The 72089-nt window shown below is 41.4% G+C and overlaps 2 long non-coding RNA genes and 1 pseudogene across 2 annotated transcripts; 1 reads left to right on the top strand and 2 right to left on the bottom strand.

The window, feature by feature from the left end:
- Positions 1–12855: 12855 nt before the first annotated feature.
- LOC145113379 (protein ANTAGONIST OF LIKE HETEROCHROMATIN PROTEIN 1-like) lies at positions 12856–13896 on the top strand (annotated as a pseudogene).
- Positions 13897–20388: 6492 nt separating this feature from the next.
- On the bottom strand, positions 20389–21363 carry LOC145111635 (uncharacterized). The gene is made up of 3 exons (XR_013710338.1): positions 21243–21363; positions 20614–20675; positions 20389–20525 (listed from the first exon to the last, which is right to left on the bottom strand). It is a non-coding gene; the product is annotated as an uncharacterized LOC145111635 (long non-coding RNA).
- A 229-nt stretch (positions 21364–21592) lies between these two features.
- LOC145113754 (uncharacterized) lies at positions 21593–22877 on the bottom strand. Its single transcript, XR_013710843.1, has 4 exons — positions 22766–22877; positions 22452–22553; positions 22240–22302; positions 21593–21661 (listed from the first exon to the last, which is right to left on the bottom strand). It is a non-coding gene; the product is annotated as an uncharacterized LOC145113754 (long non-coding RNA).
- Between the last annotated feature and the right edge of the window lie 49212 nt (positions 22878–72089).

Genomic DNA, 72089 nt, shown 5'->3' with positions numbered 1-72089 from the left:
TTCATAACTTTTGAATGAAAAATTGAATGTTTGAATATTTTTCATGATTAAAAATTATAAATTAAAATTATATTTTATTTTGTGGGATCTTAGGATCCCGATCCCGATCTTGCAAACCCAAAAACGATCCTAGGTAGGATCCTGATCTTAACAACCTTGGTTCAAATTACATGACCGGGTTTTTGACCCCATAGTTCAGCCATGGTTGGCCTTAGTGTTTCCATGGCAAAACCATTTAAAATCAAAAGCTACAATATTATCAAACATGGAAGCTTTTCTATATTGTTGATGCCGGAAAACTATAGCATTTATGTAAGACCACAAAGGCCAAAGAAGTGTTGAAAAAATCGATTCCAAGACTTTTCGTTTGAACTGGACCACCATATGCAAATCAATCCATTGAAACATATATGTGACGTTTGAAAAATAAGGAATATCCATGTCCATCCAAACCCGCATTCTTTGTCATATCTCACGAGCCAAATCACAATTGAAGAATAAATGATCGACATCCTCTAAATGGTTAGAACAAATAGGAGACAAAGTTGAGTCAATGTCAATCCCCTTTTTATCCAAGTTCACTCGAGTAGGAAGACGATCAAGAACTAGCCGCCAAACAAAAATGTTGACATTTATAGGAACAAACCTGTTCCACCTGGTAGGTATGTCAATAGTTGAGAGAACCACATTATCAATCTGCTGACGCACTGATTTGACTGTGAAATCACCGGACAACTCCAAATTACACCTCTATTTATCCAAAGAATCAGTGATGGTGACCTTTGTTAGCAAAGACATTAAAGCATAGAGTTGACTGCTTTCTTCACCACCTCGAATATCACGTCTTCATGAAAATCTCAAATTCTGCATAAACCAAAAGTTCTTATTGGAATCATATATGTTCCCACGAAACATTAACAAAACTAAAAACAAAATCAATTTAGGAGCTTAGCTTGAGCCTAGCTTGTAACATCCGGATTCCCAGGTACTCTATGTTATTCATTTATTTTGAGTTTGAGAGAAGGACTCCACGAGTCGACGCCTAGACTCGTCGAGTAGGATCGCGTTTTGCTGACTGGATTAATGAATGGACTCGACGAGTCGACAGTGTGACTCGACGAGTCCGTGCTGGCGGCATAAACCCTAAATCTTTGGGCCTGTGCCCTATTTAAGGGTCCTTATAGCCCTCATTTGCGACTACCAGTCTAGAGAGAGAAACCCTAGAGAGCTTGGGCGAGTTGTGTGTGAGAGCAAGCCATTTAAATCCTTTTTGGTGTTGTTTTGCAAAGAAGAAGGTGTTTCCAGCTAGAGGAGGTCAAGAGGATTGCTAATCCGTGGTTTTCAAGCTTGGATCTACATTATTGAGGTAGCAAATCGAGCTCTCCTTCTATTTTGGTTAAGATCTATGAATCTAGGGTTTTCTATACCCTTTTTATGGCTTGAATTGATGAGTTTATGGTCCCTTTGTGTGTTAGACTTCAGATCTAGACCCATAGAGGTCCAGAGAGCATTATCCATCTTGCTTTATGAAGTGTTATGGAAGGAATGAACTTAGGTTGCCATTCTTGAGGCTATTTCTTCAAAAAGAACCATATATGTGTTGCATGAGTGTAAAGGTTTCACCTTTACGTGATTAGTGGGTATGGAAATGTCAGATCTATAGGTTAGAGAAGCGGATCTGACCTCAGAAGGTCATTTGAGTGTTGCCATGGACGCTACTCGTCGAGTTCATAAGTGGACTCGACGAGTCGAGTCGGGGTTGCCCCGCGATTCGTAACAGGAGTAACCCGTCGAGCGAAGGGATGACTCGACGAGCCATGTGAGGCTAGAAGGATTCAGAGGACCCGCATGGACTCACCGAGTCGCCCATGTGCACTCGACGAGTCGGGTCAAAGTTTGACCGTTGACTTCAGTTGACCTTAGGGTTTTGGTCAAGCTGATTCAGGAGAGTTCAGGGAGGGGTAGAATGGCCTTCTACCCAATATTTAGAGGTGAGACTATGAGAGGGTATTGATCAGGAATGTTATTCGGATGATAGGAGGAGGCTAGGTCGGGACGTCAAGCACGAGAGTTAATCCGACTTCGTACGAGGTGAGTCTTCTCACTATACTGTACCTAGGATGATACCTATGTGTGACCGGAAGGTCTTATATGCTATGAGATGTATGTGCTGTATGCTGTTATATGATATGTATGTGCAATGTATGTTATGAATGAGAATGACCGGAAGGTCATTATGATGTGGACCGGAAGGTCATGATGATATGGACCGGAAGGTCATTACGGGTAGGACCGGAAGGTCTACCAGGGTTGTGGGACGGAAGTCCTCTGAGACATAGTAACCGGAAGGTCTTATAGCCTTGAGTGGCGTATGTGGTATTTTGGGGAACTCACTAAGCATTTATGCTTACAGTTGTTGTGTTATGTGTTTCAGGTACTAGCGAGGATCGCCGGAAGGCGCCGGCATGATCCGTACATACTCATGGAGTTTATGTCTTGAGATTTTGGGATATGTTTTGTTATGATAACATTGGATACATTATGTTTTGATATTACCTTATGAATAAAAGTATGTTTTAAAAATGAAAAATTGTTTTGGAAATTTACGTTGTTACAAGTTGGTATCAGAGCCTTGGTTTGAGGGATTCGGATACACCTTCGGGTGTATTTGAACTCAAACTGAGGATTTAAGAAAGTTTTTCGTAAACTAAACAATTTTTCTAAAAAGTAAAAGGATTTGAGAAAAGCAGAAGGAAGCAGTGTGTACGATCAGCCAGCGCCCGAACGGTGATTTCCCAAATTACCCTTACATTACGTGTTATGAGATATGTTATGATATGTTATGCATGCTAGAGTAGGCTAGGTATTCATATTAGGACTAGAGTGGCCTGATTTGTGATGCCTTAGCCTAGGAAGATTTCTGCTGCTATGTGATGCTTGAGAGTGAGTAGGTAGCAGTGAGGAGCTTATGAGAGGTCTACCGAAGGGTAGCGTATGCTAGCGAGATGTAGAGTACTTGTGATCTGGGATCCTAGGAGGAGGACTTGGGGTGAATACTGATGCAGTGTGGACGGTAGTATAGGGCCCGTACTACTGAAGACACCGGATCAGTGCGCAGTCCAAGTAAAAATCCTTAGGGTACTAGGGAACAAGTAGGGTTGAGTGATCGAGTGCGAGTATACTCGAGCGAGTCTCTGATATTTTATGTTGTATTTTAGAGACATCATGGCTGGGACACGCCACAGACCTGAGACGAGCGGCGTGAGTGACGAGGAGCTTCGTCAGATGATCTACGATGATGTGGCTGCGGCGATCCGAGCCGAGATTCCGGAGATGTTTGGGTCTATCAAGACCACATTGATTGAGACATTTGATGAGCGGTATGCAGCGGTTACTGAGGCTGCGGCTGCTGCAGCTACTGCAGCTGTTGCTGCTGCTAGACCTCAGGGGGGTGACTCGATGTTGTTCCGGGAGTTCAGCAACACGAAGCCACCGGAGTTTGATGGGACACAAGATCCGATTGCTGCGATGAGATGGATTTCTGATATCGAGGGATGCTTCTACACCTGTTCGTGTCCGGAGCATTTGAGGGTTCGGTTTGCACTGAACCAGCTTCGCTTGGGAGCGAAGGACTGGTGGAAGTTTGTGACGGCGAACTTCACTCTTGCAGAGATTTCATAGGTGACCTGGGAGAGGTTCACCATCATGTTCAGAGATGAGTACGTTCCCCCAGTGGAGAGGGAACGGTTGGCACATGAGTTTTTGTCCCTCAAGCAGGGGACGGAGTCAGTGACTGTGATCACACGGATGTTCCATGAGAGGGCGTTGTTTTGACCTGAGCACGTGTCGTCTGAGCAGGCACGCATGAGTCGGTACTTGAGCATTTTGAGGAGGGATATCAGGGAGTTCGTGGCGAACTCGTCATACCGGACATTTGCTGAGCTCCAGGCAAATGCCCGGAAGAGGGAGATCGAGCTGGAGACTCAGGCCCGGGAGGAGGCCGAGTCTCAGGGGAAGGATCGGCGGCCGGCACAGTCTCAGCCGGCAGCCAAGCGGGCAAAGCCCGCCGATTCGAAATCTGGAGGCCATAAGGGACGCACTTGTGGGAAGTGCGGCAAGGGACATGATGGGGTTTGTCGATCAGGTGCTTGCTACAAATGTGGCAAGGAGGGGCACATAGCCAAGGATTTCCCCAAGGGGTTCACAGTTTGCTCTCATTGCAACCAAACAGGACACCGGAAGGCCGAGTGTCCGCAGCTGCAGGGGACAGCACAAGGAGCACCGCAAGGATCTGCCCCTGCTGCCGTGCGAACTACTGAGGTTCGGCCGGTGAAGGCCGAGGCACCAAAGGCTCGCGGGAGAGCCTTCGAGTTGACAGCGGAGGAGGTCCACGCAGCGCCCGATGTCGTGGCTGGTATGTATTCTTTCATTTATTTATATTGAGTTTGAGATATTGTGCTTATATTATGATATGCGTAGGTACTTTTCTCGTGAGTTTTGTACCTGCTTTGGTGTTATTTGACTCGGGTGCGAGTCGGTCATTTGTGTCTTTAGCGTTTAGTCAGCACATCAGTATCCAACGGGAGGCGTTGAGTCAACCTCTACGAGTTTCCATAGCTGACGAGCGAGCGGTGTATGCTACGGATGTGATTCGAGGATGTGTACTCGAGATCTTAGGTGTTGAGTTCCCGATAGATCTCGTCCCGATTGCGATGGGGGACGTGTGTGTCATAGTGGGCATGGATTGGTTGAGCCGATTTGGGGCTATTATAGACTGCGAGCGACAGTTGGTGACGATACGAGACCCTAGTGGGGGAGTACTTACGGTGTACGGCGAGGGTAACTGTTATGGGTCAGCATATTGTTCGGCTGCTAGAGCGAGGCGGAGCCTACAGTAGGGCTGTAGCGGGTTTGTGGCTTATGTGATGAATTCACGGGTGGCCGCAGAGGGGCTGGGCTCGGTTAGTGATGTGCCGATAGTGCGTGAGTTCCCAGATGTTTTCCCCGAGGAGTTGTCGGGTGTGTCTCCCGTGAGGCAAGTGGAGTTTCGCATCGATTTGGTTCCGGGAGCGGTGCCTATCGCCAAGGCGCCCTATCGCCTTGCGCCACCAGAGATGCAGGAGTTATCCTCACAGCTTCAGGAGCTGTTAGGGAAAGGATTTATCAGGCCGAGTAGCTCACCTTGGGGAGCGCCGATCCTTTTTGTCAAGAAAAAGGATGGTTCACACCGAATGTGCATTGATTACCGGGAGTTGAACAAGTTGACGGTCAAGAACCGTTATCCACTACCGAGGATTGATGATCTATTCGATCAGTTGTAGGGAGCATCTTGGTTCTCCAAGATAGATTTGAGGTCTGGATATCACCAGATGAGGGTGCGAGATGAGGATATCCAGAAGACGGCGTTTAGGACTCGTTATGGGCACTACGAGTTTGTGGTGATGCCTTTTGGGCTCACCAATGCACCAGCAGCATTCATGGATCTCATGAACAGGGTATGCAGACAGATGTTGGACAGGTCGGTGATTGTATTCATCGACGATATTCTGGTGTATTCGAGATCTAGAGAGCAGCATGAGGAGCATCTGAGAGAGATTCTCGGAGTTTTGAGATCGGAGAGGCTCTATGCCAAATTCTCCAAGTGCGAGTTCTGGTTACGGGAGGTCAAGTTCTTGGGGCATCTCGTTAACCAGAATGGGATATTGGTCGATCCGGCGAAGATTGAGGCTGTGATGAGTTGGGAGGTGCCGAGATCACCCACCGAGATCAGGAGTTTCTGGGGTTGGCCGGCTACTATCGGAGATTTATCAAGGATTTCTCCAAGATTGTCGTGCCTCTCACCAAGTTGACCCGGAAGGGCGTTGCTTTTTCGTGGGGTCCGGAGCAGCAGACCTCGTTTGAGACTCTTCGTCAGAGGTTGTGCGAAGCCCCGGTGTTATCCCTTCCAGAGGGAATGGGGGATTTTGTGGTGTACTGCGACGCATCGATAACAGGGTTGGGTGCGGTGCTTATGCAGAGAGGGCATGTGATAGCGTATGCATCGAGGCAGCTGAAGCCTCATGAGACGAGGTATCCCACCCACGATCTGGAGTTGGGGGTAGTGGTGTTCGCCCTCAAGATCTGGCGTCATTATCTGTATGGGGTTCGGTGTACCATATACACGGACCACAAGAGTTTGAAGTATTTGATGGATCAGCCCAACCTGAATATGCGCCAGAGGAGATGGTTGGATGTGGTAAATGATTATGATTATGAGATCCTGTACCACCCGGGCAAAGCTAATGTTGTAGCTGATGCTCTGAGCTGTAGGGCAGAGAGTGCCCCGATTCGAGACACTTGTATGCGATTGACGGTGATGACTGCGGTATTGGACACCATTCGGGAGGCCCAGGCAGAGGCCGTGATACCAGAGAACCGCAAGAGGGAGCGGGTGATCGGGCAGGTGTCTGAGTTCGATACCGATAGCCGATGGCTGATGACCTTTCAAGGTCGGATTTGGGTGCCGTATGCAGGCGGGGCACGTACCATTCTGATGGAGGAGGCGCACATATCGAGGTTCTCGATCCATCCCGGGGCCACTAAGATGTATTTGGATATGAAGAGAGACTATTGGTGGCCCTGTATGAAGAGGGATGTTGCGTGGTTCGTTGAGAGGTGCTTGACCTGTCGCCGGGTTAAGGCCGAGCACCAGCGTCCGCATGGCAAGTTGCAGCCACTTGAGGTTCCCCTGTGGAAGTGGGAACATATTTCTATGGATTTTATCACCAAATTGCCGAAGACTGCGAGGGGCGTCGATGCAATTTGGGTGATCGTTGACCGGCTGACGAAGAGCGCTCACTTCCTTGCCATCAGTGAGAGCTCTTCTGCAGAGAGGCTGGCCGAGTTGTATGTGAGAGAGGTGGTATCGCGTCATGGAGTACCGATCTCGATTGTGTCGGATCAAGATGTACGTTTCACTTCCAGGTTCTGGAAGAAGTTCCATGAGGAGTTGGGTACGAGGTAGCATTTCAGTACCGCCTACCACCCACAGACGGACGGATAGAGTGAGCGGACGATTCAGACGCTCGAGGACATGCTTCGAGCATGTGTTAGACTTCGGAGGAAGTTGGGACACGTACTTGCCATTGGCTGAGTTTTTCTATAATAACAGCCACCATTCGAGTATTGGTATGCCTCCCTTCGAGTTGTTGTATGGGAGGAGATGTCAGACTCCCATTTGCTGGGCAGAGGTAGGGCAGCACGTGATGGGTAGCACTGAGATAGTGCTTCAGACGACTGAGCAGATACAACAGGTCAGGCAGAGGTTGTTGACAGCTCAGAGTCGCCAGAAGAGTTATGCGGATAGGCGACGATCCGAGCTTGAGTTTCAGGTGGGAGACTTCGTACTCCTGAAGGTGTCTCCTTGGAAGGGAGTGATACGATTCAGGAAGAGGGGCAAGCTGGGGCCCCAGTACATTGGTCCGTTCAGGGTGACCGCGAGGGTGGGCAGGGTAGCGTATCGTTTGGAGCTACCTGCGGAGTTGAGCTAGATTCATGATACATTCCACGTGTCTCAGTTGAGGAAGTGTATAGCCGACGAGTCGGCGGTGGTACCACTGGAGGATATTCAGGTGGATGCAAGCCTGAATTACGTTGAGAGGCCAGTCGCGATTGTGGATCGTAAGATCAAGGTTCTGAGGAACAAGGAGGAGCCCCTGGTTCAGGTCCAGTGGCAACATCGGAGAGGGTCCGAGCTGACTTGGGAGCCGGAGCTGGAGATGCGGGAGCGGCATCCAGAGTTATTTGCAGAGCGAGACTTCGAGGACGAAGTCTGATTCTAGTGGGGGAGAATTGTAACATCCGGATTCCCAGGTACTCTATGTTATTCATTTATTTTGAGTTTGAGAGAAGGACTCCACGAGTCGACGCCTAGACTCGTCGAGTAGGATCGCGTTTTGCTGACTGGATTAATGAATGGACTCGACGAGTCGGCAGTGTGACTCGACGAGTCCGTGCTGGCGGCATAAACCCTAAATCTTTGGGCCTGTGCCCTATTTAAGGGTCCTTATAGCCCTCATTTGCGGCTACCAGTCCAGAGAGAGAAACCCTAGAGAGCTTGGGCGAGTTGTGTGTGATAGCAAGCCATTTTAATCCTTTTTGGTGTTGTTTTGCAAAGAAGAAGGTGTTTCCAGCTAGAGGAGGTCAAGAGGATTGCTAATCCGTGGTTTTCAAGCTTGGATCTGCAGTATTGAGGTAGCAAATCGAACTCTCCTTCTGTTTTGGTTAAGATCTATGAATCTAGGGTTTTCTATACCCTTTTTATGGCTTGAATTGATGAGTTTATGGTCCCTTTGTGTGTTAGACTTCAGATCTGGACCCATAGAGGTCCAGAGAGCATTATCCATCTTGCTTTATGAAGTGTTATGGAAGGAATGAACTTAGGTTGCCATTTTTGAGGCTATTTCTTCAAAAAGAACCATATATGTGTTGCATGAGTGTAAAGGTTTCACCTTTACGTGATTAGTGGGTATGGAAAGGTCAGATCTATAGGTTAGAGAAACGGATTTGACCTCAGAAGGTCATTTGAGTGTTGCCATGGACGCTACTCGCCGAGTTCATAAGTGGACTCGACGAGTCGAGTCGGGGTTGCCCTACGATTCGTAACAGGAGTAACTCGTCGAGCGAAGGGATGACTCGACGAGCCAAGTGAGGCTATAAGGATTCAGAGGACCCGTATGGACTCGCCGAGTCGCCCATGTGCACTCGACGAGTCGGGTCAAAGTTTGACCGTTGACTTCAGTTGACCTTAGGGTTTTGGTCAAGCTGATTCAGGAGAGTTCAGGGAGGGGTAGAATGGCCTTCTACCCAATCTAGAGGTGAGACTATGAGAGGGTATTGATCAGGAATGTTATTCGGATGATAGGAGGAGGCTAGGTCGGGACGTCAAGCACGAGAGTTTATCCGACTTCGTACGAGGTGAGTCTTCTCACTATACTGTACCTGGGATGGTACCTATGTGTGACCGGAAGGTCTTATATGCTATGAGATGTATGTGTTGTATGCTGTTATATGATATGTATGTGCTATGTTTGTTATGAATGAGAAGGACCGGAAGGTCATTATGATGTGGACCGGAAGGTCATGATGATATGGACCGGAAGGTCATTATGGGTAGGACCGGAAGGTCTACCAAGGTTGTGGGACAGAAGTCCTCTGAGACACAGTAGCCGGAAGGTCTTATAGCCTTGAGTGGCGTATGTGCGTATGTGGTATTTTGGGGAACTCACTAAGCATTTATGCTTACAGTTGTTGTGTTATGTGTTTCAGGTACTAGCGAGGATCGCCGGAAGGCGCCGGCATGATCCGTACACACTCATGGAGTTTATGTCTTGAGATTCTGGGATATGTTTTGTTATGATAACATTGGATACGTTATGTTTTGATATTACCTTATGAATAAAAGTATGTTTTAAAAATGAAAAATTGTTTTGGAAATTTACGTTGTTACATAGCTTGATGTTATTTTAAGTAAACTATACATTCCAAATGACCATTTTCCATTTTAATGGTAAACTGTGCCAAGTGTCGTGAATGGTCATGACATACTAAGTAATTTTAGACAAAATAATACAACAAACAATCAATATATAGTACTCTTGAGATTCGTAACCTATTTAGTCCGTATTGGGTTGATGTTCTTGAATCTTGAGATATTGAGTCAATACATGTTAATGTCCATCGCACATTACACATATCACAATTATCTTTAGCAAAAACCAAAAATCAATATCAAGATAGGCCATTTATATATGCAAGCAAGGAATCCTATTGGAATGATTCAAGCCAACCAATAAGATAAAACCAAATTAAAAGATATCAAGTATGAAATGACCAGTCCCTTTTTATGTCAATTCTATTGAGTCTTGACTTAAATAAACCTTATAATATATATATGTTACATCTTATTAATAATCACAATAGTAATTGGTAGCTATGATATAGCCGGTTATTATTAAAAAAAATTAAAGGAGAAGGGTTTGAACTTTGAACTTTAAAGCCCTTCATATTACTAATCTTATGTTTATTTATTTATTTATTTATTATTAAAAGTCAGTTGACCTAACCCTATTAAGCAAAATGTTTAAAACTTGATGGGTGTGTTACCAAACCGACTAAAAGTTACTACTTAGGCCATCTCCAATGCATTGAACTCTTAAGAGTTCAATGGATTGCCACATCAACATTCCACTAACTATACCATTTAACCTATTAAACTCTACACTCCATTAAACTTTTAAGAGTTCAATGGATTTCCACATCACCATTTTAATTTTTTTTATAAATAATATTAATAAATAAAACTAGAATATTACATTAATTAGAAATTCAAAGTTACAATTACTAAATATTAATTAAAGATTACAATTTAGAAATTAAAAGTTACAAATAATATACTAAATAAAAAGTACAAAATCTAAAATACAAATTTTACTACATATTGTATTTTATTTTAATCTCGTCATATCAGTTTCTCCAAATTTCATGTCCATCTTTCGACATGGTACTGGGATCCCTGAAAATGATTGAAATTTCCTTTTCTTCTTTAATTTTCATCTTTCTTTCTTTCAATGCATTCATCATATCCAAAGAGTTTTGGTAGCGTTCAAAAGTCTTTTTACTTTCTTCTATATGTTTTTCAAGTATTTCATCAAGCCTATTACCAGATGACGAAGTGGAATTGGTAGCTTTCCCTTTTGCTGCTTTTTTTTTGCTGCATTCCTACCAATTGGACGAGTTGTAACTTCATCATTATCCAGGTTAATAAAAGATTATGTATTTGATGAAGACATAGATGCCCCAGATGCAATGCTTGAACCTTTCCATTTCTGTTCATTTTTAACTATATTCCAAATATGTTTGTGCCTAAAATCGGCACCATATCTAGCATGATAATGCTCAAAAGCTGCACTTTTGAGATCATCCTCAGACCATCCACTGAGGTATTGACTTTTCAACACTATATACATTTGATTAAATGCAACTACAAATGGGTTTATGTAATGCCAATGAGTTTTGAGGTTGGCTTGAGTTCTTGCAATGTTCGACGTGTTGCTTTTTTCGTAGTACGCACTAATTCGTCGCCAACACTCTTTATCACGTTGTTGACTTCCAGTAATGCTATCTTCTGAAATTTGTAGCCAAGCTTTTGCCAACAACGTTTTTTCTTCTTTGCTCCAGTTTTTTTTTTTTTTTTTTTTTTTTTTTTTTTTGTCATTTGTTGGTAGGAGTTTCTGTTGGTGTTGGCTCATTTTCTGGAATATGGGGAGGATCCGGGATGGTAGAATCTGGGTATTCATTTTGGTATGAATGTTGTGAATGATTATTTGGATTTGGGTATGGATATTGTGGATAATTGTTTGGACTTGGATATGGATATTGTAGATGATTGTTTGGATTTGGGTATGGATATTGTGGATAATTGTTTGGACTTGGACATGGAATCAGGTTGGTAGATGAGAATATAATATGTTCATCTTTATTTGTAGAGTTGAACATCTTGTATGCATTTGCCTTTAATTTGAATTTCATTTGACTTTAACTTGAATTTCACTTTACTTTAATTTGAATTTCATTTGACTCTAATTTCAATTTCAATTTACTTCAATTTCAATTTCATTTAACTTTAATTTGGATTTCATTTGACTCCAATTTCAATTTCATTTAACTTTAATTTGGATTTCATTTCACTTTAATTTCAATTTCATTTTACTTTAATTTCAATTTCATTTGAATATAATTTGGATTTCATTTTACTTTAATTTGGATTTCATTTGAATATAATTTGAATTTCATTTGAGTCTATATTTTTGCTATAAAAGAATACAACCTTTTTATTATTTCATACCTACCAATTCAAACTATTTCTTATTTCTTTCTCATACGATGTCATCATCATCCTCAGATGATTCTGCTTCTCAATTCATAATTGTAGGAAAATATAGGGTTTGTGGTGGTGATCTGGATACCAACTTGGATCGTGAGAACACTTTCCAAACTAATATTTCTACCCTATTCCTGGGTTGCAAGAAATTCATCCTAGGATAATCCAAGTGGATACTTACGATTCTAGGCTTAGAAATCGTAAGCCAATTTGCTAGAGAGATTCTGTGAGAGCTTGATGAAAACGAGAGCTAAAATTCGTCACCCTCTTCTGAGAAGGAAAAGCCGTTTATATATTAAACGAGATTAGGGTTTCATTAGGGTTGGTCCGTCATTTCTAACTTTGGAAGCAAGTCAAGATAATCCGGATCTAATGAGGATTTAGGGTTACCAAAACTAACGAGATTCATTAGTTTTACCATAATCACCCTCAAGAAATTGAATTTTCCACTATGTTCCCATAATCACCCAGACAGGGGCTCTGCCCCTTAGACCCCGCTAGGGGCGCTGCCCCTAGACCCCGCCAAAGGGGTGCTGCCCATTTGGAAACCCTGGACCCAGGGGTGCTGCCCCCAGACCCCCGACTAGTCGTCGAACCGGTTTCTAATTCGATCGTATACATGCGTACACTCCGCACCAACCCCTACATATATTAGAGTACAAATTAAGAAGCCCCTTAGCTCACATGTTAGTTCCAGTTACATAAAATGACATGGTGACACTAAAATCACCAACAATAATCAACCATCTCACAAGTAATTCTACATTTTCAACTATATAAGGAGCTAAAATGCTTGGAAGCAGAACAATCAAATGTTGAAAGTTCTACGTCCTGGACAAAGTCGAATATATATAGATAGAAATCGTGAAGAAGGACATAAACGTCTTTGGAAAGACTATTTCAATGAGCATCCTGTTTTCCCACCTCAAACGTTTAGACGAAAATTTCGAATGAGGCGAGAACTATTTTTTCAAATAGTTAACGGTATCTATAACCATTCTATTTATTTTCAACAAAGAAAAGATGCTTTAGGAAACAATGGTCTTTCCCCTTTACAAAAATGCACTGCTGCCATACGCCAGTTGGCATATGACACAACTGGTGACCTTTTTGATGAATACATACGAATTGGTGAATCAACTTCAATCGAATGTCTACAAAACATTTGTCGATGTGTGATTGAGGTTTATTCAAGCCATTATTTGAGAAAACCTAATGCTAATGACATCCAAAATTTAGTACGAAAACATTCAGAAAAGCACGAGTTTCCTGGTATGCTTGGAAGTATTGATTGCATGCATTGGCCTTGGAAAAATTGCCTCGTTACATGGAAAGGTCAATATACTCGAGGTGATCAAGGTTGTCCAACAATTATGCTGGAAGCAGTTGCATCACAAGACCTTTGGATATGACATGTATATTTCGGGGTTGCCGGGTCTAACAATGATATTAATGTACTTAACCAGACACCGTTATTCAATGATGTATTACAAGGTTAGGCTCCTGAATGCAATTTTACTGTTAATGGAAGAACATACACAAAAGGATATCTTGCAGATGGTATATATCCTGAATGGGCTACAATGGTAAAAAGTTTTCCACATCCGGTTGACCCAAAAAGGATAAAGTTTAAAGAAATGCAAGAGGCTGCAAGAAAGGATGTGGTGAGAGCATTTTGTGTTCTTCAATCTCGTTGGGCAATTGTACGAGGTCCAACAAGATCTTGGCAATTTAAAAACATAAAGGATATTATGTATACATGCATTATATTACATAATATGATCGTAGAAAATGAAGGAAATGCAATTAGTAATTTGTTAGATGATGTTGATCCTCCTCAACGTGTGAATCGAGGACCTGTCGAAGAAGTTCAATATCAAATTCAAAGAAACTCTGAACTACGTGATAATGCAGTACATCATGCTCTTCGACATGATTTAATGGAGCATATTTGGGAATGTTTTATTAATATGTAATTTCACTATGTTGTATTATAATAAATAAGATGTTATCTTTTTAAAATGTTTTAAGATTTATATATTTTTTTATTGTTTAGAATAAAAAATATGAAGTAACTTAATAAATTAAATTATTGAATATAAAATAAAATAAAGTATAAATAAATAAATATATGTATATATATATATATATATATATATATATATATATATATATATATATATATATATATAGGAGTAGGATCAAATGAGAACACCTAAAAGGTTGAGAACGCGAGAACAGATCTGGACCATCTAATTCTTAAGATGTGTGGCTATAATTAATTGTTATTTTTCTAATTATTAGTACATTTAAATTTTAAATTTTAAATTAAAGAAAATTATAAAGGCTATTAAGGTAAATAAGCATACCCTAATTTGGTAAACTCCTATAATTACTCTGTGTTACTCTATTTTGTTGACCTAATCTCAAAGAACATTCAATCGACATCATCATCTCACCGCCTCATCTCATAAAACATATCAGAAGCCGACCAAGACCATAGAGACGGAGGAGGCCATAAAATCAGCGAAAGAGCACTCATACAACTCGATTTTAGTTCATTAGTTTTCATTGGGGATTCTAGACCAGCGAATCGATTTCAATTTGGAAGGTATGGTCTCGATTTTGCTTGAATGTTGCTGTGAAGATAAAGGCTGATGATGGAGGCTATGTCGATGGTGGTTTCCTAGTTATGAAGGGTGAAGGTTATCGACATGTCATGATGATAATGACGGGTACGATTAGGGCTTCCTTTATCTTTCCTTTATCTTTCATTTATTCATAATCGATTCATTGATATCTTACGTTTCTTCGATACGACACCATGCCTTCTATTTTCTTTTCACGTGATTGCTTCCATTTTAAGCAGTCTCAAATTCCATTTCTTTTTGATCTCCATCTCTTTCACTTTAAAGCCCTAACTGTTGGATCTACTTAGCCTTTGGATGTCATTTTTCTCATCATCTTTTTAACAGGTACATATAGAGGAATGAAAAAGAAGAGCTTATGATGAATTGCAACAATTTCATTCTAGAGGTTGGCTCAGGTGGGCTCCCGTCCCAGAACATACACGTTTTTTTGGCCGGGAGGCACTTCAATCAGAGACAAAACAAGGTAATTTTACTTTTGACTCCTTTTTTTACTAACATCTATTTAGGCACATGGTTTAATGTCTTATTAGCTCAAGCAATCTGACTTGCAAGTTTTATGTGTTAAATTGAAATCTATCTATCCAATTATTATTGTCCAAAATTTGGACAACAAGGGTATTGTTGTCCAAAATTTGTAATCTCCTTTCTGTAATTCTAATTATCAGTTGATCATGTCTTCGTTAAATCTGTTCTTGCAAATAACCTGTGAGTATGGATGAATTTTTTGTGCAATCTGATAGTAGGCCAACCTTCCTCATGGGAAATTCTTTGAATTTTTCTGTTACGTTTGAATGCTCGACAAAGGTAAACAATATTGTCAATATCCAATGCTTTATTGCTAATCAGAGAGATGCGAGAGAAAGTTTTGAACTGACTATGAAGGTTTTGAGAGTTCTTCCATATGGGTTTTATGGAGGTCCTTTGGATTTTTTTGAGAAGATGAAAGGTGAAGAATTTGAGCTAGAGGAGAATGAAAAATTGTATTATGTTCTATATTTTTTTAGATGTATGTTATATTATATTTTGATGAATTCATTTATGTTAGAATGTGTATTTATTTATGAATAGCAGTGTATTCATTTGTGAATAGCAGTGCATTCATGTGTGAATGAATATATTTATTTATGATTAGAGGTATTCATATATTCATTTTTAAATAACAGGGTACTTATTTGTTAATAGCAGTGTATTCATTTGTGAATAACAGTGTAATCATGTGTTAATTAGTGTATTTATTTATGATTAGATGTATTCTTTTTATGAAGAAATGATAATTTTTACACTCTTTTTATTTTCAGTTGATTGAAAAAAGGAATTGAATTACTTGTAAATTGATGTGTATTCATTTGTGATTGGAGTAGTATCAGATTTTTTGAAAAAAAATCATTTAATTATGAATACAAATGTATTAGTTTGGGGTTCGATTTCTATTCATTTTTTTGAACACTAAAAAAACGTGAAATAGGAGAAAAAAATTGATTTTTTTAAGAAAAAAAATAATTTTTTTTTCAGTTTTAAAATAAATTTTGATAAAAATGTTTTTTATATTTCATTAATAAGAAAAATAAAAAATCGAATATTTATTTCTTTTTTGGTAACTGATCCTAAATTTAAGGGAATTTGATTGAATTTTATTTTATTTTAATTTATTTAAAATATATAATTACTAATATGCCCTTATATATTGATTGGTCAAGAATTGTTCTCGCGTTCTCAACCTTTTAAGTGTTCTCATTTGATCATTGCCACATATATATATATATATATATATATATATATATATATATATATATATATATATATATATATATATATATATTGTTTATTGCAAAAAAAAAATTAAATGTTACTTTCTATATAAATACAGAAAGAAAAACAAAAAAAAAATAAAGAAAAAATAAGTTTTTATAATAAATTGAGAAAAAGAAGAAAGAAAGAAATTTTTTTTTTATAGTAAATTGAGAAAAAAAAATTCCATACCATCGTTGAATGGGGATTAAACCCACATTCATTCAACCCTTCCCACAATGCATATTATATCTATTCAACTACCAATGTCAACACCTTTTTCTCATTAAACTCCCCATGGAATCCCCATTCCGTAGGGGTGTAAACGAGCCGAGTCGAGCCGAATACTACCAAGCTCGAAGCTCGGCTCGACTAAAATACTCGAGCTCGAAACTCGGCTCGAACTCGACTCGAGCCTTGATTTTAAGCTCGGGCTTGGGCTCGTGAAATACTCGACAGTCTTGAGCTCGGCTCGGCTCGACTCGACTAATATTTAAAAAAAAAAAATCAAAATCACTAAATTGAGTAAGAAATATTAAACATTCCACATGCAAATGTCCAAACTACCAAAAAAACCACTATTAATAACCTAATATCAATATAACATCAACCATATATGTCATAAATGAATAATTATAAAGAAATGACATATATGTTATAAATGAACAATTATAAACAAATGACATATATGTAAATTACACTAAGCTCGACTAAGCTCGCGAGTCTTACAAGCTGAGTATTTTAGTACTCGAGCTCGGCTCGATAAGGTACTCGAGTAGCTCGAGCTCGAGCTCGAGCTCGGCTCGATTAAGGTCGAGTCGATTTCGAGTATTTTCCGAGTCGGACTCGAGTTTCTCACGAGTTGTGGCTTGTCTCACTTACACCCCTACCCATTCCCAATGGCCTTACTACATACATATGTGATCACAGTAAAACGGACGATGTTCACTTGTTTACTCTCTTTAAATCAAAGAGATTAACAAAGTACACTTAATTTGGTCACTCTCGAAAGAAAAATCATAGTAAAGTGCAAATGTTGTTTCTTTTATTTCATGTCATGGATATCGTTGTTATATTTACATTTACAACACTGGATTATATATATTGCACAAGAAAGAAAGAAAATTAAAACACAATTCACACATGTATGTCAGAACCATTCTGCACCCTTCGGTTCATTCATATATACATAGAGATGAGAGTGAAAGACAAAATGGCGACTTGGGGTTTCATCTATTGCTATTAAGAGGGAAATAAAGACATTGGAATTACGAACTATTTGTACAATTTACCGATTAAGAGTAGGTTCTTTCTGATTAACCTCCACAACCCCCTCCACAACCACCACCACCGCACCCACCACCACCACATCCTCCACCATCTCCACCGTCCCCACCACCATCTCCACCATCCCCACCACCACCACAACCTCCGCCACCACTATCACTAACAATTACAGCGGCTGTAGCTAAAGAAGCTGCAGCTCCAGCGAGAATAACCACTCCTGCTTTTTTTGTAGCGGAAGTGGTGGTGGTGGTTTTACCAACTTCAAGGTCACGAGCTGCCCGGATTGGTGGTGGAACTTTGGTTTTCTTTTTTCTACCATTAATCTTACAGAGACAACACAAGAGAATTACTGCTGTAGCAACTGAAGCACAGACTATGAGAACAATCGCATATGTTTTCATATTGTTCTAGTTGATGAGAATAAAGTGTTGGCTTGTTATCCCTTTTTATAGCATTAGGTTGCTTAAACATTCATGATATACATACAATTAATAAACTTCATTTGTATTAAAAAAAAAGAGACTTTGTCAAAGAAGTGGAAATGAAGTAGAAATTATAGGAAACTTGAGATAATTTGAGTAATTAATTATAGTCAACCGAGCTTGCTACATTTCATGGAAGTTTGATTAGAAGACTTTTGTCTTGTGAATGATATAATATTAGTCCTGGGGTTGCAATACCAAGAACCGCATGAACATGGTCGGTCTGGTGTCTGTTCAATTCTTATGTTACTGCATTTGGAAGCAGTTGTTGGTTTTCCTTTGCTTCATTTGTTGTGTCTAGTATTCCTTTTAAAATAACAAAATGAAACGCCTAACACAAAGATATAGTTAAATATACAAGATCGATGATACAAATTAAATAAAACCTTTTCTCTACAATTTTAGAATCACCGTCGGAAGACTTCAAGAATATAAAGCCTAATATTAGTAATATACAGGAAACGGAATCTACCTGAAACTAGAGGTGCACAAACCGTATTTTTTTCCGAACCGGTTCGGTTCCAGTCAACAAAGTCAAAAACCTGTTCACCCCTAAACCGGTTCACCACCAAAATAATCCGAACCTATGCAAACCGGTTCACTATAAACTGGTTTGTAAGAACCCGTTCAAAAAACCGACGGGCTGCATTCTTTTTTAGGTTTTTGCTTTTGTTTTTGGGCTAAAGAGGGTAATATATGCACGGGGTAATTTTTGTTTTGATGAATTTGATCAAAATGGATGGTTTCACAATAAAAAATAAAAGAAACGAATACATATGTATATATGCATCGAATTGAGAAATTGAGTTAAGACACATTTTGGAGCAATTTTCAACATTTCTTTTTTACTTTTTTGTATTTTATAATGGAAACTAGAGGGGTTACCCGCGCAACAGAGTGTGTTTGTTTTCTGAGACAAATAAGGAAGTACGTTGCATAAATTGGTATCCAAATTAAAGTATGTTGCTATTCTGTGTAATTTGCCATCAATCGGATGGTGGAAATGTAAGCAGAAATTGATTACTTAATTGGTCCTTGTGGAAGAATTATTTTTTATAATGGTCACTTTTGATAAAAAGATTACAGAGTTGGTTCCTATGATAAAAAAACATTACCAAAATGGTCCGTTTGTAGAAAAATATTACAAAAATGGTCTGTTTACATAAAAATATTACAGAAACAGTCCATGTACACAAAAATACCACAAAAATGACAACTGTGGTAGAGAAACATTACTGAATTTCTCTCTGTGGCATAAAAACATTACAAAATGGTCTTTGCTGCAGAAAATGTTTACATAATTGGTCCTTCTGTAGAAAAACATTACAAAATTGGTCCATGTACTGGAAAAGATTAGAGAATTATATTTTTATATCTTGTACTTAGCTCATTATTGGACTAAATGTAATAAATAGGACTATGATATACATTGCAAATTTACCTTTTTGCCATTTTGCAAAACTAAATACTTACAAAAACTTATCAACAAAAATGATTACTGTTAGAATCCAATCCCTGCAACACATTTTGCTAATCCTATATAACTTTGATAGAATTGCATGAAGAAAGTAATTGACATGATTGAAAAAATCCTAATTTATTAAAGATAATTACCAATTTAGCATACCAGGGGTAGGATAGTCCCTTGAAATTACAATTGATCTTCGGGGTTCATTTCAGAAAGCAATTGTCTCCTTTAACAGTTACCTGATTTCAACACACAATTGGGCATTCGTTAATTTTAATACATGCTTGCAGACATAGGATAAAGAAATGTACTTTTATTTATTTCTATTACAAAAACAGTAACGTAATTTCCATGTCAACTCCTCATATTAAAATTGATGAATATTATGGAATTTGGGTTTTTGAATGTAAGGGTAAAATGGTGATTTTGTCTGACTATAATAGTTTATTCAGTCTAGAAAACAACAAAAAACCTTTGGTAACTTTTTAATTTTTTATGTCGGTTTAATTTCTTTACCAACTATAAGGTCAGTTTAATCATACCGGACTAAATGGGGAAAAAAAGAATTATTGTTGAGTGTAAAAAAGAAGACCTGTTACCTGTTGCAGAGTATATTGAGAAAAAAAACCAAAAATATTAGCATGCTCCCATAGGTTTGATGATTCCTGCAGACTCCTGAAGTGAGTGGATGGTTAATATTTTAACATTAAAAATATAGTAGAAAAATCAAATGAAGCACTTACCTAAAGATATTTTGGAGTAGAAGTATACTTACCTAATTGTTGAGATACAAAAAGCCTCGTCATCCCATCCATTTTAATTTGTCATTGTTCAAGTGACTGAAGTTTTCCTGACACAATTTAAAAAAAAAAAGAAGAAAAAAAAAGAACTCGTTCACAACCTTCATGTTTTTCCTCGAAAAACCATTCCTGTAACAAAACCAATTTCATATGTAAGTAATTTAATTTATAGAATGATTTTGATTAAATCGGATACACCAAAAAAAATAAATCTTGCCTGTTTAATTTTAGACAACTCTGTGAACAAATCATCAGGATTCAATTAAGTGGTGTGTACCCCTGAATATAGAATGAAAATGGAAGTGGTCTTGAAAGTTGAAGATCAAAATGAACATGGGAACATCCGGATAATAGAAAACCCTCTAACACGGAAGCATATTTATTAGTGGTTTTACCAAAACAATAGAAGATGATACCCTTTATGCTTTGTTAACTACATCAGTCACGTAATTACAGAGAATTAGAAGTTTTTACCTTTTCAATTTCGTCAACTTTGAAGGACCTAATTATAGCAGTGTCATTCACATGCTGAACAACCGAATGCTATAACAATGTAGATTTTTCAAAGTACAACGCCTTAATAAGGAAAAGAGCAATGATTTAATAGAAAGGAAAGAAAGTATAATGCCATAATGAACCAATAAAAGAAAGTATGTTGCTATCTCTTGTAGTATAACCCTATGGATGCCATTTCGATGCAGATACTTGCTATCGGGAAAAAAAGAAATTAAAAAAAAAATAGAAAAAATTTTAAAAACAAACTATAACCTTATACTTGGGACATTATTGTAAAGTATGATGATAGTAAATTTTTATACAAAAGAGGGATAAGATAGAAAGGCTTACATATGTTTAACATCTTCAAGGCCTACAGGGCCAGACCGACTCAAACCAGGGGTAATTCTGACTTTTGTCAAATCTATTTCTAATTTGTTTGATGTAGATAAGTATCCATCGTCACCTTCAGCATCATCTTCACCCACATGTCGATGTCCAAATAAAGAAAACCTGTAGTGAGTTTAGCTAAAACCAAATCCAAAGTCCAAACCACATAAATTACTTTTTTTGTTTGCCAAAGCCATAACAACATAAGGAGTAGAAGAAGGGTCACTTGATCCATTGCTGAAAAGAACCCCATATGGTTTCATTTTAAGTGTCTTAGATTTACAATAAACGATGCCACATACTGCTATTGATGCTAAAGTCTACAATGTTGGTAAAGTTCCCTTTGTATCATATCCATCTCCTGCATACTACCTAACAATCTACATAAAATGAAGATTTATTATCAACAAAATCTCAAAAGTACTGTGATTGAATCAGAAAATGTAACATAACATGAAGGATGAATAATAAGAATCAAGGAGATTGAGAAAGGAAAATTGAAGAAAGTATTGACATATCATCTGATTTGAGATATTAACGATAAAATAGTTACAGTTATATCATCCGCCTTTTTCTTTGGCTTATAATCAATAACCATAGGTGAACATTCATAATTAGGAGACCTCCAAAAGGTTTTAAGTACCTACCAATGCAGGGTTTTCACAGGTTAGAATTTGGTTGCAAACGAAAAGGTTTAAATACCATCTGTCGTATTAAATCAAAATAGGAAAACATGAGAGAAAAGAAAGGAAAAAGACTGAAACCATTCAAGTTACATATGTTTAGAATTCGAAATCAAATTGGGAATATTTTGGGAAGAACAGGTCTCTTAAACTATCCAAATGCAGAACAAAAAACAATCAATACACTTCCCAAAAGCTGGCACAATCAGAACTTCATAATTGTCAATAAAACATAAACCCTAAACTTATAGAATGACAAAATGAAAGAAATTAACCTTGAAGGTAGGCAAATTCCCAGCAACTACTCATCTCTATATTTGACTTTTCTACAACCTAATCTGCATCAAAACACATAAATTTCAACTCCGATGGAAAAACTGAAACAAATTCTAACAAATTCAATTACAAAAGCTCCATCGTCATATGAAGTTAAGTAGAAATCAACTAAAAAAACATCTAACAGATAAAAGATGATATGATCAGACACCTTCAGCGAAGAGCATATGAACAAAGTTGACGATAAAGATTGAAACCAGGTTAAATCCCCAGCAACCACTCATCACAATATTCCTCTTTTCTACAACCTAATCTGTAAAAAAACACACAAATTTCAACTCAAATAGAAAAACATAAAAAATTTCCATCAAATTCAACTAAAAAATCTACATCTTCATATGAAGTTGAGTAGAAATCAACCGAAAAAAAAATTCGAATAGAGTGAAGAGCATATGATCAGACACATAGTGTATAGTTTAGATTTGAGGTCGGGTAATTACAACCCCCAATCAATTCTTCGTTCACCTCAAAAGGAGATGTTATCCGTCGTTTGGGAAGGAGACAATCTTTGTCGCCCAAAAGTTCTTGGGCTAAGGAGGCGGTGGTCGATTGATCCAAACGATGATGGTGGGTGATAATCGATAGTTCAGGACGGTAAGCGATGATGATGATGGAGGTAGAACGGAAACAGATCGGGTTAAGGAGAACCTAGCGAAGAAGGCGAGCGGTGGAGAAGATGGAGTAGACATCGACTGCAGCACATAGAAACCCTAGGAAGATTACTTTGCAGCGATGAGCATTGGTGGAGCGGTGGTGGGGAGTTAGACCTGTGGTGGGTGCACAGAAAAGCGGAGGAGAAGCAAAAGCGATCAAGAAAAGAAGGAGAAGCAAAAGCGACACCTCGATTGTAGCACATAGAAACCCTACGAAGATCACTTTGCAGTGATGAGCATTAGTGGAGCGGTGGTGGGGAGTTAAACCAGTGGTATCGATGAATGAGAACCGGAACATAGGATAGGATATTTCAGACTTCAGAGAGACGGTGCGGAAGGATCTGGAAGCGGTGACAATGGTAGATTGCTAACACGTGTTATAAAGAATATACATAATGTCAAAAAATAACCCCTTAAAAAACCAAAAAGAAATTGCAGTTGCACCCATTCTAGAAAAAAAAACAATTGCAACCCCACCATAATCAAAGGACCTATTCTGCCAACTCCTAAAATATTGTTACTGTTACAAGGATGAAATTGCAATTTCAATAAAGAAGTGGACGAAATTGCAATTTCAATAAAGAAGTGGACCAATCGAAGTAGAGGCGCCAATTTTAAAAATGGCCTAAAAGGACCCCTGAAAAAGAAGGCAAAATATTAATAAGTAGAGGGAGAGAAACTTAATAACTTCAGGGACCCAATTTGACAAAGGAAGGGGACGATTACTGTTCCTTTTCTTCATAAACTTAATATATATATAATAATACATCGGACAACTTCAAACATAAAGACATAAATCAAACTAATACATCTTCAAACATAAAGACATAAAATAAAAAACATCGTCGTCGTTGTAGTCTTCATTCCTAGTCGTATTCATTGTTCTTTGGATTTAGTCTTCATCCGTGATGTCGTTGCACAATGCTCTCTCATACTCGAGCTCTTGGAGAGTGAGTGGCACCGACAATCCCATTGCTACTTCTTCTTCATGTACTTGTTGTTCAACATCCAACGATTTGCCCTCTATCAGTTCAACATATTGTATCCGTTCCACGCCATCGAGGTAGCATTTTAAGCAAATGCACACTTCCACCGACAAAGGGGTGAGTTTTATTTTTCTTGGAAATATAACCCTGCCACTAATAGAAAAAGCCGATTCTAAAGGTAATGTAGAAGTTTGGGAGCTTAGTAGATCACGGGCCATGGCGGCTAGAATCAGAAATTGGGTTTCCTTTTCTTTCCACCAAGCCAAAATATCAAAAATATTAAACTTTTGCACACTCATTTGTGCCAAAAAATCGGAACCAATATACCTTCCGAGCTCGCTACTAGGGGCATTAGACCGAGCTCGTTTGGAATTTTCATTTCTCAAAGTATTATAAAGCCGAATTATTTCGTTATTTTGGTGAGAAGTGGATCCGGATGCCCCCGTATATTGCATCATGTCATGAATGTTTGTTGAACCATACCTTGTTAAATAAACTTTAAACAAACTTTGAAAAACTTTGTTAAAATATTTTGAAACTTCCTTTGATGCATAATCTGTGTCATCATCCAAATCTATGTCATCATCCAATAAACGCAGTCGTAACAAATATTTTCAAGTAAAGTCTCAACCCCCCCAACATTTAGAGACGGATTCAAAGCGGTGGAACAAGTTATCACCGGAGGCATATTTTAAAAATATTTTTTTAACTTTGTTTTCATCGGTTTCTCAGCAAACATTGTCCCTCTCATTTCAAACTCATTTATTTCGGCACACATACAAAATATTTGGTTTAAAACTAAATAACTTATAGGATAATAAACCTCTGATAAAGAAGTAGTTGCTTTTTTAAGAATCCCAAGCATTTCCGTAACAAGTTTGATAGTATCCCAACTTGATTCCGGATAAGCCGTAAACCGATTACGTTCCACAAGGTTATCATGAAACATTTTTAAAGTATCTTTTTGATGTAAGGTACATTCAAACATGTTGCAAGTGGAGTTCCATCACTAGGTGTTTCCCAATTCGGACCTAACCAAAGGGCATTCAAATCGTCACAAAACTTCATATAATTATGATATCGAGCATTACTAGTACTATAAATATCTTTTAGCATTTGTTAGAAACCATCTTTTATAAGTTCAATGCTAGTTAGTCTATCTTGAACAACCAAATTAATGATATGTGCAACACATCGACTATGAAAAAAAACCACCATCGCAAATTGGTGTATATTTTAATTTTAGTTGTCAAACCGCGGCGGTGTTGTTTGATGCATTATCAAAAGATATACAAATTTTTTTTTTCTTCTAGTTTATAAGTTTTGATCAGGCAATCAAAATTTTATATAAATTTCTATCGGTGTGCGGATTCTCAAATAATTCAAATATAATCGTACGCTTCATCATAACCCAATTCTCTGGATTTATCCAATGAGCGATAACACAAAGGTACGAATCCGGTGAACTATGAGGAGTCGTCCAAACATCACAAGTTAAATTTACACTGGTTTCTAAAGCTTGAAATCCTAAAATCAATTCATTTTTGCCAGTTTCCACATTTCAATACAATCACGTCTAAGGGAAGTACAACTCACATGGCAATATCGCGGTTGGAGAGTTTCTTGGATGAGTGAAGTCAATCGTTTGTTGTCGAAGTGGTCAAAAGGAAATCATTCTTGAATCACGAATGTAACATCCGAATCATGAGGTATAAAATATTAGTTTTTGCACTTGGAAGAGGCTCACGACGTGAGCCATAGTGGTCATGTCGTGGGTAGGGCAGTTGACTCTTTAACCCGCGTCCTCGAACCTCACAAAGTGAGTCATTATTTCTCACGACGTGAGCCAGGCCTGATGATCCCAAACCCTAGAAATCGGGTATAAAAACATAATGAGGAGGCTAGGGTCGCCCATCCTCAGCCTCTTTTACTCTCAAGTCACTGAAAACCCTAAATTTGATCCTTTTGAGCCCTTGAGCCATTGTTGGAGGTTTTAGTGTTAATGGTGTTTTGTTTCTTTGAAGAAGAAGAAGAAGAAGAAGCTCTTGTGGTGACTCATTTTGGCAAGATAAGCTCATCTTTGTGGACTAGTTGAACTTGTGAGCTCCAGTAAGGTATAAATGTCACACCCCAAACCGGAACGACGAAAACGTTCGGGGGCGGAGGACGTCATGTTTAGTATCACAACACATGCATCATAGTAATCAAAGTAACAAACAATCATTGCATTAATATTAAAGTGTTTACAAAGTATGTGGTTCACAAAAGGTTAACTTCAAGTAAATAACAAAACACGACATGACGCTACTATGCTCCATCTTCTGAATCCCAGAGCGCGTACCTGTCTACTAGTCTCCTGAGAATACAAGTTATTTTGAAAGAGTAGATCAACATTTAAGCTAGTGAGTTCATAAGTATTTTAGTGACGTATAGTAAGTTGAAAGTTCTTTTAGAAAAGTTCGCCTGTTCCTCCAAAAAATCCTATATTTCCTGATATGATGAATGAAAGTAAAATGAGTCTAAAATTCCTTCTATGAGTACTAAATGGATACAAGTTATATAGAATCCAGATCAAATAGACAATCGATTGTGTGAATCTGCCCTAAGCCCACAACCAAACAAGGAACATGAAATGAGGCGGAAGTCACACATCCCATTGTTTGTTAGATCTTCATTGTATATAACCCTGGCGTATTCATTTGGTACTTACGGAGTTAACTGTAATAGTTCTTTATATTTGATGAAAACATTCTTTAAGAAAATCATATATTTCCTTTAGTAAAAATGGTAACCACAATAGTTCCTTCTATAATCACTTAGTTTATACTAGCTATATATAACCTAATATCGAACGGATAGTTAATTGTGTGAATCTGCCCTAAGCCCACAACCAAACAAGGAACAGGAAGTAAGGCGGAAAGCACACATCCAACTACCTATCGGATATTAATTATATATAACCCTTATGTATAAACTAAGGTATTATAGAATTAACCACTAAAGGTCCTTTAAGTTATACTGGTTTAATAATATGAATTAAACCCTTTTACTGAGAAGTTTCTAGTTTAGTCTACTAAATGGTCTATCTGAAAAGTATGTTTTTGTACTAGAAAACGGTGTATTGAATTTGTATACTATGACCTGACCCATACCTGGTATTCCTTATGATTACTTAGTGTATACGGGATATATATATATATATATATATATATATATATATATATATATATATATATATATATAGCTAAGCTCGAATAGATAGTAGGCTGGGTGAATCTGCTCTAAGCCCACAACCAAACAAGGAACAGGAAATGAAGCGGAAGGCACACATCCTACTATCTGCCGGACCCGATTAATATATGTCCCTGATGTATCTACCGAGGAATCATAAAGTTAGCATTATAGGCCCCCTTCTAACTGAATGTTCATGTTACGAGTAAGTATTGTGGCGTTGTTCTATTGTTAGGACGACTACTAGAAGTAATGAAATCCTGCACTCTTAACACCTCAGTCGATACTGTTATGAGTTTTGTATATATTTACATGTTTTATTTATTATTGTCCGGTACTTTGTAGATGTACCCTTTATAAATAAATCTGGTACAATTGTAGATGTACCCCATATATAACTCCGATACTTTATAGATGTACCCCATATATATAAAAATCCTGGCACTTTGTAGATGCACCATATATATATATATATATATATATATATATATATATATATATATATATATATATAACCTTATACCATGTTTATTATCATCTTTTGTTTAGAACAATGAGTTAATGATACGTTTCCTTCCTAGGTTACTGGAAATGTATAGTATAAGTATGTAAATCATGATTTGTTCTTCTGTTATAGTTATAGTATGTTCCTCCCTGTACTTGTATTCCTCCCTGTACTAGTTATTGTATGTTCTGAAACCCTAAACTATACCTATTATAGTTTACTAGTATGCTTGTTTTGAACTGTCTCTAATTTGAAGAAAAGACTCGATTATCTACTGAGTTATGATTGTACTTTAAAAACAGAGTTTTATAAACAACAAAGTGACATAACTTTAAAAGAGTTTTTGAAATGATTTGATCACTTATAAAAGCATAAGAAATCCTTTGAAATTAAGTTTATCACAGATAAACATTTACACAATTATCATTGTGTTCAACTTGTATTCCCCCCCCCTCCCTTAAAAGCATTTAAAACATTTAAAAGATTGATTATAGGGGTATGAACTCACCTTATGTGGGTGATTCAATTGAAGATTCGCGTAAGGATGAGAAGTTCCATGAATGAATTCCCGAGACACAAACGAGTCCTAAATGACATATAAAGGCATATATAGGCATGTAATTAGTGTTTAAAACAACTAACATGCAAGGAAACAACCTTAAGGACTAGGAAACACTTGAAATAAAGTGTTACAATCACATGTGATTAACTAAAGGGAGTTTACGGTCAAAGGAAGGTGTGTTCACGGCCACACTTGAGTTTACGGCCAAGGGAGATGAGTTTATGGTCATGGGAGATGTGTTTACGGCCAAGGGAGATGTTTACGGCCGTAAACACTCCAAAATGATGCATATTGGATCTTGCTTCTAGCTTAAAGGGTGTTTGTTTAATGAGGCTTAAAGAGTTTCTAGTGGTTAACAAGAATATGGAAGGATACTTACGATTTGGAGCCCTTGGGAGTTCACGACCACCAAGTACAAGTGGGTGTTCTTGGTGTTCTTGGTGAAAGGATGAAGACTTGAAGATCTTGAAGGAAAAGTGATGAATTCAAGGATGTGGTTCATAGGATTCATATGATATGTAACACCGTAAATTTTCAAACAAAATTTTCATTTAAAAACACAATAAAACACATGCCACAATAAAACACGAATGAATTCCCGAGACACAAACGAGTCCTAAATGACATATAAAGGCATATATAGGCATGTAATTAGTGTTTAAAACAACTAACATGCAAGGAAACAACCTTAAGGACTAGGAAACACTTGAAATAAAGTGTTACAATCACATGTGATTGACTAAAGGGAGTTTACGGTCAAAGGAAGGTGTGTTCACGGCCACACTTGAGTTTACGGCCAAGGGAGATGAGTTTACGGTCATGGGAGATGTGTTTACGGCCAAGGGAGATGTTTACGGCCGTAAACACTCCAAAATGATGCATATTGGATCTTGCTTCTAGCTTAAAGGGTGTTTGTTTAATGAGGCTTAAAGAGTTTCTAGTGGTTAACAAGAATATGGAAGGATACTTACGATTTGGAGCCCTTGGGAGTTCACGACCACCAAGTACAAGTGGGTGTTCTTGGTGTTCTTGGTGAAAGGATGAAGACTTGAAGATCTTGAAGGAAAAGTGATGAATTCAAGGATGTGGTTCATAGGATTCATATGATCTGTAACACCGTAAATTTTCAAACAAAATTTTCATTTAAAAACACAATAAAACACATGCCACATTTTCTCAAAAATCACAAGTATCAATTTATCAACATATTTCAAAAGTTGTTTATCACAAATCTAGGATCCTCCAATAATATATCTCTACTCAGATGTGTGTACAATCGAGCCGGTGCCTTCCCGCGATCCTGAGAAACCTGAAACACATAACACATAACACGGTAAGCACAAAGCTTAGTGAGTTCCCCAAAATACCACATACACATACTAGCCACTCGAGGCTATAACTCTGTAGGGCCCTCCAGCCCGTGTGTCTCAGTGGGACCCTCTAGTCCCATGAATCGTTGGACCCTCCGGTCTGGTCTAGATAAAAGCTCTTCCGGTCTCACGAATCGTTGGACCCTCTGGTCTGGTCTGGTGAGAACCCTCTGGTCTCGATATTCGTTGGACCCTCCGGTCCGGTCTAGGTATCACATAACATAACATACAACACATATATCCCACAGAAAATGCATAACTCAAGCAATCACATAAGACCCTCTGGTCACACATAGTTACCACTTTAGGTAAAGAATAATGAGAAGACTCACCTGGCAAGCCAGCAAATAACAGTCTCGTACTCGGAAATCTCGAACTAGCCTCCGCCTATCACATAGGATAAATATCTCTAATAAATACTCGATTCTCGATTCTCGATTCTCAATAACCAACTGTTATTCTTCTCTCTCTAACTCTTGAATTGGGTAAAAGACCCTTTTACCCATCCATGGTCTCCATTACTCATGTTGACCAAACCCTAAAGTCAACAGAAGTCAAACTCAGGTCAGCAGTCCATGTTTGACCCGACTCGCCGAGTGCGCTAGGGCGACTCGTCGAGTCCACTCGCTCCTCATAAGTCTCGTGAAGGTCTAGCTCGTCGAGTTAACCCCTAACTCGCCGAGCTATTGCACGGTCCAACTCATCGGGACAAACCCTAATCGACTCCTCGAGTCAGGCCATGGACTCGGCGAGTCCCTTCGATTAGATTCCTCATTCAGACGATTCAAGGAAGATCTATCACTCCAAACTCTAGATCTACCATCCTAAGGGTCAATTGTCACGTAAAGATGCAAGATTTACGTTCAAACATGGCATATAAGGCTCATAATGCCAATATAACTCTTAAAAAAGATGATTAACCACAATAACTCTTATATGGCTAAATAAAGCTACAATCTTTGGACTCTCTGGACCTCTCAAAGTCCAGATCTGAAGTCTAGGCCTTCTAATAGACTCCATGTACTTACTTTCCCCATAATCGTTATAAAAAGCCCTAACTTCCAAAATCATGTGATCTAACTAATAAGATAAGAAAGGTTTAGGCTTTATACCTTCTACAGAAGCTCCATATGAAGAAATGCTAGATCCCACAACCTCTTCTCGATCCTTGCTTGTTGCTCACTCCTTTCCTTCCAAAAGATTCACTAAAACACTTGATATTAGCTCAAGATCTCTCTCTTATCTTCAATGGCCGCTAAGGGTTTCACACAGGAGAGTTGGGTAGCCGGTGAGGCGCATTTGAGGTTATAAGTCTCCTTAAATAGGCCCCAACCCCGGGAATTTAGGGTTTCCTCGCACAGCACCAACTCGGCGAGTCGGCACACTGACTCGTCGAGTCCGTTCATTAAACCCACGCGAATGACTCGACTCTACTCGACGAGTTGGACTCACAGCTCGTCGAGTCGCTCCATAAATCTCAGAATTTACTCTTACAATGATATATCTAAAATCCGGATGTTACAATTCTCCCCCACTTGAATTAGATTTTGCCCTCGAAATCGCTCCTCCACAACACATAGATCGGACCCAAAAATCCGAAAGCACCACCGAAAGGATATCATACCACACAACTAACTTCCTCCATGGACACCTGAATCCAACAGGAACTCCCATCCCGGAAAAGGACACACCATTCTGCCGCTACGAGACCCCCTCTGACTCTCCAGAATCTGGAAACTCTAGTCACCTGTCACACAGTCAGACCACCCTCTCAAGATGCTCCTCGAATAACAAACTTCGGTAACTCACTGCCCCTCTGATTCTCTAGTTAGGACCGATAAAAACAAGTCCATGCCTAAAACTCGCTACCGATCACTCATCCCAGACATGATAACCAATCCAGATCATATATCAAGGAATGAAAGGATCACATCACACCAGGGACCCATCCACTGTACTGCAATCAAGACCCATCTGAATAACGAATCCTCAACACCCTGACCTCAGACACATAAAATGATCATGGTTGTTCAGAAGCGTCCTCCGACATCTAAAAACATAAACCTCAACCCCCTTCTCAAAACTGAGCACCAGGTCATCTCCCTACCCAACAGTGGAACCTCCAAAGGTTACCCACTGCATGTCCCAAAACGTCTCGCCGACTTCCTTTCATAACAACTATCTCGGCCTAGTATGACACACACAAGTCACAGAGTTCGCTTTATCCTAAGCGAATACTAAAATCCCAACTGAAATTGTCTCACCCTCGACCTTTGTCGTCTACTACTCATTAGTTCCATGCATCTTGCGGTCCTTCCCATACAACCGAACTGACCCACTCAGGTCTAAGACATCTTAAGACACACAATACCCCGAAAAATGAAACCCTTCTCTGAGTCTGGAATCTCATTTGCCTACTCAATACACCGCCAAAGCCAAACTCATACTCGAGAGTCTGGTCCGACATAGAATTGGAACCACTCGTTCCAATGGAGCACCCAACTCATAAGCCATGACCTGCAACTCACGCGTACATCATTTCTCCAAGCCCTTTCGATTGTGATACCCACAACTTAACTAAGAATATAACGATTCCCGACACATATGGAGACCCCAGTCTCGCCCCTGGTCCGACCACCAGGTTCCCGAAACTCAAAGATTAAGGCTACCCAAGCCTAAAAACTCTTCTGCGTCATGCTCTGACTAGCGAATAATACGGCTCCCCGTAGTATCATAAAATTCCCTCTCACTAACCCGTGAAGGCTATGGCTCCCCGCAGGCCTACGACACTCTCTCACTGACTTATGAATACTACGGCTCCCCACAGTATCACAACACTCCCCCAATGACTGGTGAGTACTACGGATCCCCGTAGTATCACAACACCGTCTCTCTAACTGGTGAGTACTACGGCTCCCCGCAGTATCACAACACCCTCTCACTGACCAGTGAGTACTACGGCTCCCTGCAGTATCACAACACCCTCTCACTGACTAGTGAGTGCTACGGCTCCCCGCAATATCATATCACCCTCTTACTGGCTAGTGAGTACTACGACTCCCCGCAGTATCACAACACCCTCTCTTATCTCCCCACAATCTCATCCTCAGGTCATTACATCACTGCGTTCACTAACTCACGCTTTGCGGCCCAACATAGATAGGTGCACACAGCCACCCAGGCTAAGCATCACTACTCTTGACGACCGTCGTCGACAAAAACACTTTTTCTCGCTGCAATTCACATTTTCAGATAATCCCGCTTGATGTAAATTCGCTGAAAGGGCTCCCACCGGAACCATAGACACCTGATACACCACTCGCCATCTCCTAACTCAAGTCTCAAAATGATCCGAAATTTAGGACATCATACTCGGATACCTCTGTACATCATCACAGAACCTCACGATGTCTTGCCTCAGTCACTGATCTCTTACTTACAACGTCATACTCATATATAGACACACATCCCTTCAGAATCTTACAACTGACCCTCCTCTCACACAACTCACAACTTCGGAGTACCCCAACTCCCGATTGGGACACGGAGGAATCGTCAATGACTCAGAACACATTGACAACCATCCGAAACTCTTTCCTCTATTGCTCAAAACCCATGCAAGAATACACATACCGACCCTGAAGTTGGTTACCTAATTAACTTCTATCCTTCCCAAAGTGCATATAACAACCCACACATTGAACCAGAAATTCTCAACCGCTGAAACTATCCTTACGAGCCAGTCACCTTGAACTTACCATCACAACCTTGAAGAATTTCTAACCATCACAAGGTCTCCGACCAACGGCCACCTGTCATGGGGACACTCATCCCTTCCCGAACACGTACAATCATGCACTATCTCGCTCTGCACCTCTCCTCGACCACCAATAATCCTGGTCTCACGTAACCGTACCGTGGGTCACCATATACAGTCCTCTAACCGCTGTTGAACAATTCTCTGATATCCTCAGTAAAATACCCGATTCTCCCCCACTCAAGGCTCGAACCATCACCATTTGGCACACCAGCCATCCATTCTACAGACTGTTTCACCAAGTACATCACACATACTCTTGGAAAATACCACAGAACACCCGATGATCTTACCGATAGGGACAAAGCAACTCCAATCTTCCCGAATCTCAGATAAAATTCTCTAAAACTTCCCTACGTGACTGCCCCTATTCACGTTGAATGCCTTAGACCGACACACCGCTGGATACTCCGACTGTCCCGACACAGTCCTGACTCTCACTCTGGAAATAATGCACTATTACGCACCTTGTTTCTGATTTCTAGACCAATCTCCCAACGTCATTCAATTCTCATACTGACACACTACCAGACATCTCAACTGTCATGTAGTAGTCATAACTCTTAGTCTGAAATTCAATGAACTATCACACTCCTCATCTTCGACTCCCCAACCAACGTATCACCATGAGAATTATTAAGAGAGCATAAACCTTACTCCCACACTCGATATCCATCATAGACAATGAGGGCCACCGCCCCAATATACTCCTATTTATCACCCGACACTTTTGATAACATATGCCCTACTATCCTCAAATAGGGTATATCCTTGTCCTTGGCCATCTCAGTCATCACTGATGACCCTCTCGTACTATAATATTACCTTGCGGCAGACATACTGCCCAAATACTCGGGTGAAAGATCACAACCCATGCTACCCCATAGGGCTTACCTTCAGCTCATAAACCGAAAGTCCCAATATCTCTTCTGCTTCTCGCAGAAAACGGAAATAACACTACTCTGGTCACAGAAAGTGACATCTCCTCTATCGGCCGATTGCTCAATTCAGACCGTAATCCTCCATAAATCACCATCTTCTACTCACCCTGGAGTCTTGCGACTCCAACTGGCCTCTCACCAAAAATCCCTCGGAAACTAACTCAATTTCCCTCTCAAGGTTAGCTCCTTTGAAACTCATTCAATCATGGCCCTCTGGCCCCATATTCTTTCACATCCGATCTCAAACTGACCAATCACCATGGAATAACTGGTAAAACCAGAAGCACTAACTGCCACGAGTCATGGTATTCGATCCATGTGGCCACCTCTCGATCTGCTACGCATCATGGTACCCGAACCATGTTATCTCTTCTCAATCCGCTATGAATCATGGTACTCGAACCATGTTCTCTCTTCTCAATCCGCTACGAATCATGGTACTCGAACCATGTTCTCTCTTCTCAATCCGCTAGGAATCATGGTACTCGAACCATGTTCTCTCTTCTCAATCCGCTACTTAGAACTTCTGGAATTCTCCCTGTTTCGAGTATGGGTCCTCTGCTTTCAGTAGTACGGGCCCATACTACCTGCCACATCTACCCATACTTTCCACACAGATCGTCCCAGATTTCCTAAGTAGTTGTTCAACCTTCTCGATCACTAATCTCGATATGCAAGTTCGCCCTCCAGCGAATACTATCCTCCGTCAGCGTACTCATCTAACTAAGTTCACTCCCTAGGTTCTTCCCAGGTTCTCTCACTTCTCTACCATCAGCTGCCAAAGAACCCCTGAGGATGCCAGCCATCTACCTCCTGAATATCGTCATATTCACTTAGTAGCTGACTCCCATCATCAAGAGTTCCACAAAGCACGAAGCAAGTAGCATTCGGGCATCGAATGATCTCTACCAACACGCACAACCACTTTAGGTTACAACTTCACTTGCTATGCTCATACTGAAAAGGATATCACCGAACTCAAGCAACGTTACCCCACGCGGGCATCTGACTACTCTCTCAGTAGACTCCTCAAATGCTCATCTAGGTATCTCTCCTAGATTACTCCTCTACTCCAATCCCTCTCTAAAAAGGATTCCTGCTGGATACTCTTACTCCACACATACTCAAAAGCAATTCACAGATAACACAATTCCTAGGCTAAGGCATCACCAATCAGGCCACTCTAGTCCTAACTTATGAAATACCTAGTCTATCTCTAGCATGCATAATATCTCATAAAATATCTCATAACACAAGAGTAAGGGTATTTTGGGAAATCACCGTTCGGGCTCTTGCTGATTGTACACACTGTTCCTTCTCATTTTCTCTTAGAAACTCTTGCTCGTTTTAATAAAAAGATTCATTTCCTTGAAAAATTTCCTAAAATCCTCAGTTTGAGTCCAGATTTACCCGAAGGTGCATCCGAATCCCTCAAACCAAGGCTCTGATACCAACTTGTAACACCATAAAATTTCAAACAATTTTTTCATTTAAAAACACAATAAAACACATGCCACATTTTCACAAAAATCAAAAGTATCAATTTATCAACATATTTCAAAAGTTGTTTATCACAAATCCAGGATCCTCCAATAAAATATCTCTACTCAGATGTGTGTACAATCGAGCCGGTGCCTTCCCGCGATCCTGAGAAACCTGAAACACATAAGACATAACACGGTAAGCACGAAGCTTAGTGAGTTCCCCAAAATACCACATACACATACTAGCCACTCGAGGCTATAACTCTATAGGGCCCTCCAGCCCATGTGTCTCAGTGGGACCCTCCAGTCCCATGAATCGTTGGACCCTCTAGTCCGGTCTAGATAAAAGCCCTTCCGGTCTCACGAATCGTTGGAACCTCTGGTCCGGTCTGGTGAGAACCCTCTGGTGTCGATATTAGTTGGACCCTCCGGTCCGGTCTAGGTATCACATAACATAACATACAACACATATATCCCACAGAAAATGCATAACTCAAGCAAGCACATAAGACCCTCTGGTCACACATAGTTACCACTTTAGGTAAAGTATAGTGAGAAGACTCACCTGGCAAGCCAGCAAATAACAGTCTCGTACTCGGAAATCTCGAACTAGCCTCCGCCTATCACATAGGATAAATATCTCTAATAAATACTCGATTCTCGATTCTCAATAACCAACTGTTATTCTTCTCTCTCTAACTCTTGAATTGGGTAAAAGACCCTTTTACCCATCCATGGTCTCCATTACTCATGTTGACCAAACCCTAAAGTCAACAGAAGTCAAACTCAGGTCAGCAGTCCATGTTTGACCCGACTCGCCGAGTGCACTAGGGCGAATCGTCGAGTCCACTCGCTCCTCATAAGTCTCGTGAAGGTCTAGCTCGTCGAGTTAACCCCTAACTCGCCGAGCTATTGCACGGTCCAACTCATCGGGACAAACCCTAATCGACTCCTCGAGTCAGGCCATGGACTCGGCGAGTCCCTTCGATTAGATTCCTCATTCAGACGATTCAAGGAAGATCTATCACTCCAAACTCTAGATCTACCATCCTAAGGGTCCATTGTCACGTAAAGCTGCAAGCTTTACGTTCAAACATGGCATATAAGGCTCATAATGCCAATATAACTCTTAAAAAAGATGATTAACCACAATAACTCTTATATGGCTAAATAAAGCTACAATCTTTGGACTTTCTGGACCTCTCAAAGTCCAGATCTGAAGTCTAGGCCTTCTAATAGACTCCATGTACTTACTTTCCCCATAATAGTTATAAAAAGCCCTAACTTCCAAAATCATGTGATCTAACTAATAAGATAAGAAAGGTTTAGGCTTTATACCTTCTACAGAAGCTCCATATGAAGAAATGCTAGATCCCACAGCCTCTTCTCGATCCTTGCTTGTTGCTCACTCCTTTCCTTCCAAAAGATTCACCAAAACACTTGATATTAGCTCAAGATCTCTCTCTTATCTTCAATGGCCGCTAAGGGTTTCACACAGGAGAGTTGGGTAGCCGGTGAAGCGCATTTGAGGTTATAAGTCTCCTTAAATAGGCCCCAACCCCGGGAATTTAGGGTTTCCTCGCACAGCACCAACTCGGCGAGTCGGCACACTGACTCGTCGAGTCCGCTCATTAAACCCACGCGAATGACTCGACTCTACTCGACGAGTTGGACTCACAGCTCGTCGAGTCGCTCCATAAATCTCAGAATTTACTCTTACAATGATATATCTAAAATCCGGATGTTACAATTCTCCCCCACTTGAATTAGATTTTGCCCTCGAAATCGCTCCTCCACAACACATAGATCGGACCCAAAAATCCGAAAGCACCACCGAAAGGATATCATACCACACAACTAACTTCCTCCATGGACACCTGAATCCAACAGGAACTCCCATCCCGGAAAAGGACACACCATTCTGCCGCTACGAGACCCCCTCTGACTCTCCAGAATCTGGAAACTCTAGTGACCTGTCACACAGTCAGACCACCCTCTCAAGATGCTCCTCGAATAACAAACTTCGGTAACTCACTGCCCCTCTGATTCTCTAGTTAGGACCGATAAAAACAAGTCCATGCCTAAAACTGGCTACCGATCACTCATCCCAGACATGATAACCAATCCAGATCATATATCAAGGAATGAAAGGATCACATCACACCAGGGACCCATCCACTGTACTGCAATCAAGACCCATCTGAATAACGAATCCTCAACACCCTGACCTCAGACACATAAAATGATCATGGTTGTTCAGAAGCGTCCTCCGACATCTAAAAACATAAACCTCAACCCCCTTCTCAAAACTGAGCACCGGGTCATCTCCCTACCCAACAGTGGAACCTCCAAAGGTTACCCACTGCATGTACCAAAACGTCTCGCCGACTTCCTTTCATAACAACTATCTCGGCCTAGTGTGACACACACAAGTCACAGAGTTCGCTTTATCCTAAGCGAATACTAAAATCCCAACTGAAATTGTCTCACCCTCGACCTCTGTCGTCTACTACTCATTAGTTCCATGCATCTTGCGGTCCTTCCCATACAACCGAACTGACCCACTCAGGTCTAAGACATCTTAAGACACACAATACCCCGAAAAATGAAACCCTTCTCTGAGTCTGGAATCTCATTTGCCTACTCAATACACCGCCAAAGCCAAACTCATACTCGAGAGTCTGGTCCGACACAGAATTGGAACCACTCGTTCCAATGGAGCACCCAACTCATAAGCCATGACCTGCAACTCACGCGTACATCATTTCTCCAAGCCCTTTCGATTGTGATACCTACAACTTAACAAAGAATATAACGATTCCCGACACATATGGAGACCCCAGTCTCGCCCCTGGTCCGACCACCAGGTTCCCGAAACTCAAAGATTGAGGCTACCCAAGCCTAAAAACTCTTTTGCGTCATGCTCTGACTAGCGAATAATACGGCTCCCCGTAGTATCATAAAATTCCCTCTCACTAACCCGTGAAGGCTATGGCTCCCCGCAGGCCTACGACACTCTCTCACTGACTTATGAATACTACGGCTCCCCACAGTATCACAACACTCCCCCAATGACTGGTGAGTACTACGGCTCCCCGTAGTATCACAACACCGTCTCTCTAACTGGTGAGTACTACGGCTCCCCGCAGTATCACAACACCCTCTCACTGACCAGTGAGTACTACGGCTCCCTGCAGTATCACAACACCCTCTCACTGACTAGTGAGTGCTACGGCTCCCCGCAATATCATATCACCCTCTCACTGGCTAGTGAGTACTACGACTCCCCGCAGTATCACAACACCCTCTCTTATCTCCCCACAATCTCATCCTCAGGTCATTACATCACCGCGTTCACTAACTCACGCTTTGCGGCCCAACATAGATAGGTGCACACAACCACCCAGGCTAAGCATCACTACTCTTGACGACCGTCGTCGACAAAAACACTTTTTCTCGCTGCAATTCACATTTTCAGATAATCCCGCTTGATGTAAATTAGCTGAAAGGGCTCCCACCGGAACCATAGACACCTGATACACCACTCGCCATCTCCTAACTCAAGTCTCAAAATGATCCGAAATTTAGGACATCATACTCGGATACCTCTGTACATCATCACAGAACCTCACGATGTCTTGCCTCAGTCACTGATCTCTTACTTACAACGTCATACTCATATATAGACACACATCCCTTCAGAATCTTACAACTGACCCTCCTCTCACACAACTCGCAACTTCGGAGTACCCCAACTCCCGATTGGGACACGGAGGAATCGTCAATGACTCAGAACACATTGACAACCATCCGAAACTCTTTCCTCTATTGCTCAAAACCCATGCAAGAATACACATACCGACCCTGAAGTTGGTTACCTAATCAACTTCTATCCTTCCCAAAGTGCATATAACAACCCATACATTGAACCAGAAATTCTCAACCGTTGAAACTATCCTTACGAGCCAATCACCTTGAACTTACCATCACAACCTTGAAGAATTTCTAACCATCACAAGGTCTCCGACCAACGGCCACCTGTCATGGGGACACTCATCCCTTCCCGAACACGTACAATCATGCACTATCTCGCTCTGCACCTCTCCTCGACCACTAATAATCCTGGTCTCACGTAACCGTACCGTGGGTCACCATATACAGTCCTCTAACCGCTGTTGAACAATTCTCTGATATCCTCAGTAAAATACCCGATTCTCCCCCACTCAAGGCTCGAACCATCACCATTTGGCACACCAGCCATCCATTCTACAGACTGTTTCACCAAGTACATCACACCTACTATTGGAAAATACCACAGAACACCCGATGATCTTCCTGATAGGGACAAAGCAACTCCAATCTTCCCGAATCTCAGATAAAATTCTCTAAAACTTCCCTACGTGACTGCCCCTATTCACGTTGAATGCCTTAGACCGACACACCGCTGGATACTCCGACTGTCCCGACACAGTCCTGACTCTCACTCTGGAAATAATGCACTATTACGCACCTTGTTTCTGATTTCTAGACCAATCTCCCAACGTCATTCAATTCTCATACTGACACACTACCAGACATCTCAACTGTCATGTAGTAGTCATAACTCTTACTCTGAAATTCAATGAACTATCACACTCCTCATCTTCGACTCCCCAACCAACGTATCACCATGAGAATTATTAAGAGAGCATAAACCTTACTCCCACACTCGATATCCATCATAGACAATGAGGGCCACCGCCCCAATATACTCCTATTGATCACCCGACACTTTTGATAACATATGCCCTACTATCCTCAAATAGGGTATATCCTTGTCCTTGGCCATCTCAGTCATCACTGATGACCCTCTCGTACTATAATATTACCTTGCGGCAGACATACTGCCCAGATACTCGGGTGAAAGATCGCAACCCATGCTACCCCATAGGGCTTACCTTCAGCTCATAAACCGAAAGTCCCAATATCTCTTCTGCTTCTCGCAGAAAACGGAAATAACACTACTCTGGTCACAGAAAGTGACACCTCCTCTATCGGCCGATTGCTCAATTCAGACCGTAATCCTCCATAAATCACCATCTTCTACTCACCCTGGAGTCTTGCGACTCCAACTGGCCTCTCACCAAAAATCCCTCGGAAACTAACTCAATTTCCCTCTCAAGGTTAGCTCCTTTGAAACTCATTCAATCATGGCCCTCTGGACCCATATTCTTTCACATCTGATCTCAAACTGACCAATCACCATGGAATAACTGGTAAAACCAGAAGCACTAACTGCCACGAGTCATGGTATTCGATCCATGTGGCCACCTCTCGATCCGCTACGCATCATGGTACCCGAACCATGTTATCTCTTCTCAATCCGCTATGAATCATGGTACTCGAACCATGTTCTCTCTTCTCAATCCGCTACGAATCATGATACTCGAACCATGTTCTCTCCTCTCAATCCGCTACGAATCATGGTACTCGAACCATGTTCTCTCTTCTCAATCCGCTACTTAGAACTTCTGGAATTCTCCCTGTTTTGAGTATGGGTCCTCTGCTTTCAGTAGTACGGGCCCATACTACCTGCCACATCTACCCATACTTTCCACACAGATCGTCCCAGATTTCCTAAGTAGTTGTTCAACCTTCTCGATCACTAATCTCGATATGCAAGTTCGCCCTCCAGCGAATACTATCCTCCGTCAGCGTACTCATCTAACTAAGTTCACTCCCTAGGTTCTTCCCAGGTTCTCTCACTTCTCTGCCATCAGCTGACAAAGAACCCCTTAGGATGCCAGCCATCTACCTCCTGAATATCGTCATATTCACTTAGTAGCTGACTCCCATCATCAAGAGTTCCACAAAGCACGAAGCAAGTAGCATTCGGGCATCGAATGATCTCTACCAACACGTACAACCACTCTAGGTTACAACTTCACTTGCTATGCTCATACTCAAAAGGATATCACCGAACTCAAGCAAAGTTACCCCACGTGGGCATCTGACTACTCTCTCAGTAGACTCCTCAAATGCTCATCTAGGTATCTCTCCTAGATTACTCCTCTACTCCAATCCCTCTCTAAAAAGGATTTCTGTTGGATACTCTTACTCCACACATACTCAAAAGCAATTCACAGATAGCACAATTCCTAGGCTATGACATCAACAATCAGGCCACTCTAGTCCTAACTTATGAAATACCTAGTCTATCTCTAGCATGCATAATATCTCATAAAATATCTCATAACACAAGAGTAAGGGTATTTTAGGAAATCACCGTTCGGGCTCTGGCTGATTGTACACACTGTTCCTTCTCATTTGCTCTTAGAAACTCTTGCTCCTTTTAATAAAAAGATTCATTTCCTTGAAAACTTTCCTAAAATCCTCAGTTTGAGTCCAGATTTACCCGAAGGTGCATCCGAATCCCTCAAACCAAGGCTCTGATACCAACTTGTAACACCATAAAATTTCAAACAATTTTTTCATTTAAAAACACAATAAAACACATGCCACATTTTCTCAAAAATCACAAGTATCAATTTATCAACATATTTCAAAAGTTGTTTATCACAAATCCAGGATCCTCCAATAAAATATCTCTACTCAGATGTGTGTACAATCGAGCCGGTGCCTTCCCGCGATCCTGAGAAACCTGAAACACATAAGACATAACACGGTAAGCACGAAGCTTAGTGAGTTCCCCAAAATACCACATACACATACTAGCCACTCGAGGCTATAACTCTATAGGGCCCTCCAGCCCATGTGTCTCAGTGGGACCCTCCAGTCCCATGAATCGTTGGACCCTCTAGTCCGGTCTAGATAAAAGCCCTTCCGGTCTCACGAATCGTTGGAACCTCTGGTCCGGTCTGGTGAGAACCCTCTGGTGTCGATATTAGTTGGATCCTCCGGTCCGGTCTAGGTATCACATAACATAACATACAACACATATATCCCACAGAAAATGCATAACTCAAGCAAGCACATAAGACCCTCTGGTCACACATAGTTACCACTTTAGGTAAAGTATAGTGAGAAGACTCACCTGGCAAGCCAGCAAATAACAGTCTCGTACTCGGAAATCTCGAACTAGCCTCCGCCTATCACATAGGATAAATATCTCTAATAAATACTCGATTCTCGATTCTCAATAACCAACTGTTATTCTTCTCTCTCTAACTCTTGAATTGGGTAAAAGACCCTTTTACCCATCCATGGTCTCCATTACTCATGTTGACCAAACCCTAAAGTCAACAGAAGTCAAACTTAGGTCAGCAGTCCATGTTTGACCCGACTCGCCGAGTGCACTAGAGCGAATCGTCGAGTCCACTCGCTCCTCATAAGTCTCGTGAAGGTCTAGCTCGTCGAGTTAACCCCTAACTCGCCGAGCTATTGCACGGTCCAACTCATCGGGACAAACCCTAATCGACTCATCGAGTCAGGCCATGGACTCGGCGAGTCCCTTCGATTAGATTCCTCATTCAGACGATTCAAGGAAGATCTATCACTCCAAACTCTAGATCTACCATCCTAAGGGTCCATTGTCACGTAAAGCTGCAAGCTTTACGTTCAAACATGGCATATAAGGCTCATAATGCCAATATAACTCTTAAAAAAGATGATTAACCACAATAACTCTTATATGGCTAAATAAAGCTACAATCTTTGGACTCTCTGGACCTCTCAAAATCCAGATCTGAAGTCTAGGCCTTCTAATAGACTCCATGTACTTACTTTCCCCATAATAGTTATAAAAAGCCCTAACTTCCAAAATCATGTGATCTAACTAATAAGATAAGAAAGGTTTAGGCTTTATACCTTCTACAGAAGCTCCATATGAAGAAATGCTAGATCCCACAGCCTCTTCTCGATCCTTGCTTGTTGCTCACTCCTTTCCTTCCAAAAGATTCACCAAAACACTTGATATTAGCTCAAGATCTCTCTCTTATCTTCAATGGCCGCTAAGGGTTTCACACAGGAGAGTTGGGTAGCCGGTGAGGCGCATTTGAGGTTATAAGTCTCCTTAAATAGGCCCCAACCCCGGGAATTTAGGGTTTCCTCGCACAGCACCAACTTGGTGAGTCGGCACACTTACTCATCGAGTCCGTTCATTAACCCCACGCGAATGACTCGACTCTACTCGACGAGTTGAACTCACAGCTCGTCGAGTCGCTCCATAAATCTCAGAATTTACTCTTACAATGATATATCTAAAATCCGGATGTTACAATTCTCCCCCACTTGAATTAGATTTTGCCCTCGAAATCGCTCCTCCACAACACATAGATCGGACCCAAAAATCCGAAAGCACCACCGAAAGGATATCATACCACACAACTAACTTCCTCCATGGACACCTGAATCCAACAGGAACTCCCATCCCGGAAAAGGACACACCATTCTGCCGCTACGAGACCCCCTCTGACTCTCCAGAATCTGGAAACTCTAGTCAGCTGTCACACAGTCAGACCACCCTCTCAAGATGCTCCTCGAATAACAAACTTCGGTAACTCACTGCCCCTCTGATTCTCTAGTTAGGACCGATAAAAACAAGTCCATGCCTAAAACTCGCTACCGATCACTCATCCCAGACATGATAACCAATCCAGATCATATATCAAGGAATGAAAGGATCACATCACACCAGGGACCCATCCACTGTACTGCAATCAAGACCCATCTGAATAACGAATCCTCAACACCCTGACCTCAGACACATAAAATGATCATGGTTGTTCAGAAGCGTCCTCCGACATCTAAAAACATAAACCTCAACCCCCTTCTCAAAACTGAGCACCGGGTCATCTCCCTACCCAACAGTGGAACCTCCAAAGGTTACCCACTGCATGTCCCAAAACGTCTCGCCGACTTCCTTTCATAACAACTATCTCGGCCTAGTGTGACACACACAAGTCACAGAGTTCGCTTTATCCTAAGCGAATACTAAAATCCCAACTGAAATTGTCTCACCCTCAACCTCTGTCATCTACTACTCATTAGTTCCATGCATCTTGCGGTCCTTCCCATACAACCGAACTGACCCACTCAGGTCTAAGACATCTTAAGACACACAATACCCCGAAAAATGAAACCCTTCTCTGAGTCTGGAATCTCATTTGCCTACTCAATACACCGCCAAAGCCAAACTCATACTCGAGAGTCTGGTCCGACACAGAATTGGAACCACTCGTTCCAATGGAGCACCCAACTCATAAGCCATGACCTGCAACTCACGCGTACATCATTTCTCCAAGCCCTTTCGATTGTGATACCTACAACTTAACAAAGAATATAACGATTCCCGACACATATGGAGACCCCAGTCTCGCCCCTGGTCCGACCACCAGGTTCCCGAAACTCAAAGATTGAGGCTACCCAAGCCTAAAAACTCTTCTGCGTCATGCTCTGACTAGCGAATAATACGGCTCCCCGTAGTATCATAAAATTCCCTCTCACTAACTCGTGAAGGCTATGGCTCCCCGCAGGCCTACGACACTCTCTCACTGACTTATGAATACTACGGCTCCCCACAGTATCACAACACTCCCCCAATGACTGGTGAGTACTACGGCTCCCCGTAGTATCACAACACCGTCTCTCTAACTGGTGAGTACTACGGCTCCCCGCAGTATCACAACACCCTCTCACTGACCAGTGAGTACTACGGCTCCCTGCAGTATCACAACACCCTCTCACTGACTAGTGAGTGCTACGGCTCCCCGCAATATCATATCACCCTCTCACTGGCTAGTGAGTACTACGACTCCCCGCAGTATCACAACACCCTCTCTTATCTCCCCACAATCTCATCCTCAGGTCATTACATCACCGCGTTCACTATCGGCCGATTGCTCAATTCAGACCATAATCCTCCATAACACTACTCTGGTCACAGAAAGTGACACCTCCTCTATCGGCCGATTGCTCAATTCAGACGATAATCCTCCATAAATCACCATCTTCTACTCACCCTGGAGTCTTGCGACTCCAACTGGCCTCTCACCAAAAATCCCTCGGAAACTAACTCAATTTCCCTCTCAAGGTTAGCTCCTTTGAAACTCATTCAATCATGGCCCTCTGGACCCATATTCTTTCACATCCGATCTCAAACTGACCAATCACCATGGAATAACTGGTAAAACCAGAAGCACTAACTGCCACGAGTCATGGTATTCGATCCATGTGGCCACCTCTCGATCCGCTACGCATCATGGTACCCGAACCATGTTATCTCTTCTCAATCCGCTATGAATCATGGTACTCGAACCATGTTCTCTCTTCTCAATCCGCTACGAATCATGATACTCGAACCATGTTCTCTCCTCTCAATCCGCTACGAATCATGGTACTCGAACCATGTTTTCTCTTCTCAATCCGCTACTTAGAACTTCTGGAATTCTCCCTGTTTTGAGTATGGGTCCTCTGCTTTCAGTAGTACGGGCCCATACTACCTGCCACATCTACCCATACTTTCCACACAGATCGTCCCAGATTTCCTAAGTAGTTGTTCAACCTTCTCGATCACTAATCTCGATATGCAAGTTCACCCTCCAGCGAATACTATCCTCCGTCAGCATACTCATCTAACTAAGTTCACTCCCTAGGTTCTTCCCAGGTTCTCTCACTTCTCTGCCATCAGCTGACAAAGAACCCCTTAGGATGCCAGCCATCTACCTCCTGAATATCGTCATATTCACTTAGTAGCTGACTCCCATCATCAAGAGTTCCACAAAGCACGAAGCAAGTAGCATTCGGGCATCGAATGATCTCTACCAACACGTACAACCACTCTAGGTTACAACTTCACTTGTTATGCTCATACTCAAAAGGATATCACCGAACTCAAGCAACGTTACCCCACGCGGGCATCTGACTACTCTCTCAGTAGACTCCTCAAATGCTCATCTAGGTATCTCTCCTAGATTACTCCTCTACTCCAATCCCTCTCTAAAAAGGATTCCTGTTGGATACTCTTACTCCACACATACTCAAAAGCAATTCACAGATAGCACAATTCCTAGGCTATGGCATCACCAATCAGGCCACTCTAGTCCTAACTTATGAAATACCTAGTCTATCTCTAGCATGCATAATATCTCATAAAATATCTCATAACACAAGAGTAAGGGTATTTTAGGAAATCACCGTTCGGGCTCTGGCTGATTGTACACACTGTTCCTTCTCATTTTCTCTTAGAAACTCTTGCTCGTTTTAATAAAAAGATTCATTTCCTTGAAAACTTTCCTAAAATCCTCAGTTTGAGTCCAGATTTACCCGAAGGTGCATCCGAATCCCTCAAACCAAGGCTCTGATACCAACTTGTAACACCATAAAATTTCAAACAATTTTTTCATTTAAAAACACAATAAAACACATGCCACATTTTCTCAAAAATCACAAGTATCAATTTATCAACATATTTCAAAAGTTGTTTATCACAAATCCAGGATCCTCCAATAATATATCCCTACTCAGATGTGTGTACAATCGAGCCGGTGCCTTCCTGCGATCCTGAGAAACCTGAAACACATAACACATAACACGGTAAGCACGAAGCTTAGTGAGTTCCCCAAAATACCACATACACATACTAGCCACTCGAGGCTATAAATCTGTAGGGCCATCCAGCCCGTGTGTCTCAGTGGGACCCTCCAGTCCCATGAATCGTTGGACCCTCCGGTCCGGTCTAGATAAAAGCCCTTTTGACCTAGCTAGTGATTAAGTCATGCATTGGACATGCATGGCTGAAAAGATATGATTTTTATGGTCTTTTAGACTAAATAAGGTATTCTGGAAAGTCCCAACGCTTATCTTAAAAGATTAAGTGCTTAATGCTCACAGAATAGTTCTCACGACGTGAGGGGTATAGCCTCACGATGTGAGCACGACGATTTCCCCAATCTGCGACCCTGAGACGAGTGAACCGGGTTGACTCGCTGTGTCGAACCAAGCCGAGTTGACTCTCACGACGTGAGACGAGGAAGCTCACGACGTGAGGACAGAAGGATAAGGAAGGTTGGGTCATTTCCTAGGACTATGCTACTATGGGCCTATTGGATTATTCTTTTGGGGCTGGTATTGGACTAAATCACTTATTAGGCTTGATGAAGGGACCATTCTAGGAGTTGGGCCCAATTTAGAAAATTGGGCCATAAGTAGGCCGTTAGTGGGCTTGGGCCAAGCCATAAAGAATTGGGCTTCATGCTATGGACTTGGGCCTAGGTCATGGACCAAACTAGATTAGGGGTAAAATGGTCATTTTACCCTAAGAAGGATTATTGGATTTTGACTAAGTATTAATTGTGATAATGATAGTCGGGGAGTCGCGAAAGCAGCCGTTAGAGATTCCTTACCGAGAGATTTAGTTTTCAGCTTTGCGAGGTGAGCTACCTTCAGTAGCAACGGGTCTACGGCACCAAGACCGCCCGTATATGCGATATGTTAGTAGCTGAGTGTGGGCGGGGCCCGAATCTCATAGTAGCCGAGTGTGGGAGGGGCCCGATTCTCGTAGTATTATTTGAGTATGGATATGTGACTGCTTGATAGAAATAGATATACTTGTTGTCTGTGTGATACTTGTATGCATGTTTGTAACATCCTGTTTCGGATCGTAGCATCCTGATTGATCATTTGTGAATTTTGAGTTCTATTCGTGGAGCTTTGAGGCTGGGATGAGTTACTAGAAGCGTAGGGCTTCTCACCACCTTTCCGAGGATATAAAGTTCGTTGGAAACGGACTTGTAACGAAGAAGCTACGACAGTTTGAAGTTTTAGCAACTTTGGTCCTTATTTTGAAATGTGTGGCAGTTGAGTACGCGGGGCGTAATTATGTGTACACTCGGCGTACTCATATGCGTGGAAGGGATGCAGAGGCCACCTAGTACGCTGGGCGTACCAGAGGGTACACTGGGCATACTAGGCCCTGGAAGAAAACCCTAATGTTTTTGGAGTATCCCTATTTAAGGAACAATATGCCTTCATATTCAACCACCATTTCTAGCATCTTCCACCTCTCAAAACCCTAAATCTCGTTTCTTAGCTTGTGTGAGCATTGGAGGCTTATGGAGTGATCTGGTAGGATTATTTTGAGAAGAAGGAACCTTGAAGGACGGAGAGTTGACATTCAAACTTTTGGATCTGAGTTTCCTTGTGGTTGGAGCATCACTCAGAGGTATCAAGCTCAAAGCCTTGCTCTTATTTTGCATGGTCCATTTTAGGGTTTATGTCCCCAAAGCTTGAAGCTTTATGAGTTGGTCAACCCCAAAGCCTTTTATCTGTCCTCTTTGATGTCTTTAGACGGTAGAGTTCATAAAAATGGAGTCTTGGTCATCAAGATCTCCCCATCTATGAGATATGAAGATTTTATGGTGGAAGAGTGAGAGTTTATGAGATCTAGACTTGTTCAACCATGTTAGAGCTTAAAGTCACCAACTTTATGCTTTAAGAGACTTCATTTGACCGAGATCTGATATGGTAGCCTTTGTCTTAATGGGTTAAGACCGATTGAGTGGGATAAGCAAGTCTGGGACGTACGCCAAGCGTACTCCTAGCTACGCGCAGTGTAGCACCGAGCCACCCCGTTGCATGCATGGCTAGACATACGCCCAGCGTACGTGGCGATTGTTGACCCCCGTTGACTTTTAGGGTCCCGAGCAAATGTGGATTTAGAGGGGAAAAATGGTCTTTTCACCCTCCTGAGAATTTGTAAAGGGTTAATGGGCTTTAGGGTTAGGTCCATTTAAGGTTGGGCCCAATTAGGAAGATTGGTCCATTAGTGGGCCCTTGTGTTGGGCTTGCTTTTTTGACTTAAGTTTAAGGGTTAAGCCTTGGGTGGGCCCATTTAGTATTGGGCCTTGGTGGGCCCAATGGGTTTGGGTTATTTGTAGACCGAGTTGGTGGGATATCCTTAGACCTAATGAGTGGGGGTATGGTCTTAGATCCTAATTGGGTTAACTGTGGGTTTGGCACAGTGTTAGAGGCCGTTGTGCAGCGGCAGCATTCATAGGAGCCGTTCTTCATCCGAGGTGAGTCTTCTCACTATACTTGCCTTGAATGGTACCTTGTGTGATTGAGCTGTTTATTGTAATTATCTATGTATTTTATATTCTGCATTATGTCTTTGTGATTTATGCTGAGTATTGTTATTATGAGCTTACTGAGTTGGGACCGGAGGGTCCCAGTAAGACATATTGACCGGAGGGTCTAATCTGAGTATAGCCATAAGAGGCTACTGAGATGTGTGTGGTATTTTGGGGAACTCACTAAGCTTCGTGCTTACCGTGTTATGTGTTATGTGTTATGTGTTTCAGGTTTTTCTCATGATCGCGGGAAGGCACCGACTCGATTGTACACACCAGAGAAAGAGTCATGTTTTGAGGATCCTGGATTATTAAACGAACAATTATGGAGATGCGTTTTGTAAACTAAATAAATGAGATTTTGTGAAATGCGTTATGAGATTTATATGAATTTAAAATGAAAAATTTGTTTGGAAATTTTACGGTGTTACAAGTTGGTATCAGAGCCTTGGTTTGAGGGATTCGGATGCACCTTCGGGTAAATCTGGACTCAAACTGAGGATTTGAGAAATTTTTTTCAAAAGAAATGATTTTTCTAAAACGAGCAAGAGTTTCTAAGAGAAAAACGAGAAGGAGCAGTGTGTACAATCAACTAGAGCCCGAACGGTAATTTCCCAAAATACCCTTACTTAATTGTGTTATGAGTTATTATTGAGTTATTAGTGATGCATGCTAGAAGGTAGGCTAGGTATTTCATATTCTAGGGCTAGAGTTGCCTGATTTGTGATGCCTTAGCCTAGGAATTTTGCTATCTGTGATGTGCTTTGAGTATGTGTTGAGTAAGAGTATCCAGCAGGAATCTTTTTGAGAGAACTTTGGGCTGAGGAGTAATCTAGGTGAGATACCTAGATGAGTATTGGAGGAGCCTACTGAGAGAGTAGTTAAGTATCCGCGAGGGGGTAGAGTTGCTTGAGTTCGGTGATACCTTTGAGAGTAAGTGGAGTGGTAACCTAGAGTGGTTTTATGTGTTTGTAGAGATTATTCGATGCCTGAATGCTGCTTGCTTCGTGCCTTGTGGAACTCTTGATGATCAGAGTCAGCTACTAAGTGAATATGACGATATTCAGGAGGTAGATGGCTGGCATCATAAGGAGTTCTTCAGCAGCTGATGGCAGAGAAGTGAGGGAACCTAGGAAGAGCCTAGGGAGTGGCCTAGTCCGATTAGTACGCTGATAGAGGAGAGTATTCGCTGGGAAGCGACCAGGTTTAGCGAGATTGGTGATCAGTTGAGGAGCTACTTAGGAATTATGGGATGATCCGTGTGGAAAGTACGGGTAGATGTGGCAGGTAGTATGGGCCCGTACTACTGAAAGCAGAGGACCCATACCTGAAACAGGGAGAATACCATAGGTTCTAAGTAGCAGATTGAGAGGAGATAACATGGTTCAGGTACCATGATTCATAGCAGATTGAGAGGAGATAACATGGTTCGGGTACCATGATTCATAGCATATTAAGGGGTGATCACATGGTTCGAGTACCATGATTCGTGGCGGTTAGTGCTTCTGGTTTTACCAGTTGTCCCGTGGTGGTTGATTAGTCTGAGATCAGGTGATAGAGTGTGGGGCCAGAGGTCCATGTCGAGCAAGTTTTAATGGAGTATACATTGAAAGGGAAATTGAGTTCGTTTCCTAGAGATTTTATTGGTGAGATGCCAGTTGGAGCCGCAAGGCTCAGGGATGAGTAGAGATGATTCTTATTGGAGGAACGAGGTTTGAGTCGAGCCATCGGCTGATGGATGAGACGTCACCTTCTGTGACAAGAATTGCGTTATTCCCGTTTCTGGGAGAAGCGAAGGAGATATCGAGTTTCCGGTTTCATAGTTTGGAGGTAAGCCCCATAGGGTAGCATTGGTAGTGACCTTTTCATCAAAGTATTTGGACAGTTTGTCTGCTGTGAGGTATTTCTTGTGCCATGGAGTCATTAGTGGAGGCTGAGATGGAAGAGAACCATGAAGATGCCTTGTTGAGTGTGGCATGTTTTTAGCAGCATTTTCAGGTGGTCAAGAGGAATATATCGGGGCGGTGGCCCTCGTTGTTATGTTGTGCCGGTTGTAAAAGTGAGGTCCCGTGCTTGGATGATGATTTCCGTGTTGGGAGGCTGGTTGAGGAGTCAGATTCGAGGTGTGTGATAGTGCATTATTTCCGGACTGAGGGTCAGGATTTTCGAAATGGTTGAGGTGTCCGGCGGTATATCGGCCAGAGATTTCGAGATGACTAGAGGCAGTCGCGCTGTGAGGATTTTGAGATTTGGTCTGAGTTACGGGATATTCGGAGTTGCTTTGTTTCCTACAGGAAGATCATGGAGTGCTTGCGTGGTACGTTCCAAGAGTTAAGTGTGATGTACCTGGTGAATTAGTCCATGGAGTAAAATTGTTGGTATGCCGTCTGGTGACGGTTCGAACCCTGAGTGGGGGAGAACTGGGTATTCAATTGAGAAGATCAGCAATTCGTTCAAGTGCAACTGATTATGGAAATCTGCGGTGCGGACACATGAAACCTGGGATATTGGTGGATGCGGCAAGGTACGAGGCGGGATGATGTATGAGTATGTGCTTAAGGAAGGATGAGGGAATCCACGGCAGGTGGCTGTTGGTCAGAGGATTTATGATGGCTAGAAATTTTCGAGGTTGCAAATGTTGAGTTCGAGGCGGACGGGTCGCTGAGTTTAGGGTGCAATAGCTGAGATTTCCGGGTGTAGGTATAGATTGTAATCTATACTCCAGAAGAGGGCAGTAGTTGGTTTGTCGACCAATTTTAGAGTCGGTTTGAGTAGTTTCGTATGGGTGGTGATCAGTAGAGGATGGAGCTTCGGATTTTCATCAGCGTGTTTTCAGTCTTCGACAATTCCTCCCTGTTTCAATTTGTAAGATGGGAGCATTTCGAGGTTTGAGTTGCGTGAGTGGAAGATTAGTGGTTGAGGCAAGATATCGTGAGATGCTGTGATGGTGTACCGAGGTACCCGCGTATGAAGTCCTAATTTTGGTTATGTTGGGACTCTAGTTGTGAGATGGCAAGTGGAGTACCGAGAGACTTTTGTTCCAGTGGGAACCCATCAGTTAATTGTTGCCGGAGTGGGACTGTCTAAGGGTGTATCTGTGTCGAGAAAAGTGCCTTGTCTACCAGAACTTACATCAGGAGTGATGGTGCATAAGCTGGGTGGATGAAAGCACCTATCTATGTTGAGTTGCGAAGCATGGGTGGGTGAACTCAGTGTAGTGATGACTTGATGATGATATTATGGGGGTGCTAAGAGAGCAATTGGATCCGGGTGGGAGCAATCGCTTGGGATTATCAGGAGAAACCATGGAGTGAGCCCATGGTGAGTCAGTCGGCAAGAGAGTGTCGTGGTACTGCGGGGAGCCGTGGTATTCATTGGTCAGCGGGAGAGTGTTGTGATACTGCGAGGAGCCGTTGTACTCACTAGTCAGCGAGAGAGTGTCGTGGTACTGCGGGGAGCCATAGTATTCACTGGTTAGCAAGAGAGTGTTGTGATACTGCGGGGAGCCGTAGTATTCACGAGTCAGTGAGAGGGTGTCGTAAGTCTGCGGGAAGCCATAGCATTCATGAGTAAGTAAAGGAGCGTCTTAAGACTACCAGGGGGGACGGTAGCACTCGGTAGTCGATAAGAGTGAATACTGTTCTGCGGGGAGCTGTAGTATTCACTTGTCAGAGTATGACGCAGATAAGTTCCTAGGCTTGGGTAGCCTTACCACTTGAGTTTTCGGGAACCTGGTTGCCGGACCAGGGGTAAGACTGGGGTCTCCGTGACAGTCGAGAATGGTTATATCCCGGGTTGAGGAGGGATTACCATGATCGGAAGGAGTTGGAGAGATGGTGTGTGCATAAATTCGCGGATCGCGGGTATGGGTTGAGTATCAGATTGGACTTGAGTGGTTCCAATTCTACTGTTGAATCAGACTCTCGAGTTGAGTTTGGGGCGATTCGTGTATTGAGAAGGCGAGATGAGGTTCCGGATTCATAGAGGAGTTCTATTTTGAGGGGTATCGATCTCCATCTGATGTCTTAGACCGGAGTGGGTCAGCTTCGTTGTTATGGGAAGAACCGCGAGGCGCATGGAACCAGTAGGCGGTAGACGACAGAGGACGGAGGTGAAAAGACTTCAGATGGGGTTATAGTATTCGCTTGGGGTAAAGCGAACTTCTTGACTTGTGTGTCACAATGAGCCGAGATATTTATTGTGAGAAGAAAGTCGATAAGTCGTTTTATTGGGTGTACAATGGGTAACCTTTGGAGGTTCAACTGTTGGGTCGGAGTTGACCTGGTGCTCAGCGTTAGAAGGAACATTTGAGATGATCTGGGGCTTATGATTAAGGGTGTCAGAGGATCGTTTCGAGCTGGCTTGACCGCTTTCTTGTGTTTGAGGACAGATTTTGAGGGTCATTCCTTCATAATAGTTCTGAAAGTTGTTCAGGCGGTGGGTCCTTAGTGACATGTGACCATTCCGTTCCTATTGGGTTACGATCGGGATCGATTAGAGAATCAGAATTGATAGGGTGTTCTTAGAGTCTGTTATTCGATGAAAGATTAACATGATGATATTTTGCGAGGGTGGTCTGACAGAGAGACAGACCACTAGAATTTTCAAGTTATGGAGAGACAAATCGAGTTCCGCAACGGCAGAAGGGATAGTTCTGTCCTTCTTCAGGGTCGGGAGTTCCTATTGGGTTCAGGTGTAGAATGTTGTGTAACGCTCGTAGATCCGGGCTAGTCAATTTAGAGACGATAAGCGTCAAAAATGACTTTTTAATAAAAGATTATTTAGAATGAATAATCTTAACCAAGTCATAGTATATGTTACAAGGGTTCCGTACATATACAGAATGCCGAAATCCGAGTTATAACGAAGAAGTTATGGCCCGTCGAAGTTTTTACGGCAAAACCGGCACGACACTGGGAGACGTAAATAGTGAATTTACGATAGAGGACTTTTTAGCCTTAGAAATCTAAACAAAAATTGTAGTATACATTAAACCGAGAACATACAAAAAAAGAACGCCCAAATCTGACTTCGTATGAGGAAGTTATGAATTTTCTAAGATTTGGCGTAGCAGTACACAGCCCGAAACTCGAATTTTAGATCGAGCGGTTTTTGGCCTACGCGTGGATATAAAGAACATCAAAAACGGAGGTCGTATGTGAAAGTTACGGATTTTAGAAGTCGGAAGTGTGCTGTGCGAAAATGGGTGATGTGGCACAATCTTGACCATTGCTTTCTCCCCAAGTCTTGCCACTAGATGGTGACATGTGGCACCAAGTTCAGCCATTTTTCACCCTATAAGTAGAACCTCTCCCACCCTCATTTTCTTCACACCTTTCCCATTCTTTCTTCTCTTTACTCTCTCTCTAGAACATCTCTTTAGCCCCGAAACCCCCCGAAAAGCCTAGGGAACCTCCCTAGCACGAGGCGGAAGCCCCGGAGTGCTCGACGGCTCCGAGAAGAAGAGCTTTTCGGCTTGGGAACGCTGCTCCAAACAAATCCTGGTTTTCTATAAAACCCGCTGTAAGTGAGCTACGCCTACACTATTTTTAATATATCGTTTATTTAATTATAGTAACGTTATTAGGAACTTATAATAAGTGCTTGGGCTATTATTATGGGTTATATAAGTATTGTTTAACGCTTATATAAGAGTAATAATAGCTAGACTATTAATTCGTCGAAAGAAATTATTTTTAAGAAGCGAAGCGCTGTCTGAGTTCGGATTCACCACCTTTTCAAGTGAGTGCATAGTTACTTTCATCTTACACATAGATATGAAGTATTTTATATAAATTACGTGCTATGTGTGCATATTATCTGTATACTTGCTATCTATGTTGGAGGAACGATTTTATACAAGTTTTATATGATTTAAACTGTATATGTATTTATATCTACATTATATGTTGGGTAAAACATGGGTAGATGACATATGAGTTGGATGATGAGTTAGACCATGAGGTAATGGTGAGAGGTGGACGATGTGAGAAGCCTTTTTCCCAAATGATGTCCCCGTCATCTAGCAGAGTATGGATGACAACCACGGACTATTCTAGACAGTCCAGTGGAACGCTAGCAGGCTCGCAACCTGTAGGTGCTGTGAACGATGTGTTCACCCGGTGTACTCTAAACCCTGGCGATCATGCAGACTTGGTGCCTAAACCTTGGCGATCATGCAGACTTGGTGCCAAAACCCTGGAGACTATGCGGACTTAGTGCCTGTTGTATAAACCATGGCGACTATGCAGACTTAGTGCCTAAACCCTGGTGACTATGCGGACTTAGTGCCTATTGTATAAATCCTGGCGACTATGCAGACTTAGTGCCTAAACCCCGGTGACGATGGACTTCGTGTCGATTCCTTAGAATGATCCTTAGGAATGAATGAACGAGGAATAGTTGATTCTTAGGGTAGATCCTTAAGAGTAAAGAAGATAATGGGGATGGGTAATTGGGTTGATTGTTTGATGTTTAAACATAATAATTATATTATTGTGGGTTGAAAACCCTATGTACTCACCAGGTTTCCCAACCAGACCCACTCAATCTTATTTGTATCACAGGTGTCAATATGAAGCTACTTTACGCTGAGAGATTTAAAAGAGATGTAGATCACTAGTGTAAATGAATGTAAGTTCCGTTTATGCTTATGTTTCTGTATTGACAATGACATCCCAAATGTTTTAAAATGAATAAAAAATACATTTCTTCGGAAATGCTTTGATAACGTATTTATCATGTTTTACTGGGAACAAATTCCGCAGCATTTTTATTGAAAGAAGTACTCTGATTTTTATAAAGCATAAACAAAATCGGTCTTTTCTGGCCGTGAAAATGGGGATGTCACATGTTGTGTGATATGAAGTCCTTTCGGTGGCACTTCTCGGGTTATTGGTTCCAATCTATGTGTGATAAGGACCGATTTCGAGGGCGAAATCTAATTCAAGTGGGGGAGAATTGTAACATCCTGTTTCGGATCGTAGCATCCTGATTGATCATTTGAATTTTGAGTTTTATTCGTGGAGTTTTGAGGCTGTGATAAGTTACTAGAAGCGTAGGGCTTCTCACCACCTTTCCGGGGATATAAAGTTCGTTGGAAACGGACTTGTAATGAAGAAGCTACGACAGTTTGAAGTTTTGGCAACTTTGGTTCTTATTTTGAAATGTGTGGCAGTTGAGTACGCGGGGCGTAATTATGTGTACGCTCGGCGTACTCATATGCGTGGAAGGGACGCGAAGGCCACCTAGTAAGTTGGGCGTACCAGAGGGTACGCTGGGCGTACTAGGCCCTGGAAGAAAACCCTAATGTTTTTGGAGTATCCCTATTTAAGGAACAATATGCCTTCATATTCAGCCACCATTTCCAGCATCTTCCACCTCTCAAAACCCTAAATCTCGTTTCTTAGCTTGTGTGAGCATTGGAGGCTTATGGAGTGATCTGGTGGGATTATTTTGAGAAGAAGGAACCTTGAAGAAAGGAGAGTTGACAGTCAAGCTTTTGGATCTGAGTTTCCTTGTGGTTGGAGCATCACTCAGAGGTATCAAGCTCAAAGCTTTGCTCTTATTTTGCATGGTCCATTTTAGGGTTTATGTCCCCAAAGCTTGAAGCTTTATGAGTTGGTCAACCCCAGAGCCTTTTATCTGTCCTCTTTGATGTCTTTAGACGGTAGAGTTCATAAAAATGGAGTCTTGGTCATCAAGATCTCACCATCTTTGAGATATAAAGATTTTATGGTGGAAGAGTGAGAGTTTATGAGATCTAGACTTGTTCAGCCTTGTTAGGGCTTAAAGTCACCAACTTTATGCTTTAAGAGACTTCATTTGACCGAGATCTGATATGGTAGCCTTTGTCTTAAAGGGTTAAGACCGATTGAGTGGGATAAGCAAGTCTGGGACGTACGCCAAGCGTACTCCCAGCTACGCGCAACGTAGCACCGAGCCACCTCGTTGCATGCATGGCTAGACGTACGCCCAACATAGAGAGACGTATGCCCAGCGTACGTGGCGAGTGTTGACCCCCGTTGACTTTTCAGGTCCCGAGAAAATGTGGATTTAGAGGGGCAAAATGGTATTTTCACCCTCCTAAGAATCTGTAAAGGGTTAATGGGCTTTAGGGTTAGGTCCATTTAAGGTTGGGCCCAATTAGGAAGATTGGGCCATTAGTGGGCCCTTGTTTTAGGCTTGCCTTTTTGACTTAAGTTTAAGGGTTGGGCCTTGGGTGGGCCTATTTAGTATTGGGCCTTGGTGGGCCCAATGGGTTTGGGTTATTTGTGGACCGAGTTGGTGGGCTATCCTTAGACCTAATGAGTGGGGGTATGGTCTTAGATCCTAATTGGGTTAACTGTGGGTTTGGCACAGTGTTAGAGGCCGGTGTGCAGCGGCATCATTTATAGGAGTCGTTCTTCATCCGAGGTGAGTCTTCTCACTATACTTGCCTTGAGTGGTACCTTGTGTCATTGAGCTGTTTATTGTGATTATCTGTGTATTTGATATTCTGCATTATGTCTTTGTGATTTATGCTGAGTATTGTTATTGTGAGCTTACTGAGTTGGGACGGGAGGGTCCCACTGAGACACATTGACCGGAGGGTCTTATCTGAGTATAGCCATGAGAGGCTACTGAGATGTGTGTGGTATTTTGGGGAACTCACTAAGCTTTGTGCTTACCGTGTTATGTGCTATGTGTTTCAGGTTTTTCTCAAGATCGCGGGAAGGCACCGGCTCGATTGTACACACCAAAGAAAGAGTCATGTTTTGAGGATCCTGGATTATTAAACAAACAATTATGGAGATGCGTTTTGTAAACTAAATAAATGAGATTTTGTGAAATGCGTTATGAGATTTATATGAATTTAAAATGAAAATTTTGTTTGGAAATTTTACGGTGTTACAATGTTAGTAGCTAGTTAGGACTAAGGATCTAGGAAGGATGCCTTATGTGCTTGTTATATGTATCTCAGCTTTATGAACTGCATGCTAGTACAGATTAGTCAGTGATGGCCTGAATGATATATGCTTGATTATGTTTACTCAATGCTCGAATGTTGCTTGCTTTGTGCTTTTAGGAGTTCTAGTTATCTTTTACTAACTAGAAAACGAATATGTTAAGTTACATATTGCGAGGACTAAATAATTTCAGAAGGTTAGGTTTAGTTCTATTTCGCAGCTCTTGTTTGAGTCTAACAGTTGTAGGGTAGGACCTCTCATTCGTAGAATTATCTAGTCTTAGTGATATGTTATGGTATTCGCGAGCTAGTTAGGGGGAGATAACAGGAACTTCTTATGCAGTTGATGGCTGAGAGTGGGTTGGTGATTACCCTAGGGCAAGCCTTGGATGAGATTAGCGTGAGATCAACAATAGTAGCAGAAGGAACTTGGTGGAGTCAAGGCAGTTCTTGAGGAAAGTACGGATAAATGTGGAAGGTAGTATGGGCCTGTACTACTGAAGGCAGAGGATCCGTACTCGAATGAAGGAAAGCTGAGATGAATCCAGGGAACTTGTAGTCTGTGAGATCCCTCGAGTTATGATGAATATTCCGATGTTGTTATGGTGTATTTTTTCAGAATGGTGACACTACGCACTAGACCAGTCAGCACTTCAGGAGCCGGTGAAGGATCAGGCTTGGGCTCTGGAGACGTGCAGCTTGATGAGCAGACGAGAGAGTTCATCTCGTCTGAGATCACACACAACATTCTAGATCAGACTCCTGTGATCTTTGGTTAGGTCGAGGAGGGCATCTTGGAGATACTTGATGAGAGGTTGGGTGCATTCCGCACCGAGATGGCGGCCATGCTAGGGGAGCGCACACTGACATTTAGGGAGTTCAGGGCTTGTGGAGCTCCCGATTACCATGGGGCTAAGGACCCCATTGCGAGTACCGGATGGTTGGTAGATGTCGCCAACGCATTCCGCACCAGCAGATGTCCCGAGGGGGACAAGGTTAGACTTGCATCCTGCCTCCTGAAGGACATGGCACGTGATTGGTAGGAGGAGGTCGGACGAGCCATTGGAGATGATACTGTTCTAGATGCGACGACTTGGAGTGATTTCTCGGCCATGTTCAGGGCCGAGTTTGCACCTGTTATTAAGGTGCAGCAGCTTGCTACGGAGTTCCACGATCTCCAGCAGACGACTGAGACAGTGGCAGAGATTACCGCCAAGTTCAGGGAGAGGGCCCTTCTCATTCCGCAGTATGTGGCAGACAAGGAGATGAAGAAGGCCCGATACCATAAGATGTTGTGGAGTGATATCCGCCAGTTTGTGAGCAGATCCAGCTGTAAGACGCTGGAGGATATGATTGCTAGGGCTCATGAGAGAGAGATTGATTTAGAGATGGATAGGAAGAGGAAGCCAGAGACGGTGTCTAGCATGGAGGGCCCGGGCAAAAAGCATAATGTAGATTTCCGGGGAAAGGGTCAGCGGGGCTGAGGCCGCTGCGGCAAGTGTGGCAGGGGGCACGAGGGAACGTGTAGGGCGGGTAGTTCGAACTGCTTCAAGTGCGGCCGAACTGGACATGTCAGCAGCGATTTTACTGCTACCACCACCACCACATCATCTGATCTGATTTGCTTTTAGTGCAATCAGAGGGGCCATAGGAGGTCCCAGTGTCCGAGTCTAGCAGCGGCAGGACAGGTGGCGGCACCCGCTCCTACTACGTCGAGAATTACAGACGACCGTCAGGGCCGGACAGAGGCGCCAGTGGCGAAGAGTAGAGTCTTCCATTTGACAGCAGCGGAGGCACGTGCAGCTCCTGATGTCGTTACGCGTATGTATCTTCTCCTTATCTCTTTATTTGCATTTATTATTGCTTATGTTTATGTGTTTGTTATAGGATCGTTTTTAGTGAACTGTATATCAGCCTTGGTACTGTTTGATTTGAGTGCCACCCAATCTTTTGTGTCGCTTGCGCTCAACAAGCGATTCATAGGGGCTCCTGGAGAGCTGGATAGCCCACTTGATGTAGAGATAGCAGACGATTGGACTATTCGGGTTGCGAGGGTTCATCGGGGATGTACACTGTAGTTGTTTGATGAGCAGTTTTCTGTGGATCTAGTCCCTATTCCCCTGTGAGGGAATAAGGTTATAGTTGGTATGGACTGGTTGAGTCCCAATGGAGTAGTGATCGACTGCGAGCAGTAGCTAGTGAGGGTTCGGACTCCTAGTGGGGGAGGGTTAGTGATCCAGGGCGAGAGGCTACAGTGTGGACCGACGGTATGTTTAGTAGCGAAGGAGAGGCGTTACCTTCATTGGGGTTGCGCAGGTTATGTCGCTTATGTTATGGATACCCGGGATAAGGGTAAAACGGTAGTGGATGATGTACCGGTCGTGCGAGAGTACCCGGATGTATTCCCAGAGGATTTGCCTGGGATACCTTCGGAGAGATAGGTTGAGTTTAGGATTGACCTAGTCCCTGGTGCGGCTCCGATAGCCAAGGCACCATATCGATTGGCTCCTCCCAAGATGCAGGAGTTGTCTACGCAGCTACAAGAGCTGCTAGACAAGGGATTTATCAGGCCGAGCAGTTCGCCATGGGGAGCCTCGATCCTGTTTGTGAAGAAGAAGGACGGATCACATCGTATGTGCATAGACTACCTGAAGCTGAATAAGGTAACGGTGAAGAACCGTTATCCCCTCCCGAGGATCGATGATTTGTTTGACCAGCTACAGGGTGCATCTTGGTTCTCCAAGATTGATCTGCGGTCGGGATATCACCAGATACGAGTCAGGGACGAGGATGTCCAAAAGACAACTTTTAGGACTCGCTATGGACACTATGAGTTTGTGGTGATGCCGTTTGGGCTCACCAATGCTCCTGTCGCGTTCATGGACCTCATGAACCGCCTGTGCAGACTGATGCTGGACCGATCTGTGATAGTTTTCGTTGATGACATGTTGGTTTATTCCAAGACTCAGGAGCAGCATGAGGAGCACCTGAGGGAGGTGCTGGAGACTCTGAGGAGGGAGAGACTTTTCGCAAAGTTATTCAAGTGTGAGTTCTGGTTGTGCGAGGTACAGTTTCTGGGGCACCTTGTCAACCAGAAGGGTATTCTGGTCGATCCGACCAAGATAGAGGCCGTGATGCAGTAGGAGGTTCCGAGGTCTCCAACTGAGATTCGTATTTTTCTTGGTATAGCGGGTTATTACCGGAGATTCATCCAGGATTTCTCCAAGATCATTGTTCCTTTGACCCGACTGACCAAGAAGTCGGTGACATTCCTCTGGGGCCTAAGCAGTAAGCAGCCTTTGAGACTCTCAGACAAAGGTTATGCGAGGCACCGATTTTGACTCTGCCTAAGGAAGTTGACGACTTCGTGGTTTACTGTGACGCCTCGATCACGGGAATGGGGGCAGTTTTGATGCAGCGGGGTCGTGTGATAGCTTACGCTTCGAGGCAGCTGAAGCCTCACGAGGCTAACTATCCGACACATGATTTAGAGCTGGGCGTTGTGGTTTTCGCCATCAAGATTTGGCGGCATTACCTCTATGGGTTCCGTTGTACCATTTACACGGACCACAAGAGTTTGAGGTACCTTATGGATCAGCTGAACCTGAACATGAGGCAGCATCGGTGGTTAGATGTAGTAAAGGATTATGACTGTGAGATCCTCTACCGCCTGGGCAAGGACAATGTGGTGGCCGATGCCCTGAGCCGCAAGGCAGCGACGGCTCCGATTCGATATATATACCTGAGGATGACAGTGATTACTCCATTGCTGGAGCAGATTAGAGAAGCGCAGGTTGAGGGCCTGAAGGAAGAGCGCCAGAAGCGTGAGCGGATCGTAGGCCGGGTGGCCTCATTTGATTACGACAGCCGAGGGCTGTTGACCCTGCATGGGAGGGTCTAGGTTCCGTACTGGGGCTGAGTACGATAGGTTCTGATAGATGAGGCCCACAAGTCGAGATTCTCCATCCATCCCGGGGCGACGAAGATGTACCGGGATCTTCGCCCAGATTACTGGTGGCCCTGCATGAAGCGAGACGTTTCTTGGTACGTAGAGCGGCGCTTGACCTGCAGGAAGGTCAACGCCGAGCACCAGAGACCACACGGCAAGATGCAGCCCCTAGACATTCCCGTGTGGAAATAGGAAGATATCACCATGGATTTCATCACCAAGCTTCCCAGGACCGCACGAGGATTAGATTCGATATGGGTCATAGTGGATCGGTTGACCAAGAGTGCTCATTTTATCTAGATCCAGGAGAGTATCTCGGCTGAGAAGCTGGCCGAGATCTACGTGTTAGATTAGATGTCTAAGCCCATAACTATTATTGGTATGTACTCGACCCGAGAGTAGCATGGTCCATTTGGGTTGCATAACATCAGGACAATTTGTTAGGATGGACTTTTGAGAAAAGGTAATATGTCATTTATTAATATATTATAAGTTCTAATATATTAATATGAAATCATATGATTTAATTAGTATTGATCAAGAATTAGTTTGGAATTAATTTAGTGATCAAAAGAGACTAATTAAATATATGGGGACGAATTATGGTAATTCGTTATATTTATACATGTTGGGCTTATGATCTATATTGGACTAAGTTTATGTATGGATACATAAAGAGTTGGGCCACATGAACCATGGATCATAAAACCCATAGGTATGGATTTGGGTTATACCCATGACTCTCGGAATCCTGCATATAAATATAAGCTCCATAACCTAAAAACCCATACTTCTAGTTCTTGGAGTTCATGAAGGCATTTTTGGTGCATGGAAATTCTCTCTCAAGAGTCACCTTTGTCCTAGGTGAGTTGTGATTCCATTTGAGGTGCAACACTTGGGGCACTAACTTCTTAAATGCCAAAGTCTTCCTAGCAACATCAACAACATCAAGAGGTATGTCTAAAACTTGTCTTATTATACATATGTTATTTGTATGCTAGTTGTAGGCTTAAAGCTTTGGAAACCATATGCATGTATAATTAGAGAAAACATAGATCCAAAGCTTTTAGGGTTGTATGTGCACCATAGGATGTTGTAGTATACAAAACCCAACAGTGGTATCAGAGCCATGGGTTATTTTCTATTATATTTGATGCTACATGTTTTTCCAAAGTTGAAATTCTGCCATTTTTGCATCTGACTGCTCACCACGACGTGACAGTATTTACCACGACGTGGTGATGCACCTGTGTGCAGAATTTCGGGTTTTTTTCTTGCTATTGGATGAGGATCACTACCCTAAACTGTTTTTTGAACCTAGAAACCTGTTTTTCAAGAGGGTAATGTTCTTGCTTGTCCAATTGAAAGATAATTGTCATAGTTTCAAGATTTTATTAGTTTATGTAATAGACTAACTTCTTGTAAATAGTTGATATGAATTATCTTGTTCTTATGAGTTAGTTTAGATTAATAGAAAAATTATGTGATAATTGGTTTTCGATTCAAATTGATCTAAAAGTTGTTCATAATATGAGTTTTTGTAACTTGTCCTCAAGTTATATGAAAAGTCTCATTTATGAATTTTAAAACTCATAAAATTTCCATAAGTTATGAAAATGAAGAGTCTCATTTTTAAATGTTTTAAAGTCTTCCATAACTTGTCCTCAAGTTATGGAACTTGAAGAGTTTTTTCATTAAACCACTTTAAACTCATAAGTTATGAAAATCCAAGAGTTTTGAAAAGTTTCAAAAACTTGCCCACAAGTTTTGGAATTTGTAAAGTCTCTCTCATGATTACTTTAATTCCAAACCCTAGAATTTTAAAATTCAAACCTTATGGAATTTATTAAATTAATTAAAGTGTCTAATTAAAAGAAAGTTAATAACTCCATAATGACATGGTTTAAGTTTAATTAAATTAAGAGTATAGTTTAATTAATAGATTAAACCACCAAGTATTTTAAATGTGTAAAATACAACCTTATACTATTATAATATTAAAAGTTAATACTTATATATATGTATAAGAAAAGTCAGTCTTACCGTTAGTAGGCCTCATTCACGAAGTCGATCTATAAGGGGGGTATATGGTTACTGCCTATAAAATGGCAGTTTAATGGGTGTCCACTCTCACCCACCGCTTCCTTGACTGGTGGATGGTCGTTAGCCGAACGGGTAGGAAAGTACATTAATTATCCCTTCATTAAAGTATAATGATAAATATAAAGTAACTAAACTTTATTAAATTCCCAATCTTAGTTACTTTAGGAAAATGTGAATTTGGTGCTAACCCATGAAATTGCACTTTGCACCTTGTTAAGTTGTTAGTGGAGCATGTGTGGTTAACCGACACACTAATCTGGGACTGACAATGTATGGCAAAGGGTAGCTTGATGTTAATCATAAATCAATGGAGCGTGTGTGGTTAACCGACACATTGATTAGGTGGTTGTAACATTAAGTGTACCAAGTTAATTTGCATGGTTATTCACTCCTTGTTTGTGATCCTCGGCATCCTAGTCACAAACTTGAAGGGGACAATCGAGATTTAAACATGCCATTGAATAGTTCAATGAATCTCAAAAGATCTATGAGTTTTCAGTTCATTTAAAACCTAATGTTAAATTTCATTTTTCATGGTGGAAATTGGTAAATCGTCATTTACCTACCTTCAAATATTTTGTAGCTTGGATTACGACATCACTCTTCCAAGTTATAAAATATTGTGTTGGGTCCTAGCTTTAATATTTAATATTGGGTGTTCTATTAAGGACTTAAATCAACTAAACTTGAATTTCTCCCTCATCGATGTCTAGTTATGACAACTATGGTCTTCCTTATCCTTTTGGATAAAGCTTTCCTAATGAAGATGATATCCAAAATGGCGATCAAGGTGAAAGATTAATCCCTTTGTTGTGCATTAATGGGACTGGAAATCATACTTCACTTCCTCCACCTCCTCCGATTATTCTCCCTAACCTACAAGTTCTTGAAAAGTTCAAGGTCACTCAATCCCTATTGGCAAGCAATGTCTATATGTGCTCACATCTTGGAGATGAAGTCACATATTGACAAGCTGGGAGAGTTGGGTGACAAAGTCTCAAGGAAGTTGACTGTTGACTGGGCTCTTCAATCACTTTCCGTGTCATATAGTGCGTTCATTAAGGACTACTATGTGACAGACCACGACATGACCCTTAATGATCTTACCTATTTGCTTGTTGCTGCCGAATCAACAATGATTTGGAGCACTGGTAAGGCAAATTTGATTGGAAGATCTACTTCCCAACCTTACATGGATATTGACAATGGAAACTTTGGAAGTCCAGAAAAGTCTTCTCTTCCCAATGGAAAGGGATCGGCCATAGTCAACCTGGTTGACCAAATGGTAAAGCGAAAGGCTAAGTCTGAGATAGTCCCATGTACCATTACTAAAGAGTCCATATGTTTTTATTGCCAAAAGATGGGGCATTAGTTGCGAAGATGCCCTATTTACCTGAAAGTTCACTAGGATGGTAAAAGTAAAAAAATTTGACTATGCTTCAGGTAAAGACCACTATCTAACTCTATTAAGTTCCTATTTGGAGATTCTTATTACATGATGTGACTAGGTCGCATGTTGATGTTTTGTAGAATTGGAAATAGAGAGGAAGCTTAGAAGAAGAGTATGTTGAATCTGATCGCGAAGATGGATTTCGATCGCATGATTCGAAGATCAAAATTTTGAACTGCTACTAAGAGTCATGATAGATTGCTTAGGAATAGATAACAACATAGTTTTCATATGTATTTGCATTGTAAGGATAAGTTTATCCGTAATTTTAAAATAAAAGGAAAATTTTTGATTTTATTTATTTTATGTATCCTTACAATGGGATTTGTGAAAATTGTTGTTTATATGATTCCATTGATAGCAATATTGGAAAATGGATTTGATTCTTTCGTTTGTGGTAGTGTCATAATTTACCAAATAAGGAAAGATTCTCATCACCCAAGTTTCAGTTGAATAGAAACTTGAAATCATGCAACTTGTATTGTATGATGAATGAGAATTTTCATCTTTGGGAAATTAATACTAATTCCTTGTTCACATGTATATGTGATTCAAGTGAAGGACTAGGAGATCGGGTACACTTGGTTGTCGTTTGATCAGGTCCACCACAAAGAACGATAAGGCTATTCGTCATAATTACTAAAGTTTAGTAAATATGGTTGTGCTTACAAGTTTAAGTATAATTCTGAAACATTGGAAAAGTTTCAATGTATGGCAGGACGAATGAGAAGAATCAAATTAGGCAGAAAGATAAAAGTTTCTCCAATCTGAAAATATGGGAGAGTACTTCAGTATCATGTTTTATGAACATCTTAGTGATTAGTAAAAACCCTATCACAATTGATCCTCTAAGGACATCTTAGTGCAATTGTTTGACTAAGAAGAGGAATCGTGAATTGTTGAAATGGTTAAATCAAAAGATGAATCATACTTCGTTCTAAAGTTGAGTCTTAGAGTAACACTCCAAGATCGAGCCTTGAGTGACATAATGTTAAGAAGGTTTAAAACACTTATCAAATGTAGAGTAAAATGTTTTCTTCTCTTGTACATTTGAAATTGGTGCGTTGTGATGTTTTGGATAAAACAAAGACCAACTAAGGCCAATTGTGTGAAGTGTTTGTCTTGATAAGAATTCGCACTAAATCTTGAATATTTTCTTTTTCAAGGAATGGTTCTTGACAAGAGAATCTTATATGTCAAGAGGTCAGTGGGAGTCTTAAAGATCTTGAAAAGTTTCAAGAACTAATCAAGGGTATTGTTTATCACTAGCACACGACTTGAGGTTTATAACCTATCGTGTTGACATATTCTTGTTTCTGTGCCCATTCCAGTTAAAGTTGACTATGAATGTGAGTTCTATGAGTTCTCAGTTGTTTGCATAACTACTTGGAAGAAATGGTAGGCCCTTGTGCTGCCAGGTGGCAAGAAGTTAAGATTGAACAAGTTCAGTCCATATGAGTTTGGATTTGTCACTAATCATGTCTTGTGATTATGTTTGTGACAAATTCACATGGATAGGAACACATACACCATAAAATCTAAGTGTCATAAGGTTTTTCTCCAAATCATGAAAATGATTGTGAGGAAACGCTTTCACTAAGTAGATTTTAAGTAGATATCAATTGTGATATTTGCATTCTCAAAGTCGTTAGTGGAGCGTGTGTGGTTAACTGGCACACTAACATGGAATAGTGAGAATGGAAAAAGGTCTAAACATTATGATTACGACATCCCTCTTCATAATTGTTTTGAAACACATATGAGCTGTCTGAGGAAAGGTGTATGATTTTGGATACATGTCAAAACTAGTGGGAGCATAAGTGTTATGCTAATAAGGATATAATTATTATGTTACTGGGAGCATGATTATTATGTTAAGCGTTGCAAGATAGCAATGTTAATTATAGAAAACAAAAAGTTTAAATTTGCAAAGTTGCAGGGTTTGATAAATTGTTTTGCTATAATTAAGGGAGAGGAAATTATACTTCATTCCAATTCTAAATGCTTAAATTGAGATTTTAATCGAATTTAGTCAAGTATATATATGAGTGTTATGTTGGAATGGTTTAACATAAGGAAATTCTATATATGGAAATATTAGCTGCGTTCTCAATATTCGATTATGATTACGGCATCCCTCTTCATAGTCCGAATTTTGAGAACATGGCTAATAGAAAAAATTATAGCAAAAGACTGGTCTAGGATCATGTCTTTATGTGAGACATTATGAATCGTATCCCATATGCTTCGGGTATAGGATTGATTGCATATGCTATAATATTTCTATGTGTTCTGAATTTTCCAAATGCCTAGGGCATTAGGAGGGAAAAGGACCAAAACTGTATATGACTAAAATGATTAAGCAATTGTCGAGGACATTCAGAGGCTTACCAAAGATTGGTTACTCATGGACAGTTGGAAGTATAGTGTTAATTTTGGAAGGACCATATTGACATATTCTGAAAAGAGGCAACTCTTGTTCAGAAGTGATAGTCAAAATGGGAATATGGAAATGTTTCCATAAGTGGAAGTTATTCTTTAAATCTGTGTAAGATTAGAAAACTTAATGCAAGAAGGATGTTCAAAGGAATGTACTTTGAATGTGAGACTTCGTTTCCATGGAATTACTCTCCATTGGAATACTTTGTAATGTCTGTTGCCAAGTCTTTGTGATTTTTATGCATAGTCATTACAAGAGGATCATTGCATATAAGTTTAGAATCTAACAGATTGGCAAAGAATCTTATATTCTTACATTTTTCATAAGGATTTGGAATTGTGAAATGAACATCATTGAAATGTTTTCAATTGATCTATTCCACAAAGAAAGGACCATAGGTAAACATAGTATGCATGCTTGTAACATGGGACAACTATTGTTTTAGTTCGAGTATTAAGTTGATTATTTGAAACATTATACAATGAAGAATGAGTAATCAATATGACTCAAAAGTTTTGGGGCCATATAGGATTAGTATTATTCTTGTGTTTCACTTTTCATGTTTTGACTTCCTGAATAACTAGGTTATTCAAACCGTCCACATTCGATCATACTTTGGAAGTAGGTATTGAGGCAAGACTGTCATGAATGGGTCTGTAGTATGTCTAGATTTTTTAGACATAGCTGCAGTATTCATGAGTGCTCGTGGAATAAGATTCGAGTATTGAATTAAACCCATGCTCATTTGAATCACTTCATGTATTTTATCACGAGTGATCATGAGACGATAATATCTTATATTCTTCAAACGGAGACGTGTGAGTTGTAGTTGTGAGTCGGTTGCACATTGACATATGTAAACGCACCAGTAACTTGGATGTTATAAAACATATCATTGTGTGTAATTGATGAGTGAGTACAACTGAGTATTTGGGTCGAAGTTTATCCATTCCTTTTACCCTTAGAGGGATAAAAGTGATATCTGTGGGCCCCTCGATGATTTAATGATGACAACCCTAAGTGCTCGGCCGGGCCTGGACTGATTTGATTTGTTCAATTAGTCGGTCGTCATAAATCAGAAATCGGAAAACAACAGATGGACAGAGAGAATGATTATAATCCATGTCTCGGTCCATATGATATCTAGAATGAAGGAATATATGATCCCTTATCTAATGGACATGTCATTGACTAGGTCAGAGTTCGACAACGACTTTTAAGAGCTACGATTGTTAGTCGGGATTTTGGAGTCGTATTTGCAATAATAGTTTTAGACTTATCCAAGTGGGAGACTATTGGATTAAATGTCTAAGCCCATAACTATTACTGGTATGTACTCGACCCGAGAGTAGCATGGTCCATTTGGGTTGCATAACATCAGGACAATTTGTTAGGATGTACTTTTGAGAAGAGGTAATATATGATTTATTAATATATTATAAGTTCTAATATATTAATATGAAATCATATGATTTAATTAGTATTGATCTAGAATTAGTTTGGAATTAATTTAGTGATCAAAATAGACTAATTAAATCTATGGGGACTAATTATGGTAATTCGTTATATTTATACGTGTTGGGCTTATGATCTATATTGGACTAAGTTTATGTATGGATACATAAAGAGTTGGGCCACATGAACCATGGATCATAAAACCCATGGGTTTGGATTTGGGTTATACCTATGACTCTTGGAATCCTACATATAAATATAAGCTCCATAACCTAAAAACGCATACTTCTAGTTCTTGGAGTTCATGAAGGCGTTTTTGGTGCATGAAAATTCTCTCTCAAGAGTCACCTTTGTCCTAGGTGAGTTGTGATTCCATTTGAGGTGCAACACTTGGGGCACTAAGTTCTTAAAGGCCAAAGTCTTCCTAGCAACATCAACAACATCAAGAGATATGTCTAAAACTTGTCTTATTATACATATGTTATTTGTATGCTAGTTGTAGGCTTAAAGCTTTGGAAACCATATGCATGTATAATTAGAGAAAACATAGATCCAAAGCTTTTAGGGTTGTATGTGCACCATAGGATGTTGTAGTATACAAAACCCAAAACTACGTGCGTGAGATAGTGGCACGACATGGGGTGCCTGTCTCGGTGGTGTCAGACCGAGATGTCCGTTTCACTTCCAGGTTTTAGAAGCGGTTTCACGAGGAGATGGGTACTCGTCTCCACTTCAGCACCGCTTTTCACCCTCAGACGGATGGACAAAGCGAGAGGATGATTCAGACTCTTGAGGACATGCTGCGTACATGTGTTTTAGTTTTCGGTGGCAGTTGGGATATGTATCTTCCGTTAGCGGAATTTTCGTATAACAACAATTACCACGCCAGCGTAGACCGACCTCCCTTTGAGATGCTCTACGGGAGGAAATGTAGGAACCTAATCTGTTGGGGCGAGGTCGGTCAGAGAGTCATGGGGAGTACTGAAGTAGTGCTCAAGACTACTGAGAGGATCCAGCAGGTCTGGAGCAGGCTCCAGACTACTCAGAGTCAGCAAAAGAGCTATGCCGACAAGCGGCATTCAGGCGTGGAATTTCAGGTGGGCGGCATGGTCCTCCTGAAGGTGTCACCTTGGAAAGGTTTCATCCGGTTCAGGAAGCGGGGCAAGCTGGGCCTAGATACATCGGTCCGTTTAGGGTTTTGGCTCAGGTCGGCCGGGTTGCTTATCGTTTGGATCTTCCAATGGAGCTCAGCCATATCCACAACACTTTTCATGTCTCTCAGTTGCGGAAGTGTTTAGTGGATTATTCCGCAGTTGTGCCTTTGGAGGATATACAGGTGGACGACCGCCTGAATTACATTGAGAGACCTGTTGCGATTCTAGACCGGAAGACAAAAACCTTAAGAACAATGTTGTGCAATTGGTGAAGGTGAAGTGGCAGCACCGTAAGGGCTCAGAGTGGACTTGGGAGCCAGAGGAGGAGATAAGGAAGCACTATCCGGAGATATTCAAGGCAGCAGACTTCGAGGACGAAGTCTAATTTAAGTGGGGAAGAATTGTAACATATGAATCATGAGGTATAAATATTAGTTTTTGCACTTGGAAGAGGCTCACGATGTGAGCCATAGTGGTCATGCCGTGGGTAGGGCAGTTGACTCTTTGACCCGCGTCCTCGAACCTCATGACGTGTGTCATTATTTCTTACGATGTGAGCCAGGCCTGATGCTCCCAAACCCTAAAAATCGGGTATAAAAACAGAATGGGGAGGCTACGGTTGCCCATCCTCAGCCTCTTTCACTCTCAAGTCACTGAAAACCCTAAATTTGATCCT

This window comes from Lactuca virosa, chromosome 5, assembly GCF_052849685.1.
Source record: "Lactuca virosa cultivar CGN04683 chromosome 5, Lactuca_virosa_CGN04683_v6, whole genome shotgun sequence".
In the NCBI taxonomy this organism is placed as follows: Eukaryota; Viridiplantae; Streptophyta; class Magnoliopsida; order Asterales; family Asteraceae; genus Lactuca; species Lactuca virosa.
This window is presented reverse-complemented; position numbering and strand designations above follow the sequence as displayed.